The sequence below is a fragment of the Nicotiana tabacum genome, chromosome 3, assembly GCF_000715075.1.
Source record: "Nicotiana tabacum cultivar K326 chromosome 3, ASM71507v2, whole genome shotgun sequence".
In the NCBI taxonomy this organism is placed as follows: domain Eukaryota; kingdom Viridiplantae; phylum Streptophyta; class Magnoliopsida; order Solanales; family Solanaceae; genus Nicotiana; species Nicotiana tabacum.
Genome location: NC_134082.1, coordinates 53,187,304 through 53,259,392, shown reverse-complemented (window position 1 = coordinate 53,259,392; position 72,089 = coordinate 53,187,304). Strand labels below are relative to the sequence as shown.

The following is a 72,089-nucleotide window of genomic DNA, read 5'->3' as shown; positions in this document are numbered from 1 at the left end:
CGCGACGCTTCGGCATAGGCGTTGGATAGGTCGGCTTTGTCAGACTTAGCCGCGTGCCTTGGGAGCTTCCCCTTCTGTTCCGGCCTCGACCTCCATCTTCTCCGAGTCAGGCCTCGACGAGCCCCGAGGGAGGGGACTCAGCCGTGGCTCCACGTCTTCGGGGTCTCGAGGCATCCCTTCAAAATGACTTGATAGCAAGAAAATAAGTCTTCTGATTTTCGCCACATACAGGATGTTAAATTGCTAAAGGCTTTAACATGAAGAAGATAATGTGGTTGATTATTTTATTCAAATGGCTTAGTTTGGCTATGAGCTATGATTTGATAAAAATAGATCTTTTGAGGATACCATGCTATGAATTAATTTTGAGATATCAAATATTTTGGGAGTTATTAGTGGAAACCACCGAGATTGGTTCGAATGTTGAATTTGATACCATGGAACAACACATACTGGTTGTAATGACCCGACCAATCATTTTGAGATTCGGCATTCCATTTGGTGTTTTAAGGTCTCGAGTAGCTTCGTATTATGTATTATAATTTGCGTGTATGATCGATTTCGGTTTCTGGGCGATTCGAGATTGATTTGGAATAATGATTCTTTTTTGAAGCTTAAGTGGTGAGAGTAAATCGAAGTTTGACTTCTGTGTAGTTGACTTCGCAACAGTATTATGATGATTCCAATATCTCCGTATGATAATTTGGACTTAAGCGTATGTCCGAAAGTTGATTTGATATTTTTTGGCCAAAGCTGGAAAGTTGATGGTTTGGAAGGTTTAGAGGTTTGATCAGGAGTTAACTTTATTAATATTTGGTTCGAATTATGATTCCGGGAGTTGGTATAGGTCCGTTGTGCCATTCGAGACTTGCATGCAAAATTTGAGGTCATTCTGAGTTGATTCAATATGATTTGGAGCGAGTTGTAGTAGTTTAAAGTTTATTAGTTCAGTAAGCTTGAATTGAGGTGTGATTCGTAGTTTTGATGTTGTTTGATATGATTTGAGGCCTCGAGCAGGTCCGCGTTATATAATGAAACTTGTTGGTATGTTCAGACGGGGTCTTGGGCGCCCCGAGTGTGTTCCGGATGAGTTTCAAGCCATTTCACCCAAGTTTGGAGTTGATGGTTTTCTGGTGTTTCAGCTGTTCTTCGCGATCGCGTAGTAATTTTTTAGGCTGAGTGATTTTGCTCATCGCGAACGCGGCAACGGGTACGCGTTCGCAAATGTTTGATCTATTGTTGTTCGCGTTCGCGCCTTTATTTATGTGATCGCATATAAGAGAGGCTGGAAGGAGGGGCATTAGGTATTTGGTAACCGCATTTGCATGAGAGACATTGCTTCCGTGTAGCGTGCTGGAGACTGTGAGTTGCGTTCACGACTGGAGTTACGCGTCCGGGGAGAACATTTTGTGTAGCTCTTGGTTTTTTGTCTTTACGATCGCGAAGACCATTCCGCGACCGCGATGAGTAAATACCTAGGCAGAATATAAAAAGTACTCTATTTCGAGGATTATGTTATATTATCACTTTTTGAGTTAGTGAGCTTGGATTTGGGCAATTTTGGAGGGAATTTTCACGTTTTAGATTGGGGTAAGTATTCTTGACTCATATTTGGTTATAGTTAATGATTCTATATTTGTTTTTATCATTTAATTAGTGATTTGAATTTGAGAAATTGAGAATTTTTGTAAAAATTTTCTAAAACACAAAAATGATGATTTGAAAGCCTATTTGATGTCAGAATTAGATGATTTTGGTATGGTTGGACTCATATCGAAGTGGGTGTTCAAATTTATTGAGTTTGATCGTGTTCCGAGGTGCGAGCTTGGGGTTGACTTTTTGATTTTCAATAAAGATCGAAACTTTATTATCCGGAATGGTTTCTATGACTTTTATTTATGAGATTAAGTTATTTTGGCTAGATTTGAGCCGTTCAAAGGTAATTTCACACGGAAATAACTTTTTAGAGTATTAATTTAGCTTTTTAATGTAAGTATCTTGATAACCCTTGTGTGAAGGAACTACCTCTTAGGATTTGGGTTGATTGTATTGTTTGAATTATGTGAAAGATATGTACGTGAGGTGACAAGTGTGTACCCGACTTATATGTGGAAAAATTGACCGGTTTAGAATCTAAAGTTATTTTATGCATTTAATTAGAAGTTGTTATTACTTGTTACATCTTTCGTTAATAAATTCATTCTTATATGCTTAGATTGTAGTCGTCATTTCATGGTCTAGCTTTCATTGTCTAGTTTACTCTTATATGTCTTAATTAAAGTTACTATTACATGCTATATCTTTCATTATCAAGTTTATTATGCTTTAACCGAAGTTGTTAGTACATGTCATACGTTTCATTGTTAAGTTTATTCATAAGCAAGTAATGGAAGTTGGACTTATTGAGAGTTATTAACCAGATTTAGTTGAAGTTGTTGTTTTATGGAGTATCCCCTTCATTGTTGAGTTATTTTTGTTTTATTCTGTTGTTATTGAGATTCTTGTTCAGATCGTGGTTGGGCTGTGGGCTATGTGTTGTGGTGACATTGATATTGTTGTTTTAGAAATATTGTGGCATATGGGCACTTATGGTACGAATTGATATGTCGTGTTGTTGTGATGTTACAACATGTGGATTTGTGTGTGGATTGATTGTTGTAATGCGAAGTATAAGAGTGGCATCTCACTGTCGTTGATTATGCAGAGTGATAAGGGTGACTATTATGATTTATTGTCTAGGCAGAGTGATACATGTGGCTATCGTGTTCATTGTCTGGGCGGAGCAATAAGGGTGGCTATTATGTGGAGTGATACGGGTGGATATTATGATATATTATCTGGACAGAGCGGTAAGGGTGGATATTATGATATTGTCATTACGGAGAGATAAGAGTGGCTATGCCAGGGTTGATATGTGTTGGCCTGGGGGCACGATGTTGATGATATTAGAGTGATGATGTGATTTTCCTTATGTGTGTTATGTACCTTACGTGTATTGTTGTGTGGTTTCTAATGAACTACTCGATGTCTTTGATATTACCTGTTGACTTTGACTAGAATAGTATACTCGCACAAGCATACACCGTAGCATGCCATTTATACTAATTCGGGAGTATGAAACTTGACATTCATTGATTATGCATATGTATTCTTGTATTATCTGCTTCCATTGTGATATTGAGTATGTGACCACGCCGGGCGGATTGTGATGTTGAGCCTGTGAGCATAACATGCAATTCGTAATAGTGAGCCTGTGACCATGTCAGACGAATTAAGATATTGGCACATGAGTTATCCGTGCGATTGTGATTAACAATATGGGCACGAGGTGCCGTGAGCATATGATTTGTGATTGGGGACTCGTGACTAGTGTTTATGAGATGAGGTATCTCGGAGTAATCTTGTTATAAATCTCGTGTTAGAACGACTCGATTATTTGGTTGTCATTTATTTGGTTTCACTGTACTTTAGTAGTATTCTGATTACTTTAGTGCTTTTATCACATGCTTATTCCTTATTGCTATTTACTGATTCTTGCTTCCATTATTAGCTTTATACTTATATACTACACAGGTTATTATGACTAGTAGGTGTCTTGACTTGTACCTCGTCACTACTCCATCAAGATTAGTTTTGATACTTATTGGGTACCGACCGTGGTGTGCTTATACTACGCTTCTATATATTTTTGTGCAGATCTAGGTGATATTAGACTCATGCAAAGTTAGCTTCTTGATCGCGATGATTCAAGGTAGAGTTGTTTGGTCGTTGCAGGAATTTGGAGTCCTTTTCCTTTTGATTGTACTATTAATTCGTTATCCGAACAGTATTATAGTTTATTTTTTAGATATTCCTATGTATTCATCTTGAGTTCGTGACTCTTTTACTACTTAGTCTTGGAAGGATTGTTGTTATTATCGCCGCATATGCTTGTATCACCATCATATCGGTATTTTATATTAAACTCTATTTTATAATATCATGTTCAACTAGTTTAACTCTTGTAGGTAATCGACTTACCTAGTCTTAGAGACTAGGTGCCATTACGACGCCTAAGGCGGGATTTTGGTTCGTGACAACGGTGTAGGGACATATTCCAAGGATAATCCGAGGTTTGTGGGATAAAGTCCTCCATTGCGAAGGCAAATAATAATTACTTAAAGTAATGAGATTAAGTCGACTCTTACAGTACTACGGGAAACCACCCACACAAGTAGGGTCAAATACTTGTTGCTAAGTTGATCACCTAGTGGTTGTTTATTTGTCGGTGTTGGTATAGTACTCCTGGTGAAAAAGTAAAAGATAATTTTATTGTGTTTAGGCCTAAGGAGCCAAAAGTGATTTCAATGAATTAATGAAGTTGAAACGGTTTTGCATGATTTTTATTAGACTCATAGGTTGATACAAATATTTTAAAAACTTGTATCATGATTACATTTTTCTAGATTTTTCATTTAAAATGATAAAGAGCATAAATTGATATAATTGCTATTATTTTATATCAATTGTTAGTTGCATTTATTTTTGTAAAGCCTTATCCTAGGAACTTGAGTTAAAGAGAGTCTATGACACTTATTAGGTACCGCCGTGATGTACTCAGCCCTCAGGGTGCCCTCTCTAGGGTCCCACTAACTTTACATATTTCAAGAGGTGTAACGACCCGACCGGTCGTTTCATGAGTTACCGCTTTGTTTTCCCCATTTCTACTTCTTTGTTTCTTGTTCACTGTATTATGTGGTATCGGGTTGGTTAGTTCTAAGTTCGGAGAGGTTTTTAGAAAGAAATGAGACACTTAGTCTCTAAGTTGGCCTTTTAGTTGAAAAAGTCAACCGGAAGTTGACTTGTGAGTAAATGATCTCGGAACATAGTTTTTATAGTTTGGATAGTTTCGTGAGGTGATTTGGGACTTAGAAGCGTGAGCGGAATGTATTTTAGAGGTCCGAAGTAGATTTAAGCTTGAATTGGCGAAATTGGAATTTTTGCATTTTCCAGTTGGTAGTGGAGATTTTCATATAGGGGTCGGAATAGAATTCTGAAAATTGGAGTAGGTCCGTTGTGTCATTTGGGACGTATGAAAAATTTCAGGTCACTCAAGGTTTGATAGATTTTTTGATTGAAAGTGGAATTTGGAAGTTTTGAAATTCTTAGGCTTGAATCCGAGGGTGATTTGGTGTTCCGACATTGTTTTGAGTGTTCCGAGGGTTGGAACAAGTTTGAGTAGTGTTATAGGACTTGTTGGAATGTTTGGTTGACGTTCCGAGGGCCTCGGGATGGTTTTGGATGGTTGACGAAAGAGTTGGAGTTTGAGTGTAGCTGCAGATTTTTTACTTATGTTATTTCCAGACCTGCGGATTGGGGACCGCAGGTGCGACGCCGTAGATGCATAGAGGAGGCCACAGGAGAGGAGTTTGGTCAATTGGAGCTTGACCGCAGATGCGATGCATTGGGCGCATCTGCGGGACCGTAGGTGCGCTTCCTGGACGCAGATGCGGCCTGAGGGACTTAAGTGAAAACCGCAGAAGCAGTTAGTTGACCGCAAAAGTGGTACCGCAGAGGCAGGAAAAGGGTCGCAGGTGCGTAATCCTTAGGTCAGAAAGTATATAAGCCCTCCTTCGCGAAATTTGAGTTGTTTTTCACCATTTTCATCCGGGGTTGAAGCATTTTGAGGGATTTTGAAGAGAGAATTCAAGGGAACTTCGTGGAAGTAAGATTTTTGGAACTAAAACTCGTTTATAAGGTGTTATTTCACTGATTAGACATGGAATCTAGGGAAATTTGAGGTTAAAATTTGGGGAGTTAGGGCTTGAAATTGAAGACCTTGATTTAGGGATTTAAGGGGTCGTTTGTGGTCAGATTTTGATGTATTTGGTATGTATGAACTCGTGAGAGTGTAAGGATTCTAGTTTTGTGATTTTTATAGGAATCTGAGACGTGGTCCCGGGAGTCGGGTTTGGCCAAATTCGGAAATTTTGATATAAATTGGCTATTTTCGAGTGAGCTTTGTTCCCTTAGCATAATTTGATGGTATGAATCTGATTTTGGCTAGATTTGGAGCATTCGAAGCCCGAGTCGAGAGGCAAAGGTATCGCGGGCTAGATTTTGGACTGGACTGAGGTAAGTAATGATTGTAAATGTTGTCCTGAGGGTACAAAACCCCGGATTTCACATCGTGATGCTACTTTGGGGTGACGCACATGCTAGATGACGGGCGTGGAATCGTGCACCGTTGGGGATTGTGACTTGGTCCATCCCGTACGACTGTTAAGTCGCGTATTTGATTAAAACCTGTTTGATATCATTGTGTTTTGGAAATTATTATCATGTTTCGGGATGAATGCTATATTTTGGGCCTCGTGCCGACTGTTTTGGACCCTTAGGGGGATTTTCACTACTATTCCTCACTGTTTTGACTTTATATTTGTACTCAGTCATGTTGTATTCTATTGTTTTCATAACTCAGCCATATTTACTTCGTTTTGACATTTTAAATGATATTTTGGGATGAGCATCATGTTTTACTATTGCCCGAGGGGCTTGAGAGATTTCTGACTAAGTGAGGTCGAGGGCCTGTGTTGTGAGGATATTATGGGATCGGGCTGCGCGCCACAGCATATGGTACTGATTTGTGATATATAAGAGGCCGAGGGTCTGATTTGTTATGCCACGAGATGGCTTGTTATAGCGCTTGGGCTGTAGGAGCCCCTCCGGAGTCTGAACACCCCCAGTGAGCGCGGGTACTCAGTGTGAGATGTGATATTGCCAGAGGGGCTATTGTTGTTTCATGTTATTGCCCGAGGGGCTGATTATGAGTGATTGTGAGGTGGCCCAATGGGCTGGTTCTGCTGATATTTTTCCCGATGGGCGGTTGTGGTACATGTTTTGCCCGAGGGGCTGTTTACGTTTCTATCCTTTCACTCATTATTTTCATCACTCATTTGAAACTATTGAAAGATGTTCTAAATAGTTTTACTAAACTGAGTTGTTTATGAGTTTATTGCTTTATTGCATTGTTCTGGACTTATACTGTTTTGCTGTAGCGTTATGATGTGATTTAGTGTTTTCTTACTGCTCAGTTGTTTTTACTTTTATTACTTACTGAGTTGTCATACTCACATTACTCCATGGATCTTGTGTGCAGATCCAGGAGTCTAGGGGCGCGATAGCGAGTGCTGATCAGTCTTCCTGCAGGTCTCCGGAGTTGACAAGGTAGCTGCTTGGCGTTTGCCGCCCAGTGCTTCTCCCTCCTATCTTACTCAACTTTGTATTAGCATTTTGTTTTCAGACTATGTTGTCCTATCTTATTCCTAGACTAGTTTGTGATAACCCAAAAGGACATCACTTGTTTTAAAATAAAATTCTGCATTTCGAGGCTTTAAAAACCTCTTTTAGCATCACCTCGATTTGCATGCGCAGTCCGGGCACGTAGCCAGAAAGTTTATATGTAAAAATCTGTGAAAAATGATATTTTTTGACTATAAAATAAATAAATTTGACTTCGGTCAACGTTTTGAATAAGCGAACCTGGACCCGTGATTTGATGGTCCCAGAGGGTCCGTAGGAAAATATGGGACTTGGGCTTATGCCCGGAAATGAATTCCGAGGTCCCAAGCCCAAGAAATGAATTTTTAAAGAAAATTATTTTCTGAAATTGTTTAAAGGATTTCGAAATGAATTTTGATTAGAACATGTTGGTATCTGGCCCGTATTTTGGTTCCGGTGCCCGGTACAGGTCTTATATGTGGTTTAAGATAATTTTGTGAAGTTTGGTAAGAAACAGAATCCGTTTGACGTGATTCGGACCTTAATTGCAAAATTTGATGTTTTAAGAAGTTTGAAATAATTCATTGATTTTGAGGTTTAATTCGTTGATAATGATGTTATTTTGGCGATTTGATCGCACATAAGTTCATATGGTGTTTTTAAGTTAGTACGTATGTTTGGTTTCGAGCCCCGAGGACTCGGGTGTATTTCGGATGTGTTTCAGAAGGTTTTTGGAACTCAAAAAGTTGCAGATTTTTCAGTTTTGGTGTGCTGATATTTTCTTCTTCGCGTTCACGGGAGTACCCTCGCGAACGCGATGAGCTATTCATGCTGAAGGAAAATTCCTTCTACGCAAATGCGAGACCCCAGTCGCGAACGCGAAGTATTGGGGGGTATTCCCTTCGCAAACGTGGGCCTGGTATCGCGAACGTGAAGGCTTATAGCATGGGTAGGGGGAGGGGCACTATACCTTATGGGAACGTGACCTCTCGGACGCGGACGCGAAGGCTCTGGGAGCTGAAGCTATGCAAACGCAAGCCGTCTATCGTGAATGCGAAAGGTCACTTAAGCTGACTTCATCGTGAACGCGACAGGCCTATCGCGAACGCGATGAAGGCACGTCCAGTGATTTTAAAACAGAACCAAAAATAGGATTTAGCCAAAATTTCATAACTTCTTCTTTTCAACTCCAAATTGGGCGATTTTTGTAAGGGGATTTCACCACCAATTCATAGGTATGTAATCTTAGACTCATTTTCTTCAATTTTCATTAACACCCACTAGATTTCTAGGCCTAAAACATGAGATTAAGGGTAGAAAATTAGGGATTTGGGTAGAGTTAGGACTTTTTGATTATTTGGGAATTTGACCTCGTTTGGGGTCGGATTTTAAAACAAATTATATATTCGGGCTCGTAGGTGAATGGGTGATCGGGTTTTGGTCCAAACCTCGTGTTTTGACCAAGCGGGCCCGGGGTCAATTTTTAACTTTTTGGGAAGAATGAATAAAAAGCTATAATTAAGCATTAGAATTGGATTGTTTAGCATTTATTGATATTATTAAGTCGATTATGTCTAGATACAATTGATTTGGAGCCGAATTCAAAAGGAAAAGCGGTGTTTGAGGCTTGAGTTGGCCGTGGAAGTTCGAGGTAAGTGTTCGGTCTAACCTTTGCTTGAGGGATTAGGAGTTGTGTCTTATTTTCTATTTGCTTCTTGTTGAGTGCGATGTATAGGCATGGTGACGAGTATCTATACGTTGGTGTCGAGCATGACCGTGAGTCTTAAATTGCAATTTGTTGTGTTCTTAAATGATACTACGGATGCTTTAATTGATGATTCTCAATATTGAGAAAGGATTAAGTTTGTTTTCATGGAAATTACTTACGATTGAGTATTGTTGTTAGCTGAGATGAGTAGAAGTTGGGTTGAGATTGGTTATAGCTGTTTCTCCCTTGTTGGAACGTATTTATTTATGTTGTCGAATCCCTTCTCGGGATAGTGTAGTTTATTATTGATCCCTTGCCAGGACTATCGGTACGGTTGATGCTAAATGTATATAAATATATGGATCGGGTTGCACGCCGCAACAATACTATATATGGAATGGGTTGCACGCCGCAACAATGTTATATTGGATCGGGTTGCATGCCGCAATAGTGATATAAATGGATCGGGTTGCACGCCACAACAGTGTTAAATGATATGGATCGGGCTGCAACAGTTGTATAAATGGATTAGGTTGCACGCCGCAATAGTGTTAAATGATAGGGATCGAGTTACGCGCCGCAACAGTGTTATTATTGTGTTGTTGTAGATTTTGAATTATTCCATCATATTTTTGTTAAGTTTCTGTTGGATTTGGTATTTCCCCTCGCAGCATGTACCCCCTCCCATGTTAATTGTTTATTTTCTGCTGTATATTTTATAACTGTACAGGTTTATCTAGAGTCTGGTCCTAGCCTCATCGCTACCTCGCCGGGGTTAGGCTAGGTACTTACAAGCACATGGGGTCAGTTGTGCTGATGCTACACTGTGCAGATTCCGGAGCAACCTTTGAACAGTAGCACTTAGGGAGCCTGCCTTCAGTCCATCCAGAGTTACCGAGGTAGTCCTGCATGTATCCGCAGGCCCGGTGTTCTCTTCTACTTTATTATGTACTCTATTTTCATTAGATTTCGAGACAGATTGTATTTCTTTCAGACATTTGCTCTTAGACAGTCCGTGAATATTATGACACCAGATTCCGGGTAGAGAAGTATATTGGTATTGTAGTACTGACTTGGTTATTTTTAGCTATTTAAATCTTCCGTTTGTTCTGTTTATCGTTAATACTTAATTATTGATTAACTGTTAATTCAAATGGTTAAAAAGGATTAAAATGAAAGGGTTAGTAAATTCTATATTTCATGGCTTGCCTAGATTCTACGAAGGCGCCATCACGACTCTCGAGAGTGGGAAATCTGGATCGTGACAAGTTGGTATCAAAGCTCTAGGTTACATAGGTCTCACAATTCACGGACAACCTTAGTAGAGTCTGAGGGATCGGTACGGAGACGTCTGTATTTATCCCCCATAGACTATAGGGTTAGGAAAAATTTCGCATTTGTTTTTTCTTGTCGTGCGGTTTGGTTTCTCAATGCTAATTGAATTTCTACTATGTTCTTTCGCAGATGGCGAGAACACGCGCTTCCTCATCCACCGATCAGCAGCCCGAGCCCCCAACAGCAGCTCCCACAAGGGGCAGATGGCGAAGGCGAGACCGTGCTAGAGGCCGAGGCAGAGCTCAGCCCAGGCCAGCAGCACTAGTGACGGAGCCTCAGGTTGACTTTGATGATGAAGTTTCGGCCCTAGCAGTTCCAGTGGGCCCAACTCAGGTCCTAGAGGGGTTTATTTCTACCCCAGTTCTTCAGGATGCTCTGGTCCGTCTAATAGGCCTTATGGAGAGTGTCACCCAAGCAGTCTTGCTTCCTGTAACACCAGCCCTCCCGTAGGCTGGAGGAGGAGCCCAAACTCCTGCTACTCGCACTCCGGAGCAGGTAGCTCCCAAGATTCAGACTCTAGCAATTCAGCCAGTTGGAGCAGTTTCGCCGGGTGTGGTAGCTTAGACCGGTAATGGAGCAATTGTGTCTGTCGATACTTTATGGAGGTTGGATAGGTTCACCAAGCTTCACTACTACTTTCAGCGGTGCATCTACCGAGGATCCCCAGGATTATCTAGACAGCTGTTATGAGGTTCTTAGGAACATGGGGATAGTTAAGACCAATGGGGTCGATTTTGCTACTTTTCGCTTTTCAGGATCCGCCAAGATTTGGTGGAGGGATTTCTATTTGGCTAGACCATCCGGATCGCCAAATTTGACTTGGGAGCAGCTTACTCAACTATTTTTGGAGAAGTTTCTCCCCATCACTCAGAGAGAGGCCTATCGGAGGCAATTTGAGCGTCTCCAGCAGGGTTCTATGACTGTTACCCAATATGAGACCAGATTTATCGACTTGGCTCGTCATGCTCTTGTCATACTTCCCACCGATAGTGAGAGGGTGAGGAAGTTCATTGATGGACTTATTCAGTCGATTCATCTTCAGATAGCTAGGGAGACCCGGAGTGAGATTACTTTCCACGTCAATTATATGCAAAGTTCTTGAAGTGTGAGTTCTGATTGAGTTCAGTTGCATTCCTGGGTCATGTTGTATCGGTAGAGGGTATTCAGGTTGATCCGAAAAAGATTGAGGCAGTCAAGAACTGGCCTAGACCAGCATCAACTATAGAGGTTCGGAGTTTCTTGGGATTAGCAGGCTACTATCGTCGGTTCGTGGAGGGTTTTCATCTATCGCATCCCCGATGACCAGGTTGACCCAGAAGGGTGCCCAGTTTAGATGGTCAGACGAGTATGAGTCGAGCTTTTAGAAGCTCAAGACAGCTCTGACTATGGTACCGGTGTTCGTTTTGACCACAGGTTCAAGGCCTTATACAGTTTATTGTGATGCATCTCGTATTGAACTACATACAGTGTTGATGCAGGATGGCAAGGTCATTGCCTATGCTTCGCAGTAGTTGAAGATTATTGAGAAGAACTATCCGGTTCATGACTTAGAGTTGGCAGCCATTGTTCATGCATTGAAGATTTGGAGGCATTATCTGTATGGCATGACATGTGAGGTGTTCACGGATCACAAGAGTCTTTAGTATTTGTTCAAGCAAAAGGAGTTGAATTTGAGGCAGATGAGGTGGTTGGAGTTGTTGAAAGACTATGATATCATCATCTTATATCATCTGGGAAAGGCCAATGTGGTGGCCGATGCTTTGAGTAGAAAGTCAGCCAGTATGGGCAGTCTTGCTTATATTCCAATCGTTGAGAGACCGCTCGCTTTGGATGTTCAAGCTTTAGACAATCAGTTCGTGAGGTTGGATGTTTCTGAGCCCAGCCATGTGTTAGCCTGTACAGTTGCTCGTTCTTCATTATTGGAGCATATCCAAGATCGGTAGTATGCTGATCCCCATTTGTGTTTCCTCAGAGACACGGTGCAGCACGGAGGTGCCAAGCAGGTTACCTTGGGTGATGATGGAGTTTTGAGATTGCAGGGTCGAGTTTGTGTGCCTAATGTGGATGGACTCCGAGAGTTGGTTTTAGAGGAGGCCCATAGCTCCCAGTACTCTATTCATCCGGGCGCCGCGAAGATGTATTAGGATTTGTGGCAGGATTATTGGTGGCTGAGAATGAAGAAGGATATCGTTGCATATGTGGCTCGGTGTTTGAATTGTCAGCAGGTTAAGTACGAGCATCAGAGTCCCGGTGGTTCATTTCAGAGGATTGAGCTTCCCGAGTGGAAGTGGGAGCGGATCATTATGGATTTCGTTGTTGGACTCTCGCAAACTCAAAGGAAGTTCGACGCAGTATGGGTCATTGTTGATAGGCTGACCAAGTCAGCGCATTTCATTTCTGTGGCAGTCTCCTATTCTTCTGAGAGGTTAGCTGAGATCTATATCCGGGAGATTGTTTGCCTTCATGGTGTGACCATGTCTATCATTTCGGACCGAGGTACGTAGTTTACCTCACGCTTCTGGAGAGCAGTTCAGCGAGAGTTGGGCATACGTGTTGAGTTGAGCACAACATTTCATCCTTAGACAGATGGACAGTCTGAGCGGACCATTCAGATTTTGGAGGATATTCCCCGAGCTTGTGTCATTGACTTTGGAGGCTCGTGGGATCAATTTTGCATTTAGCAGAGTTTGCCTACAGTAATAGCTACCAGTCGAGTATCCAGATGGGTCCTTATAAGGCTTTATATGGTAGGCGGTGTCGGTCTCCGGTTGGATGGTTTGAGCCGGGAGAGGCTTAGTTGTTGGGTACGGATCTGGTTCAGGAGGCCTTGGACAAGGTCAGGATTATTCAGGATAGGCTTCGTACAGCTCAGTCCAGGCAAAAGAGTTATGCCGACCGCAAGGTTCGAGATTTGGGTTTCATGGTCGGTGAGCGGGTATTACTTCGAGTGTCGCCTATGAAGGGCGTGATGAGATTTGGGAAGAAGGACAAGTTTAGCCCTAGGTTCATTGGTCGGTTTGAGATTCTTGATCGAGTGGGAAAGGTGGCTTATAGACTTGTATTGCCGCCGAGCTTATCAGCCGAGCATCCAGTGTTTCATGTGTCCATGCTTCGGAAGTATCACAGCGATCCATCCCACGTGTTAGATTTCAGCACTGTCCAATTGGACAAGGACTTGTCCTATGAGGAGGAGCTGGTAGCTATCCTAGACCGGCAGGTTCGTCAGTTGAGATCGAAGAGTTTTCCTTTTGTTCGTGTTCAGTGTAGAGGTCAGCCTCCTGAGGCATCGACCTGGGAGTCCAAGTCTGATATGCAGAGCCGTTATCCTCATCTTTTCCCTGACTCGAGTACTTCCTTCTTCTATTCGTTCGAGGACGAACGGTTGTTTCAGAGGTAGAGAATGTGATGACCCAAAAGGTCATCACATGTTTTAAAATGAAATTCTGCATTCCGAGGCTTTAAAAACCTCTTTTAGCATTACCTCGATTTGCGTGTGCAGTCCGGGCGCGTAGCTAGAAAGCTTATATGTGAAAATCTGTGAAAAATGATAAGTTTTGACTATAAAAATGAATAAATTTGACTTCGGTCAATGTTTTGGGTAAACGGATTCGGAACCGTGATTTGACGGTCCCGGAGGGTCCGTAGGAAAATATGGGACTTTAGCGTATGCCCAGAATCGAATTCCGAGGTCCCAAGCCCGAGAAATGAATTTTTAAAGAAAATTATTTTCTGAAATTGTTTAAAGGATTTTAAAATGAATTTTGATTAGAACATGTTGGTATCGGGACTATATTTTGGTTCTGGCGCCCGGTACAGGTCTTATTTACGGTTTAAGATAATTCTGTGAAGTTTGGTAAGAAACGGAATCCGTTTAACGTGATTCGGACCTTAAATGCAAATTTGATGTTTTAAGAAGTTTTGAAATATCTCATTGATTTTGAGATTTAATTCATTGTTAATAATGTTATTTTGGCGATTTGACCGCACGAATAAGTTCATATGATGTTTTTGAGTTAGTACGTATGTTTGGTTTGGAGCCCTGAGGGCTCGGATGAGTTTCAGATGTGTTTCGGAAGGTTTTTGGAACTCAAAAAGTTGCAGGTTTTTCAGTTCTGGTGTGCTGATATTTTCTTCTTCACGTTCGCGGGAGGAACCTCGAGAACGCGATGAGCTATTCATGCTAAAGGAAAATTCCTTCTACACGAACGCGAGAACCAGGTCGCGAATGCAAAGCATTGGGGGGTCTTCTCTTCGCGAACGCGGACCTGGTATCGCGAACGCAAAGGCTTATAGTCTGGGCAGGGGGAGGGGCATTATACCCTACGCGAACGCGACCTCCTGGACGCGAACGCGAAGGCTCTGGGAGGTGAAGCTCCGCGAACTCGAGCCATTTATCGCGAACGCGAAGGTCACTTTAGCTGACTTCATTGCGAATGCGACAGGCCTATCGCGAACGCGATGAAGGCCTGTCCAGTGATTTTAAAACAGAACAAAAAACGGGATTTAGCCAAAATTTCATAACTTCTTGTCTTCAACTCCAAATTGGGCGATTTGTGAAAGGGGATTTCACCACCAATTCATAGGTATGTAATCTTAGAATCATTATCTTCAATTTTCATTAACACCCACTAGATTTCTAGGCCTAAAACATGAGATTAATGGTAGAAAATTAGGGATTTGGGTAGAGTTACGGCTTTTTGATTATTTGGGAATTTGACTTCGTTTGGGGTCGGATGTCAAAATAAATTATATATTCGGGCTCGTGGGTGAATGGGTGATCGGGTTTTCGTCCAAACCTCATGTTTTGACCAAGTGGGCCCGGGATCAATTTTTGACTTTTTGGGAAGAATGATTAGAAAGCTATAATTAAGCATTGGAATTGGATTGTTTAGCATTTATTGATGTTATTAAGTCGATTATGTCTAGATACAATTGATTTGGAGCCGAATTCAAAAGGAAAAGCGGTGTTTGAGGCTTGAGTTAGCCGTGAAAGTTCGAGGTAAGTGTTCAGTCTAACCTTAGCTTAAGGGATTAGGAGTTGTGTCCTATTTGCTATTTGCTTCTTGTTGAGTGCGACGTATAGGCATGGTGACGAGTATCTATACATTGGTGTCGAGCATGACCGTGAGTCTTAAATTGCAATTTGTTGAGTTCTTAAATGATACTACGGATGCTTTAATTGATTATTCTCGATATTGAGCAAGGATTAAGTTTGTTTTCATGGAAATTACTTACGATTGAGTATTGGTGTTAGTTGAGATGAGTAGAAGTTGGGTTGAGATTAGTTATAGTTGTTTCTCCCTTGCCGGAACGTACTTATTTATACGGTTGAATCCCTTGCCGGGATAGTGTAGCTTATTGTTGATCCCTTGCTGGGACTATTGGTATGGTTGATGCTAAAGGTATATAAATATATGAATCGGGTTGCATGCCGCAACAATACTATATATGGAACGGGTTGCACGCCGCAACAATGTTATAATGGATCGGGTTGCACGCCGCAATAGTGATATAATTGGATCGGGTTGCACGCCGCAATAGTGATATAATTGGATCGGGTTGCACACCACAACAGTGATATAATTGGATCGGGTTGCACGCCGCAATAGTGGTATAAATGGATCGGGCTGCACGTCGCAACAGTGTTAAATGATAGGGTTCGGGTTGCGCGCTGCAACAGTGTTATTATTGTGTTGTTGTAGATTTAGAATTGTTCCATCACATTTCTCTTAAGTTTCTACTGGATTGGATATTTCCCCCGCAGCATGTACCCCCTCCCATGTTAATTGTTTATTCATGTTTATTTTTCGTTGTATATTATATAACTGCACAGGTTTATCTAGAGTCTGGTCCTAGCCTCGTCACTACCTCGTCGGGGTTAGGCCAGGCACTTACCAGTACATGGGGTCGGTTGTGCTGATGCTACACTCTGCACTATGTGCAGATTCCGGAACAGCCTCTGGACAAAAGCACTTGGGGAGCCTGCCTTCAGTCCATCTAGAGATCCCGAGGTAGTCCTGCACGAATCCGCAGGCCCGGGGTTCTCTTCTACTTTATTATGTACTCTATTTTCATTAGATTTCGAGACATATTGTATTTCTTTCAGACATTTGCTCTTAGACAGTCCGTGAATATTGTGACACCAGATTCCGGTAAAGGAGTATATTGGTATTGTAGTAGTGGCTTGGTTATTTTTAGTTGTTTAAGTCTTCCGTTTGTTCTGTTTATCGTTAATACTTAATTGTTGATTAACTGTTAATTCAAATGGTTAAAAGGGATTAAATATGGGTTGTGAAAAGGAGTGATCTCACGAATAGCAAAAAGAAGACTTATTTGTGAGAGCTGAACGCTAAATTACTTGGAAAATTTTAAAGGTCCTTTAATAAGCAATTAAGTTGCTTTTTTTAATTTAAAAAACTCCTCTCACAAATAGATAGACATAGAAAACTAAATTAAAAAGGAGCTGAACATTCTTAAGATAAACTCAAACTTTTATTATACTTAGCTTATTTGTACATTAAGTTTAATTTAAAATGTCGAAACTCTGCTCTAAACTTCCAGGTAAATTTTATTCCCTTCGGTTCACAATAAGTGACCAGTTTGCTTTTTTATTTTGGTCCAAAATAAGTATCCATTTATATAATCAAGAAAAAATTCAATTTGTTTTTCTAAAATTACCCTTATGTATGTATCCCTAAAAAGTCTTTTTTACTTCTCACATTAAATTATGCTGCAACATTTAATTAAGGGTAGTTGAGTCACACTAACTATTTTTGTCTAGAATTTAGTACTCCCTCCGGTCCACAATAAGTGACCAATTTGTTTTTTTATTTTGGTCTAAAATAAGTGTCCATTTATATAATCAAGAAAAAATTCAATTTGTTTTTTCCAAAATTACCCTTGTGTACGTATCCCTAATAAGTCATTCTCTCCTCACATTTGAGAAGAGAAGTACGTACTACTATAACTATGGTGCAACATTTAATGAAGGATAGTTTAGTCATACTAACTATTTTCATCTAGAATTTGATATTTCCTTAATGGATGTGCCCAAAGCAAATTGATCATTTATTGTGGACCCAAGGTATTTTCTTAATGGGCATTCCCAAAGTAAATTTGTCATTAATTGTGGACCGGAGGGAGTAGACCTTTTCCCTGGGGAGAAATTTAAAAATAGTCAGATTTACAACTGGTCATTCAAAAATAGCCCAGTTTCAAAAGTAATCGAAATTTAGCCATTTTTCATGTAAAGATAAATTTGAGCGAAAACACTGTTCAAAACCCGGAAAATACGCCCGTATATTATATTGGAGTTCCAGCATAAGTATGCTTGAACTCCAGCATATTCTACGGTTATCCTGGAACTCCAGCATAATATGTTGGAGTTCCAGCATAAGTACACTAGAACTCCAGCATAATATACTGGAGTTCCAGCAAGTATAAATGTCCAGTATAATATACTGGAGTTTAGAGCACCGGTGCTCCAGTCTCCCGTATATTATACAGAAGTCAGCAAAGTATACCGGTCCAGCATAATATGTTGGAGTTCGTACACAGATGCACCGAACTCCCGTATATTATGCGGGACCGGTCTCTGTTACAGCAAAATAGTGACTATTTTTCATTGACTTAATAAACAATGGCTATTTTTGAATGACCAGTCCGAAAACTGGCTATACCGTGCTATTTTGACCTTTTCCCTAGCCTCTCAAACGGCAAGTTTCGCTTTTGATATGGCACTGAAAAAATTAATTTTATCCACTAACTTTTACGAAGCTGTAATGAAAGGCTCCCAAAAATTTATAATTTACATAAGTTTTATGAAAAATTGAAACTTCTAAGCTAAAACTTTGCAAAATGCTTTATTTTTCGGAAGCCGCTTAAATGAGGTTGTTATGGCTGTTTGAGTAATATTTGGGTGAAGTTAAAAAAATGAATATTTGAAATTGAAGTTAAAAAAATTATTTGAAAGTGAAAATTGTGTTTAGATTATGAGCTTTATATTTCTTAAATTAACTTTTCAACTTCAATTTTTTTATTTCAAGTTGAAGTTGAAATGAAAAAAATTGTAAAACAAACACTGATGTGCGGAATTAATAAATCATTGACAAGATGTTAAAATTTGAGAATATATTTCTTAAGAGAAAAACATGTGCTTAGCATTTATACGTTGACAGTTTAATTTTTTTTACAAGATTAGGTCACTTATTGTTAATTACAAATAATAGGGTATATTGGTCGCGATTAATAACATGAAAAGTAATGTAAGTACGCACTTCAATGTAGGTTGGTTAATCTTTTAAATAAAAATTTAACATATAACATTATTTTTCACCATTAATTATTGAAATGTTTAAGTGTTGATATGAATATATTTGTTTACCCTTAAAACTGTATAACAATTAAATTTATAATGTGATTTTAAGGACATATGATTTTACCTAATACCAATGGATAAATGTAAAGAGTAATAATAGAAATCAACAATAAAATTAAGCAAACCAGTGTTTGAACGGAATTCAGCCCTCGAGTTTGAATACCCTCGAACTGATCGATGCAAGAATAGCTAAAAATATAACAATATGATGAACATGAATAAAAGCTAGAAAGTATTGTATTGCTTTGGTATGTGTCAATGTAAGGAATTTAAAAAATGATTAGAACCCTCTTTATATAGTAGAGGAATCCTATCTATGGTACAATTCTAATTACAGAAGTAAATCCCATAATTAGCCTAAACAATCGCCCTTGATTTGATATGTTCTGGGATTTCCACCATGATCTTCGACCGGCCACGGATATCTCGTTTTTCCGTTATAGCGCTTTCCTCGAAGTCTGCCATATTTGGTCTCGATCATTGCTAGTCTTGATCCCGACAGACACCTCGATTCTAAAACTTGATGCCTCGTCTTCGTGCCCTGGTCTGATCCGCTATGAGGCTGGCCTTTGATGCAATTCTCTGGCCTCGATCAAATAGTAAATAAGCCCAATTTTAACCATATATAGATAGTCCCCTCGTTTCTTGAAGTGTAATGAGAAGAAACGAGCCTTCGATTTTATACCTCAACCTGTCATGACGTCATTCTCGTGATGCAAGCGACAAAAGTAATTGAAACGTTCCGTCGGTTCATATATCGAGGCATTAAATGCCTGTCAGTTGTTGTCGGCTATTACTGGTTCTAAACCGTCATCTTCATCCTATAAATGTGCTTTCCTTTCTCTTTGCCCAAACTTTACTCTTGATCTCTGCTCTAATATTCAAAGCTTTTTGCATCTTTTAAGCTTTTCCGTTCTGCACAATCTTTAGGCTTCGTTATCAATCTTCCCTCAAAACACCAAACCTTATCCTCTTCTTCTTTCGTTGAACTTACACAAAAATGGCAAAAATGTTAAAAACTATTTCTCAAAAGAAAAATGCCTCTTCATCGTGAAGCCGATGATAAAACACCGGTGTGAACCGCGCCCTGAGGAGTGCGTTCCCGAGAGGGGGGTGTCCTTGATTCTGATTTTAGAGTCGAGAAGACTTCGTCGATCCCTGGTCGGTGTGAGCCTATGTCGAGATATATGTACTCGATAACTGAGAGTGACCTTAAGTAGGTAAAGAAAGACTGTCATTGGGAAGATAAAAAGGTAGTGATTCCGGCACCCGAAGAAGACATCACTACTAATGTGGAAGGGTTTCTAGGTATTTACACTTACCCTTTCACCCTGGGCCATGTTGATCCCGTCATTATCGATTTTTTACTACCAATATCAAATAACCCTCGGTCAGATCCATCCTTTCTTTTGGCGGATTGTCATTCTGCTCCGATTCTTAACGAATAAAGCCGAAGGGATGCCTTTTACCCTCGACCACCTCATCAGGTTGTACAACTCCCGTCTCTTTTGAGGCGGGTTAATAAAACTCCAACGTCGGTCCACGAAGGTATTGTTCTCGAGTATAGATGAGGACAAGGATTGGGGATGGATGGGAAGGCTCGTTCGAGTGAAGACTCCCGACCTAATCCCCGCTAAGAAAATTCCTTTTCTCGAGGAGTGGAATATGAAGCGTAAGTACAATCCTGCCTTTAGAGTCCATTTATTATTTTGAATCTTTGCTTCTCTTTATCGACATCCTTCTATATGATGTAGCGGTCTCTTGGATGCCCGGTGTAATTCCTAACCTCAAAAGTTGGGTCTGAAAATTAACTTCGATCTCTTCGTATGTCGAGCGCTCATGGCGTGATTTGGAAAGAGGCCGATGGGAGGCCAAAAATCACGGTAAACCCTTTTTCACATACCTGATGATTTTCGCTAAAATATTCCTCTTTATACTTACTTGGCTTCCTTTCATATAGGCCTCGGAAAAGATGTTGTCATGAGGCCCCTATCTAGGGAGGAGAAGGTCTTGCCCCTAGTCCCGAAGCCGGCGAAGGATAAAAAGAGAAAGAGTGTCTCAACCTCCGAGACTCCAAAGCCCAAGAAGAGTAAGGCTAGCAAGTCGAAGAAAGACACTGCCATCCTGCCTGCAGATGTAGTTCAGCGACTAAGAGAGGAAGAAAATGAAAATGAAAATGCTGGCTTCGAGCTGGTGGCCCGAACAAAGAGGAGCACCGAGGCCCCAAAGGCCGCTGAGCCGGTGAGGGTCGAAGAGGTTCAGCCTAGAACCGAAGAGATCTTGGAAGAGGTCCCGAGAAAAGTCCCCAAGTCGTTAGAGGCTGAAGACATCTCTGCCGAAATGAGCAATCGGTGGATATGCCTGAAGGGACTGGCTCGGAGGCCCTTCAAAATGAAGAGAACGCCCCAAGTGACTTGCTTGGGGCAATAGAAATCGACGATTCGCCGCCCTTCCCTAGGGGAGGACCTTTTCCGTGGTTGTTTTATAAGAGTTGAAGATGCTACCAACCTGAGTGAGGCATAGAGTATCTTTGATGAGGCCCAACAACTCCTGAGTCGGGTAAATATCAACTCCCCTCATCAATATCTCACTTGTATTTATTTTTTCTTGTCTAATTTCCTTTCTTTCTACATAGGCATTGACACCTCATCGGAATGTGTTTTCTAAATCCCGAGCAGAGCTAAGCCAATACGAGGCCGATCTTCAAAGGCTCACAGAGGAGAGAAATGCCCTCAAACTTCTCAGCGGGAAAACAGAAGAGGAGATCAAGGACCTCTGAGCCGAATTGGCCACAGCTCATAAAGAGCAGACCGACCTAATCGAGCAGGTAATGAATTTTTTTTTAGAAACTCGATGTATCGATTCGGGAACGACGACTAATACTTCGATTCTGTAGGTTCAACAGAAGGCCGAAAAGATCAAATAGCCCCGTGAGGAGGCCAACATGATGAGGGCGGCGACTTTGGGGTGGAAATAAAACATGGACCGCCTTGCCTTGGAGAAAGATACTGCTCGAGCCCAAATATCATCGGCCAAACATCAACTCCAAAGCATGAAGGAGGAAAGCTCGACCCAAGCCAGGAAAATTGAGGAGCTCGAGGCTCGGTTGGCCGCCGAACTTGCAAAGGTCACATCTGAGGTAGAAAAAGTAAAGGCTGACGCGGAGGCGATCGTGGCCGTCTACCGAGCTGATGTTGAAGCTGCTCAAGCTCGAGCAAAGGAAGTTTTTGACAATGCTCAGACTCGGCCATACTGGGCTGCCGAGCATGCCAAGTACCAGTCTTAAAGAGAGACTCTTGAGGAGATTCATGCTCATTGCTTTAACCTTGTCGTCGAGATCGAGAACGCGAAAGAGATCAAGGCGGAAGCCAAAGCGTTGCTCTCTTCTGATGATGACAATTCCGGGAGCATGAGTGGATCCGAGAGCGGAGGGGATTCCAATGGTGAAGGTGTAGCTCTCGAGGAAAATTAGGCACTTAGAATTTTTTCTTTTTTGAATTTTTTGTGTAGGATCCTGACTGATCCAAGTAAATTTCTTTTCTCTTTGATTACGCCTTGTACAAATTCTGTTTTGACCATGTCTTGAAAATTTTCATAAGTATGAGGCTTGGGCAATTTGACAGAAGTCGGACTAGTGTAGTCTTCATAATCGAGTGAGTATTTGCTCGAACTCGAAGTAGGATGACCCTTAGGTTTTAGTTGAGTGAGGATGGCTTCTCGGACTCAAAAATAAAACGGCCCTAGGCTCTTGAATTAGGCCAATATGGCTTTAAAAGAATGACTTTTTCCCTTTTCGGCTTAAAAAGTTAATCATGTAAAAATTTGTTATGCCTTAGCACGAGATAAATCTGTATCCATTAGGGTTTTCGAGGGTTAATATTTCTGAAACCCTTTGCTTCGTTACGCTTAGTGTGAAATAAGCTCGTTCGGGAGTTCGAACAATTCAGTACCCCTTAGGGTTTTCGAGGGTTGATGTGATCGAAACCCTTTGTAAATTTGCCGAGGTTAGTTTTTAAACTGGTTTTATGGAAATATTTGAAGGCCTATTTTATTACAAAATTCGGACGTCTCTGAACCGTGGTGGTTTGGCCGTAGCCTCTAACTTTGGATTTTGCCTCTTGGGCTTATTTGCCGATTACACTTCGAACTTGATCGAAGTTTCAGTCCCCGAGTGGGGTGGCCGTGGCCTATAAAAAAATGAGGGTTGCCTTTTTAAGGTCTTGTAATCTCGAGATTTTAGTAGTTCGATTTTATCAATTTTTCGGACGGTAATCCCCGAGTATGGGATAAGTTGATTGAACTTCAGTTATGATCGGCCTATAAGCCTATTTCCACAATAGATCAGAAGTATGAAATTGTAAGGTGAAAATTTCTCTAAGGCATGAAATATTTGGCAAGGGAAAATACTTCTTTCAATAGATTATACAAGCGTGCATGTTTGCTTTTAGGGCTCGAGTAATCTACATGGGCAGAATTCGTTTAACCGTTTGGCCTTTACAAAATTTTACCTATCGAGACCCTGTCGACACGAAGTACCTTCCTTGTAACAAAGTTAACATCCGAGGGTGATGCCCCCCAATATTCGAGGTTGATTGTAATGAAGCCTCGGATACTGTTGAATTACCTCAAAGTAGTACACATAATGGTTGCCTCGTTAAAAACCTCGCCGGAAAAACCCACTTAGGACAAAAACCGGTCTAAGGGAAAAAGAGTGCAATGCGTGCTTTAAAACCTAAGGACTTTGTGTTTAAGAGTTACTCGATATCTTCGATCGGACACCTACAATCGGTTAGTATAAAATACAAATGAAAATGGAGAAGTTTGTAGCTTAATAGTAATATCCTTTGAGGAGTGATATGTTCCAATTGTTTGGTTATTGCTCGTTGTCCATCGTGCCAAGTTTGTATGATCCTTTTTCGACGATATCGAGGACCTGATACGGTTCTTTATAGTTCAGGCTTCCTTCATTTGGGTCCCGAGTATTAATGGTGGCCTTTCTCAGAACTAATTCCGCAATTTTAAAGTGTCGAAGATTGGATCCTTAGTTGTAATACCTCTCGATTCACTATTTATGCATTGACATTCGAACGAGGGTGGCATCTCGCCTTTCATCTAGCAATTCTAGGCTCGTATTCATAGCCTCGTGGTTTGACTCTTCCATTGCATACCGAAACCTGAAGCTAGGTTCCCCAAATTCGACCGGGATCAGAACTTCGGCACTGTAGACTAAAGAGAACGGTGTTGCCCTCATACTGGATTTCGACATTGTTCTATATGCTCAAAGGACCTCGAGCAATACCTCTCTCCATTTTCCTTTGGCTTCGTTCAATCTTTTCTTTAGATTTTGGATGACGGTCTTATTTGTCGATTCGCCCTGTCCATTCCCACTAGAATGATACAACGTTGACATGATCCTCTTTATTTTGTGATGTTCGAAAAACCTCGTCACTTTGTTGCTGACAAATTGCTTTTCAATGTAGCATACGATCTCTACAGGCATTCCAAATCGGCATATAATATGATCCCAGATGAAGTCTATAACTTCTTTTTCTCTAACTTTCTCGAAGGCATGTGCTTTAACCCACTTAGAAAATAGTAAGTCATAAACAAAATGAATTTAGCTTTACCTGGGGCCAATGGTAGAGGGCCGACAATATCCATCCCTCATTTCATGAGCGACCATGGGGATAGGACTGAGTGGAGATTCTTTCCGGGTTGGTGGATCATCGGCGCATACCTTTGACATTTGTCGCATTTTTGAACAAATTCTTTAGTGTCTTTTTCTATATCGACCTAATAGTATCCTGCTCTGATGACTTTGTGAACCAATGACTCGACACTAGAATGGTTTCCACAAGTTCCCTCGTGAATTTCTCGTAGAACGTATTTGGTGTCTCCTGGTCCCAAACATTTTGCTAGCGGTCCATCGAACGTTCTCCGATACAGTGTTCCATCTTTGGCCAAAGTGAACCATGCGGCCTTAGTGCGTAGAGTCCTCGATTCTTTAGGATCCGAGGAAGCTTCCCGTTTTTAGGTATTTGATGTACTTATTCCTCCAATCCCAGGTTAGACTTGTAGAGTTTATCTCGATGTGTCCTTCTTTGTTTACTAACCTCGAAAGTTGTACGACAGTCCCCGAGCTAAGTTCATCATCTTCGATCGATGACCCCAAATTTGCGAGGGCATCACCCTCGCTATTTTGTTCTCGAGGTACGTGTTGTAGGGTCCATTCTTTAAATCGATGTAGAGACACCTACAATTTGTCCAAGTATCTGTGCATTTGATCTTCTCGAACCTCAAAAGTTTTGTTGACCTGATTTACCACTAGTTGGGAGTCGCACTTGGCCTCAATGACCTCCGCTCCCAAGATTTAGCTAACCCGATACCTGCAATCATGGCCTCATACTCGGCCTTATTGTTAGTTAATTTAGAAGTTTTAATAGACTGTCTAATCATATTACATGTGGGTGGCTTTAAAACAATGCCTAGCACGGACCCTTTCACATTCGAAGCGCCGTCCGTGAAGAGGGCCCACACCCCCCGATGATGTATCTGATTTTAATAATAGTTCCTTTTCAACCTCGGGTATGAGGGCTGACGTGAAGTCAGTCACAAAATCTGCTAAGATTTGAGACTTGATGGACGTTCGGGGTTGATACTCGATATCGTACCCGCTGATCTCGATGGCCTATTTGGCCAATCGGCCCGAGAGTTCAGGTTTGTACAAAATGTTGTGAAGGGGGTAGGTGGTTACAACAACAATTGGAAAATGGTTTTAATTTGCTAAATGCGCTTATTAAAACAAGCGCTAATTTTTCTAAGTGTGGGTATCGGGTCTTGACTACACCTAAGGTCCTACTAACATAATAGACAGAAAATTGCGTACCTTGCTCTTCTTGAACTAAGACTCCACTTACCGCTACCTCTGAGACTGCAAAGTACAAGTAAAGTTGCTTGTCCACCTTTGAGGAAAGCAATGGCGAACTTGACAGGTGTCGTTTGAGTTCCTCCAAAGCCTGTTGACATTATGGGGTCCATGCGAAATTGCTCTTTTTCTTAAGCAGTGAGAAAAAACGATGGCTCCTATCTGAGGACCTCAAAATAAATCGACCTAGGGCGGCTATGTGTCCTGTTAACCTTTGTACGACCTTGACGTTGTCAACAACTGTGATGTCTTTGATTGCCTTGATTTTATCGGGGTTGATTTCGATCCATGATTTGATACTATAAAGCCGAGGAGCTTGACCGAGCCAACCCCGAATGTGCATTTCTCTGAGTTAAGCTTCATGTTATACTTTCTAAGTATGTTGAAGGTTTCCTGCAAATGTTTCAAATGGTCCTCTGCTCGTAGGAACTTAACTAGCATATCGCAATATAAACCTCCATTGATTTACCTATTTGTTCTTCGAACATTTGATTTACTAGGCGTTGATAAGTAGCACCAACATGTTTCAGTCCAAACGACATTACATTATAGCAATAGATGTTTTACTTAGTGATGAATGAAGTCTTTTCCTGATCCTCCAGGTTCATCTGTAGTTAATTGTACCCGGAGTAGGCATTGAGAAAGCTAAGGATCTTGTGGTCGGCCATGGCATCGATCATGCGATCGATATTCGGCAAAGGAAAGGAATCTTTAGGGCATGCCTTGTTTAAATCCTTATAGTCTACGCACATTTTAAGTTTGTTTCCCTTTCTAGGGAATACAACTACGTTTGCTAACCATTCAGGATATTTTGCCTCCTGAATGGATCCTATATTAAGAAGTTTTGTTACCCCGTCCTTAATAAATGCATGTTTTACCTCGGACTGAGGTCTCCTCTTTTGTTTCATCGAGTGGAACTTCGGGTCCAAGCTCAGTCGATGTGTAGTGATCTTCGGTGGGATCCCTGTCATATCTAAGTGGGACCAAGCAAAACAATCCATGTTATTTAAAAGTAATTGAATGAGCTTTTTCCTGAGCTCGGGAGTTAACCCCGTGCCCAGGTATACCTTTTGATCGAGCAGATGCTCGATTAATATGACTTTTTTCATCTTTTCGACCATTGACTTTGTTGCATCGGAATCATTGGGGATTACGAAGGTTTGAGGTATCATATAATCATCATCCTCGAAGGTTTCCTATTCCTCTGATTGGTCTGAGGCCGGCGACTGTGGTTACTATTTAACTTTTTGTTTTCCCTTCGACTCCGATCCCTTTGTTGATGACAATGCCGATATTGGTATTACCTCATCGATTGCGAACATTTCCTTGGCGGCAGGTTGTTCACCGTACGCCATTTTGATTCCTTCTGATGTTTGGAATTTCAAGACTTGGTGAAGCGTCGAGGGCACTACTCTCATATTATGAATCTCAGGCCTTCCGAGCAGCACATTATATCTCATGTCGCCTTCGATCACATGGAAATTTGTTTCCTGGATAGTCCCGACCACGTTTGCTGGTAGAATGATTTTCTCATTGGTGGTTTTACTTGCCATCTTGAAGCAGTTAAGTACCCGAGCTTCAGGCATGATCTGATCTTGGAGGCCGAGTTGCTCTACGATCTTTGATAGAATAATATTTGCAGAGCTATCTGGATCAATTAACATACGTTTAACTTGATTTTTATTCATAAGGATAGACATTATCAGTGCGTCGTTGCGAGGTTGTTCGATCCCTTCTGCGTCCTCGTCGTTGAAAGACAAGGTTACTTCTGGTAAGTAGTCCCGAGTTTGCTTTTCCCTCGTGATCGTCACTTTGGTGCGTTTGAATACCGGTCCTTGAGGGATATCGACCCCACCAATGATCATATAAATTACATGTTGTGGCTCTTCTTGTTCGTTTTGCCTGTTCGAATCTCTATTTTTGAAGTGGTTCTGGCCCGATCACTTAAGAATTCTCGAAGGTGACCCTCGTTGAATAGACAGGCCACCTCCTCTCTCAGCTGTCTGCAGTCTTCAATTCTATGACTATGGGTACCATGGTATTTGCACACTTGATTTGTGTTCCTTTAAGCTTGATCGGTCTGTAAGTACTAGGCTATCTAGTATCCTTAATCCGACCGATGGCTGATACAATACCTGATGCATCGACGCTGAAGTTATATTCTGACAATCGAGGTGCTTCATTGGATCCAGTATCCTTATCGAAATCGCTTTTGCTCATACGTCCTCGGTAACTCTGTCCCTAATCATTCCTTCTATCATTTCCATAAGGGTTGCGTCCGGGCTCGTTATTTCTCCGATCTCCACTGTATGGCTGGTATCTATCTCTATTTGATCGTGATTCCCAATCGACGTCCCTTTTAACTCTGTCCATGAGCCTGCTAGGATAAATCGAAGCAATTGGAGTTCCTAGTTGATCATCTTTGACCCTAATCTTCGACTGATACCTATTGTGTACATCGGCCCAAGTGACAGCAGGATATTCGATCAAATTTTGCTTCAACTGTTGTGAATCTATGGAGCTCTGAGCGTTGAGACCTTGTGTAAAAGCTTGAACAGCCTAGTCATCGGTGATTGGAGGCAAATCCATTCTCTCCATTTGGAACCGAGATACGAATTTCCTGAGTATCTCGTTATCCTTCTGTCTTACCTTAAAGAGGTCTGATTTCCTTGTTGCAACTTTAATGGCTCCGGCGTGGGCTTTCAAAAAAGAATCTGCTAGCATAACAAACGAATCAATAGAGTTGGGAGGTAAGTTATGATACCATATCATGACACCCTTAGATAAAGTTTCTCCAAATTTCTTCAATAGAACGGATTCAATCTCATCGTCTTCTAAGTCATTCCCATTTATTGCGCATATGTAAGAAGTAACGTGCTCATTAGGGTCGGTGGTCCCATTGTATTTGGGAATTTCTAGCATACGGAATTTCTTAGGAATGGGCTTCGGAGCCGCACTTGGAGGGAAAGGCTTCTGCACGAACTTCTTCGAGTCCAAACCCTTTAGTATCGGGGGTGCCCCCGGTATTTGGTCAACCCGTTAATTGTACGTTTCTACCTTTTTGTCATTAGCCTCGATTTTAGTTTCACATGATTCGATCTGCTTAGTGAGCTCCTCGAGCATCTTCATAATAGCGGGATCAATCCCGATTCATTGGCGTTCAATTTCTCTGGTACAGGTTCGATTCTGTGAACAACCTCCTGTGATGTTTCGAGCTCTATTCTGCTTGTGCTCGATTCTGATTTTGAAGTTGTGCTATCGCAGTTTGTTGAGTCTGCAATATTTCGAATATCATTCGAAGGCTAATTCCGCCTTCTCCACCACTCTGTGTGTTTTGATCGGCTACTCGAGAATCTCTGCGGATACCATTTCTAGGGTCGACGCCCAGATTTGCATTTAGGGCGACGTGCGAACTGACTTCGACGGGGTCTACGATTGGTACTCCCTCGTGGCCAGCTTAAGGCACTTCGATCCCTGGGGTGGCTACATTATCATTTTCTCCGTGTAAACTGAGGCCGTCATCGACGTGAGTGGGTACTGCTTGCGAGTTAGACATATTGATCCTGAAATAAAAAATACTCACAAGAACAAGCGTAAAGTAGTGTATGTTACGAGAATTAATACCAAGCAATCACTATTATCCTTAACCCCACGGTGGGCGCCAAACTGTTTACCCTTAAAATTGGATAACAATTCAACTTATAATATGCTTTTAAGGACCCGTGATTTCACCTAATACCAATTGATAAATGTAAAGAGTAATAATAGAAATCAACAATAAAATTAAGCAAACCAGTATTTGAACGGAATTCATCCCTCGAGTTTGAATACCCTCGAACTAATCGATGTAAGAATAGTTAAAATATAACAATCTGATTAACAGGAATATAAGCTAGAAAGTATTGTATTGCTTTGATACGTGTCAATGTAAGGTGTTTACAAAATGATCAGAACCCTCTTTAAATAGTATAAGAATCCTATCTATGGTACAATTCTAATTACGGAAGTAAATCTCATGTTTAGCCTAAACAATCGCCTTGATTTGATCTGTTCCGGGATTTCCACCATGATCTTCGACCGGCTACGGATATCTCGCTTTTCCATTATTGCCCTTTGCTCGAAGTCTGCCATGTTTGATCTCGATCATTGCTGGCCTCGATCCCGACAGGCACCTCGATTCTCAAACTTGATGCCTCGTCTTCGTGCCCTGGTCTGATCCACTACGAGACTGGCCTTTGGTGCAATTCTCTGGCCTCGATCAAATAGTAAAATTGGATAGACCCGGTTTTAACCGTATACGATATTGAAGTCCAAAGTTATGGTATGTTCAACTGTCATTTTCATTCACCATACGACTTAAATATTTTATTTTAGGAAAATACATTTCAACATTTATCCATTTTCGTCTATCGATATGTACATTTATAACTTTGTTTCCACATTATACACTTCTGCATTGTAAACTTTTATTTTAGACCTGTGTATTTATGGCCTATTCGCATACGATGAAAAGGATACACACAAGACAAGAAAAGAAAGTGGAGAAAATGGACCTCGTATTCACTGGTCCAATGTTTCTTTATCTTTCATTTTTCAAATGCAATAACGTTAAATTCTGTTATTTTTCTAGAAACAACCCAATATTGACTTTTTCCCATTTAGGATAATTTGATTTTCATAAAAGTTAAGCTCTTTTATCTTTTAGCCTTTTGAGTCAACGGCTAGGTTTCAAGATATTATTATCACCCCTCAATCTTTAGAAAATACCACAAAATATTGTAATGAAATATATAAGATCTTTGCCCCTTTCAGTCGTTGGCTGTGTGCGTAGTATTTTGATCATGACATAGAGATATATATTAGAGAAAATGCATAAAGTACACATTAAACTTGTTCGGAAAAATTATTTACCCATCTAAATTTTATGGGCGACCTTTTACCCCCTCATTCTTGATCGAAGTGTATTAATTATCCTCCTTAGAGGTGAGTTGGCAGAGATCGTATTTACACTTTCTTAAAAGAGCATGGCAGGCAAAAAAAGAAGTTAAAATGAATTAGCTTTCACAAATATCATTTTTAATTAAATTTAAGTTTTTCTTAATCTTTTCGTTTTATTTTTTGTTCTTTTTTCTTCTCTGCTCTTTAACTTTCTTCCTTTTCTTCTTCCCTGCAATTAAAATGACCTGACTTTATGAACCAACAAGGCAACAACAAAAATCATCTCTATCATTTTTTTCCAAACACACCTTTTGTTGTTCTGGATCTATTTGGAACTCCCTTTTCACTAGTATTTGAGTAGATGAAAAGAAGCTAGAGTAGCAATAAAAAACTGGTACAACATTTAAATGGTGAAAACTATAAAATTCTATTGTTAATGCAACCACTATATCCAGCAGCATCTTTGATGCTAAGTTAATTAGAAGGATTTGACAGAAAAAAGAGGAAGAGAGAAAACGAGAAGGAAAAGGGAAAAAAAGTAAAGCAATTGGGTTTGTCGGACAAAAAAATTCGCTAAAAGACTATCAGCAAATAAAATTCCGATGAAACAGTCTCACATAAAATCATTTACGAAGATTAAAATTTAAGATATAGAAAGAAAAAATCAAGTGGATCTTGATTTGAGATTTGACCATGGATGAATTTCAAAGGATATGTGGAATGACGGGGCAGTTGGGTAACTAATTTGACATTCAAGTTTAATAATTTTAATATTTTTATGTAATAAATTATAAATTATATTAGAGAAAAAGAAAGTCAAGAAATAAAGTTTTCTTGGGCAGTTTGAGCTTTGATGTTTCATGGTGGAATATGGGTGTTGGTGGATCTTACAGAAAACGGAGGAGGGTGATGGATAAATTGGAAAAATTTCAAAAGAAAAAAAGAAAAGGAAAAACGAGAATTTTTTTTAGATGACATTTATGTGGTTCTGACGTGGCAGGGGCGTGTGTAACACTTTATAGTATAAAAGTGGTTTTTTAATTTCAGGGAGATCATTAATACACTTCAATCAAGAATGAGGGGGTAAAAGGTCGCCCATAAAGTTTGGGTGTATAAATGATTTTTTCGGACACGTTTAATGAGTACTTTATGTATTTTCCCTATTTATTAAGATTGTGGTGAGAATAAAATCATGTACTTGCTCCCTTTCCCAACTATTAAGGTTGAAAATCTATTTGTGTCTTTTTATTGCCTTTTGTGTGCTATTGCTTACGTTGGGAGAAAGAATCTCTATTTCATTTCAAGCCTTAAGCTTTTTTTTTTTTATATTTAGTTCGAACGAGAACTATCATCCTTAATTAGAATTTTTTTTTCGAGCTTGTGTGTGAAAAATATCTTAATAAGAGTACTAACCCTTTAATGAGTTTTCGTGAATTTGAATTGGTCCGAAGTTTCAATAAGAATACCAAATGAGAAATAAAAAACGTTTTTGAAAGTAATATATAAAAGTATCAAAACTTTTTTCCATTAAAAATATAAGGAAAGAGGTCCTAATCCTAATAGGAGGGAATAAGACAATCCTTTGCTGTTACTAGGTTATAAAATATTCTTATACTTTTGCTGCAAAATAATTGGCATTATTGTTTTCGCTCAATGTGTTTCATCAATCGAATTTGAGAAAATTCAATATTTATGGCAAAAAGGATTAAAACGAAAAGAATCCAGCATAATAATTTAATTGATGAAGAACACCATCCATTGAAATGAAAGCAAAGCTTTGATCAAAAGACAAACAAACTACCACGGTGGATGCACTGTTTTTTCTCACTTTACCACATCATCCTCTCTATCTCCCGCCCCACCGGCCGCTACTCCACCGGCAAGTCGCCGTCGGCGAACTCGTCGGATCTTCTAGAACCCTTCGAATTTTATATCATTCATAAAATGAGTCGATAACGCTTGCTTTACTCGCAGATCTAATTCAGTGTCGCAATAAGTTGGAAGGATTTGTAAAAGCGACATATCAATTTACTAATGGCTTCGCCGAATATGGATCAATTTGAGGCCTATTTTCGGCGAGCTGATTTGGATCAGGATGGTCGGATCAGTGGCCCTGAGGCTGTTGCCTTTTTCAAAGGCTCCAATTTGCCTCAACCAGTCCTCGCTCAGGTTTTTTCATTTCTGCATTTTGGTTTTTTTCCACCAGCCGTGTAATAAGAAGAAATAGAATTAATATAATTTTTGTTATGCTACCAAGTTTTCATAATTAGGCAAGCTGGTCCTGTTTCAACGCGCTTAAGTTTGAACTGTTTCACATAGCCATGAAGTTCACGTGATTGCTACGTACTTCAATTTTTTTTTCTTGTTCTATTTTTTGAAGTATGTTAGGTATAATTTTTTAGATCATTTTAGCTGCTAATTTGTCGCATGATAGGTATAAGGGGGTGCACTGAGATGGAATATATGGTTATTCAGTTGTTTGGCAAAAAGTAAGTTTTTGCAGTTATTATACCGAACTAATTTTCAGGAACTTGAGCAATTATGATAATGGATAATAGATACTGAAAAGTTTCTTCCAGTGGTGAGATGATTTTTTTTTTACAAGAACTGTCACAACCATAGCTATGTTTTGATAATTTGAAACCTTCAGTTTCAATTCTAATAATACATAATAGTGGTCCACAAACTGAGAGAAAGAAGAATGCTTACTGGTGAACCCAGGACCTAGTTAGTAAAATATGTTTTAGTAAACTTGAGCAGAGGAAAAAAGAGTGGCAAATAGCTTTGTGGTTCAGCCTGTGCTTGGTGAACCGTGTCTTGATATTCTAGCTGGTGTTGGATTAAGTAGCTCTACAATTAATATGCTGCTTGCTAGAGTCAGGTCTAGGTATCAAGTTCAACGTAGTCAAGTTGGGGAAGAAGTAGTTTGTGTAGTCGCTGTGACTCTTGTTAGATATCTGGAGTATCGATGTACTAATTTATTTTTAATACTAAATTTCACATTTTCTTTTGCTTTATGTAGATATGGACCTATGCTGATCAAAGTCGTACTGGGTTCCTTGGTCGCCAAGAATTTTATAATGCTCTTAAGCTCGTCACAGTGGCACAAAAGCGAGAGTTGACTCCAGAAATAGTGAAGGCTGCGCTATTCACTCCAGCTTCAGCTAAAATTCCTGCCCCCCAAATAAACCTTGCAGCTGTACCCGTTCCCCAACCAACTAATAAGGTTGGGGCTGCAGTTCCTCCAGTTAGTGGTGCTACTCCAACAGCAGCTCAAACTTTTGGCATTAGGGGTCAACACGGCTTACCAGCTCAGCAAAGTCATTACATGAGGCCTCCTCGGCCCTCGAATCCAAGCCCTGGTTTCCAATCTCAACCAAATATTTCTGGTCAAGGAATGCTAGTTGGAAGTACTGTTGTAGCTTCTCGCCCTCCCAGTTCCACTGATTTGCCTGCTGGTCGGAATGGTGGCTCACAAGCAGGTCCTGGTTCCCAAGCCCCAAATACAAGTGTCAGTTCTAGAAGTCAGGATGCATTTGGTCTTGTTGCATTGACGCCTTCTGCACAACAAACCCATCAAGCAACCACGTCATCACTGCAACCAGATCTATCAAAATCAAATGATGCAACTTTGTCGCATGGTAACCTGCCTGATGCCAAAGTTCCTAAAGCCGTTCCAGTTGCAGGAAATGGATTTCCATCGGAGTCGCTCTTTGGAGATGTTTTTTCAGTTGCATCAGTTCAACCCAAGCAAAGCTCCACACCAACTATATCTTCCGCAGTTTCATCAGCCACAGTCCCAGCACCTACAGGGCCCCAACCTCCTATAAAGGCTAGCTCAATTGATTCGCAGACTACACTTCCTCAGCAACTGGTTCACCAGCATCAGCAAGCTCATTTGATTGTGAGACCAAATCAACAGGTTCAAGTGCAAAGTTCTGCTGCAATTCCTAGTGCAGCTAGAAATTCTCTTCCTGGCCAGTCTCAGCTTCCGTGGCCAAGGATCACGCAGTCTGACTATCAGAAGTATTGCAAAGTATTTATGGCAGTGGACACAGACAGGGATGGAAAAATTACTGGCACAGAGGCACGGAGCCTGTTTCTAAGTTGGAAGCTGCCTTGAGGTGAGATTTGCTTTCTCTGATTTTGCTCTGAGATTCCGTGTCCTTCTGTTAGATCCTTCTTGTTACTAAGAGTAAGCGCTTAGGTTTGCTATATGCCTCTTGAACTGTTTATTGGATTCAAACTGCTCAAAACTTCAGCAAATGGCTCTATCCTTTTCTGACTTATGTTTACTTCTCTTGTTAGTTTTTCCCTTTCTCTTGATATTTACTTCACTTTACTTGTCTTAGGGAAACCAACTTGATTTGCTTATATAGAAAGAGTCATTGAAAAGGAAATGGTTGTCGAAAAGTTGTCCGAAAATTTTGGATCGCCGGAAGCCCACAGGGCTTTGGTATAGTGGTAAGAGCGCAGCTTGTGATGTGTGGGGTAGGCGCACGTCACAGGTTTGAACCCTGCCACAGACAAAAGCTTGGTGTTTAAGTGGAGAAGGGTAGAATGACGGGCCCATTATCCACCGAGTTTCAAACCGTGCGCCATTGGCCCTCGGAGACTTCTCAGTCACCAAAAAGAAAAAACAGTTTGGATCTCCGGAATCTCACTGGAAGAGGTGTAGTCACTGTCTTGTGGAAGAAATTTTAATTTCCAGAATTAAATTTTTGCTGCTGGATCATTGGTCGGAGTATTAGTAGGATGGACTCGGTGCCATTAGAACTATCACTTTGAAAGAGTCATGGGACTGTGTACTTCTTGCATATAGAGATTCCCCATTACGTCTAAATAGTTTAGTAAAAACACATTCTACCTATGCCAAAATGTCCTGTTATAGGACAAGTCCTCACTGATGGAATTGAGCCAGTTGTCATCTATAGATTAGTTACTGGTAGAAGTTGCCTTCCCATAAAGAATCTTAACATCATAATAGTAGTAGTCTGTCCATTAATTTTACATGCTAGGCACGGAGATTAACGAGTTAATTTTAGTCCCAATCGTATTTCTAGAGATAGAAGAAAATAATTGTTTTACTTTGTATATAAAGTAGGTCCTGTGGACACTGCATTATTGCTTGTTAAAAGGTGTAATTCACTCTGTTGAGCACCTTACAAGTGGGTGAATTTGGATTAAGCTGCAAATGGATTGCGAGAAAAAGTGGGACTTGAGGATAACAACATTGAGCATAACAATTTTTTTGATAAAGACCATTGATTACTAAAGACACATTTGGACCATGTATGCTGTTGAAGTGACTAATAATCTGAAACTTACTGCGACTACCATAATTACTTCTAATATCCTAAAAAACAAATATGAAATATAATTTTTATGATAATAAGAAAGCCGTCGTATAGAGTATAAACTGGACAGAAAATGGAATTCACCAAGTACATTTCTTCCCTGAACAAAGAAGTTCCATTCTTGGGGCTTTTACTTTAGGTTTCCTAGCTTTACAGTTTCCGTTCAACAGCTAGTAGCTTTTGCAACAAAAACTTACAATGTTAGTAAACAGCAGTGGTAGAGCATACCGTGTTAAAAAAAGGAACAACAAATTAGTGGTAAAAGCATATCATTCTCACTTCTTTGAGACTTGTCGCTACAATTGCTTTGAGGCATTGTACTTGCTGTGTCACAATGCTAAGCTATTGGTCACTTGGCTCTTTGGGACATTGTTTATACGACCTACTTAGAGTGTGATAGCATATCTCTTACTCTTTTGAGAATCTTGCCTACAATTATCTTAGAATATCTTGGTCTCTATCTTAAAGCCAAGCTGGTGTTTACTTGGTCCGTTGGGACATTAAAGCAGCTTGCTTTTGGTTTATCAGAGGTCTTAAAACAGGTGTGGGATTTATCGGATCAAGACAATGACAGCATGCTTTCTTTGAGGGAATTCTGCATTGCACTTTACCTGATGGAGCGGCACAGGGAAGGTCGCCCTCTTCCTTCAGTCCTTCCAGCTAATCTTATCTTTGACGAGTCATTATTGCCTGCTTCTGGTCAGCCTACAGGATCACATGGTGCGACAGCTTGGAGACACACATCAGGTATATTTCATCCTTTTTACACTATGCACATATATGTTTTGGACATGGTTTGTGAGCAGTGGCGGACCCAGAATTTTATACAAGCGGGTTCAATCTGAAACGACGATAAATAAAAATATGGACGTCGTTGAGCCCGGCAAATGTGATTTATGTATGTGCATTCCTTTTTCGTTGTTCATAACTCATACTCAAGGTGAAACCATTTTGAACTTGGAGTTTGCGCTCGCTAGTTATTAAATAACGTTGAATTTTTTAATTTGTTTTAACAAAAACTGTAAAACGTTAATTTAATATTTGTATTTATCTCTCTAATTTAATTTAAATTGGCGGAATACATATGCGGCTACTTAAACTTGTCCAATACTTTAATCTAGCTACCTCAATTGAGGTTTGTTCCTATTAGATACACTAGCTTTATTGCATACGTGCCTATTATACACACAAAATTGATCAGTAAAAAAAGTATGGTACGTGTACTTCACAAGCATTGACGTGGCAAAAATTATCAAAGGGAAAAAAGTCACATGGCTTTTGGCGTTAATAAATTATAAAATACTTTTTAGCAAAAAAGGAAAAGGAAAATCTATTAAAAAAGGATAAGAAAACCCTGCCCAACCCCTCTACTGTCACAGGCGCCGCAAGCCCTTCTACGGTTGCACCAAGTCCCCCTTCCCATCCTCCCTTTTTTCTTCCATTTTTCAGAAAATATTTTCTTCTCCCTCCCACCTTCCCTTTCTTCTTCCCCCACCCAGTACCCTACCTTTCTTCTTTTATTTTCACAAAATCCCTTTCTTCTTCCTCCCTCTCTCCCCACTGTCACTCGCTTTAAAGGAGTTTTATGGTGATTTAAGGAGGATATCTAGTGGTGTGCTCATGGTGGTGATTTAAAGAGAAGAGAAAATGGACGTTGACTAGAGGTAGTTGTGGCAGTCGAATTTCGTTGACGGCTGAATTTCTTGTGGTGGCCGCGGTAATAGAGCAATGGTGTTGATGGTGCTTCTGAAAAAAGAACACCGGCTAGAAGTGTTTGTGGTGGTTTGATTTTTGTGATGGTCGAACTTTTATGGTGGCTGAATTTTTGTGGCGGCGGCTGTGGTGGAACAGTGGTTTCTGAAAAATTATTATTTTAAAAAATAAAAGAAAAGAAAAAATGAGAATTTTGAATTACTCACGCGCCCTAAAATTAGTGAGATTTTTTTCTTTTTGCCATGTCAGCTTGTTATGTTTAATAGACACATATTCAATAAAACTTGAGTATCTAATAGGAATAAGCCTCAGTTGAGATAGCTAGATAAAAATATTGGACAAGTTTAAGTAGTCGCATATGTATTCCTCCATTTAAATTTGAGAAATATCAACTGCCTTTTAAACTTAAAAAAATCTATTTAATAAATGTAAAATTTTATTGATTCTAAGAAAAATCTATTTCTTGTTTATAAATAGCAAAGTTGTTATTTACTGAGAAGAAGACAACAAGTATAAAGAGTTATAAGCATACCAACACAAATTATTAAAGAAAAGGAACTTATAAGCTAACAATTCCGATGGAATCCAAAACATTTAATTTGAACATAAGTTAAATTAATATTGAATCAATAAAGTATAAATAATATAAAATCATTATACTTGCATATTTTAACAAATTTATTAAATAGACACAAAATCACCAAGTTTTAATTTCTTAAAACATAAAATGAGCTTTTAAATGACTCTTATTAGATGAGAATAAAGAAAACAAGTAAAATACATACATTTGCAAAGTAAAATAGAAAGAAAAGGAAAAGAAAAAGAAAAAGAAAAAGAAAAAGAAAAAGAAAAAGAAAAAGAAAAAGAAAAAGAAAAAGGAACGAAATAGAAAGGAAAGAAAAACTAGTGCGGATGGAGTAAATACGTAAAACTCACGCACGAATCATATATAACCACAGAACAATAGCAACAGGGATTCGAAATCACGACCTTCTTGAAATATATGAACCCGCTTTGCCATCTTTTCGCTTCTGTATCTTCGGTCAAGCGGATTCAATACATTACAAAAACAAATGACGCCCGGCTTCGCTTTTTAAACTTAACTTTTAAAGTATATATGTTAAGATTTTCCGACGAAGGGGATTCAATTGAACCCGCTTGACCCTAGGTGGGTCCGCCCTTGCTTTTGAGTCGATCATGTACACATGCATTTGGAAACTTTATTTATTAATGAATATAATTTTGGCCCTCACACTTTAAAAACAGTTACTGATAGAATATTCATATTTGGTTTTGATTAAGTCTATTATTAATTTTAGAACTTGAACAACTAATATGGGTAAATAGATGTGATCCTTATTAGTATTACTAGGAGGAACATAACTTAACTTGCGGCCAGGGGCAGATTTATAGACTTAATTATGAGGCGCGTGAACCCATGGTCTCTCCGTAAAATTAGATATTTTATGTACAATTTTTTTTAAATTGATATAATAGTAACTGCTGGCACCCATGCTCCAAGAAGGTTGAATGGTGTTGAAGGTTTTATCTTTTTTTTTTTTTGTAGTGCAACCATGTACTAGAAATCCTAGATCCGCCTCTGCTTGCGGCTAAAATTCCTTAATACAATGGATGAGAGTGTCTTCTCAGTTTGTGGTAGCTAAGTTAGTATTTGTCTTTTGTTACATAATTGCTTTCATCGATGTTGGATTATATGGCCAATAACAGACGATACTTCTATATATCTACTAATTTAACTACGAGTGGGACCTTACTAGTAGATTGCCAAAACATAAGTGGAAGGTCAAAAGTTCTTGATCTAGGTTGCCTTGCTATTTTGTACAACTATCAGAGTAAATTGTTAATTGTTTTCAAGTGTATATACTTATATTTTCTTATAGTATGTATATTCGTACTTAGAGGAGCGGGGCCTTGTCACAATGGCAAGAGTTGCCGCCGTGTGGCTTGGAGGTCATGGGTTCAAAATGTAGAAACCTTTTGCTGAGATGTATGGAAGGCTGTGTACAATAAGCTAATGTTGTTTGGCCCTTTGTCAAACTGTGCATGTGCCACGAGCCGAATCAACTGGCGTGATGGCGCTAATCGTGAAACTAGACCAGCCTCTACTTAACAACTCATCACAATAATAATAACTTGAAAATAAAGCCGGAAGTAGTTAACATTAAAGAAAACTTTTGAAAACAGAATAAATCCCAAAATACGATACAATCTAACCCAAAACCGGGGTGTCACTGAGTACATAAACGTCTAAATTAGAATACAGTCCACTACAGAGTCTAGAGAAATAAACTGAAATACAACCAGTTATAAAGAAGTAGAGTCAAGGCCAGCGAACGCCGTGCAGCTACCTTGGTAGTCTCCGAGCTCTGAAGCCTCAATCAACAACCACCGCCGTGACCAGAAGCGCCTGGATCTGCACACGAGGTGCATGGAGTAACGTGAGTACATCCAACTTAGTAAGTAATAAGTCCAAACTTTGGACTGAAAGGCAGTGACGAGCTCAACCAATACATATAAAATAGAAATAACTGTGCAGAAATGTAAGCATGCTTTCAAATTAAATAAGCAACTCAAAAAAGTAAAGTACATCAGATCCGAACAATATAAAGAATATAATTCTGCTATCTCTACATGCCAATGCACATACTGTACGTGATGCACCATGCTGTCAGCTGCATGTGTTCAAACTCTCAAATGCTTAACCACTCGGTACTGTATATGGCCTGTATGACCCAGGGAATATCCATCTCGGAATATATACATCACTGACTATAAGTCACCTAGTACCGAGTAAGGCCAATCCAGCCCTATGGAGAAGATCCATCTCCAGGTGTCAAGTACTTTGGACAAGATCCATGTCCAGGGAAGATCCATCCCTCAATAATATCATCCGCGCTCACTGGGAGTGTGTTACATACTCCGGAGGGGCACCTATAGCCCAAGCGCTAACATAACATCAATATAACCGCTGCGGCGTGCAACCCGATCCCATAACTGTCACTCATAATTAGGCTCTCGGCCTCTCTCAGTCATCAATCTCTTCAGTCTCACTCAGGGGCTCACAATGTCATGAAAACTAGCCCGAAACGATGATATGATGTATCAATAAATAACAACCGAGACTGAGATATGATATGAAATGCATGAACGTGACTGAGTACATGATGTCAATGAAATCAGTGAGATGACAACAAGAAACGACCACTAGGGGTCCCACAGTACTAGCATAAAGCCTAAACATGATATCAAGCATGATTTACAACTCAATTACTTTATCACATAATGAAATCACAGATATCAACAAGATAGAGTCACTATACAATGCCATGGAATGAGCCGGGTCACAATTCTCACGGCGCACGCCCGTCACCTCAATACCAGTCACATAACACATAATTCGGGGTTTCGAACCCTCAGAACCAAGTTTGAAAGCGTTACTTATCTCAACCCGGGCAAAATCCTACTCCGCAATGCCTTTGCCCCTCAAATTGATCACCAAACGTCCCGAATCTAGCCACAAGTAGTACAATACAATCAATAAAGGCTAAAGGGATCAATTCCACAAGAAATCTACTAAATTATAGCCAAAATCCGAAATCGGCTCTCGAAATCCTACAAAAGTCACAAAACCCGAAAGCCCATTCACTCACGAGTCTAACCATACCAAATCTACTAAAATCCGACACCAAATGGTCATCCAAATCCCCAAAATTCATTTCCAACACCAAATGGTCATCCAAATCCCAAAATTAATTTTCCAAATCCCTAGCCTCAAACCCCCAAATTTTACCTCAACACTACACAATCTAGATGGGAAAAACAATGGGAAATCAAGATTTATGATAAAAAACGAGTACAAGAAGCTTACCTCAAAAATCCCCTCGAAAATTCTCTCCAAAATCGCCTATGTCCGAGTCCAAAATGTTGAAATAAGACTAAAATCGCGAACCCTTGTTTTTAAACATCCTGCCCAGGCTTTTCGCACCTGCGGGTCTCTATCCGCATCTGCGGTCAAAACTCCGCTTTTGCGGAAAGTCACTTAAGCCACTGCCTCGCTTCCGCGATCACAAGACCGCATTTGCGCACATCGCAGGTGCGGAAGCCACATCGCACCTGCGGATAAACCTCGCATCTGCGCCCTTCTGCCCGCTTCTGCGACCATCGCAGGTGCGAGAAAGTCTTCGCACCTGCGACCTTTGCCCATCTCATTCTTGGCCGCATCTGCGATCCTTGCCACGCTTCTGCGGGCTCGCACCTGCGGTGCCCACTCCGCAGGTGCGGTTACACCAGTAGCAGCAGCACATCAGCTGCATTCCTCAACTAAAAATCAAGCCGTTAACCACCCGAAATCACCCCGAGGCCCTTAGAACCTTAACCAAACATACCAACAAGTCCCAAACGTTATATGGACTTAGTCGAATCCTAAAATCACCTCAAACAACATCAAAACATGAATTACACTCGGATTCAAGCCTAATGAACTTCTAAACTTCCAAATTCTACAAATAGCGCCGAAACCTATCAGACCACATCCGATTGACCTCAAAATTTACACACAAGTCATAAATGACACCACAAACCTACTCCAATTTCCGGAAATCAAATCCGACCCCGACAACAAAATTTTCACTGCCGGTCAAATTTGCCAAAATTTCAACTTTCGCCAATTCAAGCCTAATTCTACTACGGACCTCCAAATTACATTCCGGATGTGCTTGTAAGTCCAAAATTACCTAATGGAGCTAACGGAACCATCAAAATTCAAATCCGAGGTCGTTTACACGTAAGTCGACATCCGGTCTACTTTTCCTACTTAAATTTCCAATTAAGAGACTAACTGTCTCAATTCATTCCGAATTAACCCAAACCCGAACCAAGCAACCCGATAAGTCACAATACAGCTGTAGAACACAAAAGAAGCAGGAAATGGGGGAAACGGGGCTACAACTCTCGAAACGACCAGCCGAGTCATTACAACATGGCAAAAGCTTAGTGCACCGAGTTTCTCTTTTCTATATACTCGTATTTAAGACCATAGCTGCATCTTCGACCATGTCAGGTTCAGTCCCTCTTACTGAAGTCATAAATGGTCAATATCATTACCAATGATGCAATGCAGTTTTACCCATAATGAATTGATGAAGAAGGGAATGCCATATAAAAAGTTTTATTTTATTGATAATGGAAAAGCGAGGTATACCAAAAAGTAGATAATCTACAGAAAGATGCGATTATAGATCGAAGCTCTGAAAGATGAGACAAGATCGAAGTAAAACATATTTCACAGATTGTACTGGTTTTTGATGTTGGCATCTTTTTTTGCTGTAGGTTTAATTCTGTTTGTTTTCCTAGTGACACAGAATGTATTTTTACTTTGGGGCTTTATTCAAACTATGTTATCCCTGGTTGTAGATTTATGTACTATTTAAATAAAAAAGAACAAAAACAGTATTTCTGGAATAGAGGAGTGTTATGTGATAGGAAAAACCTACAAAAGTGAAAGACAAGTTGAACATAATGGTTATGAGACCAGACTTCATCAAAGAAATAATGGTCATGTGACCAGCCATATTATATGAAATTGAGCATTAGGCATCTAAGGCCCAACATATTCACAAAATGTAAAAGGTGAATAATAAGATATATGTGCAGTCACACATTATTAAACAATATTAGAATTGAGCACATCTGATATAAAGTACAAGTAGCACTCAGATGATAAAACGAAATATGGTCACTTGAGATGGTATGACCATGTCATACGTAGCAGTATTCTTAGAGGCTTGCTTAAGGCGCATTTTAGTTTTGAAGCTAGCTAATCAGGTTCTGCACATTCGCTTGCTTGGGTGGAGCTATATTGCAGGCATCGTTGTGTTAAGGCATTACGATACCAACACTTAGTAATAAATATTGTTGGCAGAGTGATACATCAATTGTTAACAATACATTATGAATGAACTGTTTAGTAATTAGGAATAACAAATTATAAATCTAGCATAAGAAAACTAATCGCTGTAAACTTCGTCTTTACATCTAAATAAAAGATGTTAAATGTTTCTTGAACTTGATTGACGTGTTGTTTTACTTCCTGTATTTCTCTTAATTGTAGTTTTTCAATTCTTCTGTCCTAATACCTTTTTTTCCCATTTATTTTTAGTTTTTCTTGTATTACATATATGTTTTTTCTTTTTTTTTTCTTCCTTAGTTCCTTTCTTCGGCAAAACCTGTGTTGTGCATTTTGATTGCTTTTTGTGCTTAAAGCTCAGTAGACCTTAGGGCTTTTCTATGCCTTTTCTTGGCTATTCTATGTACAACCCCAAATATGCTAGTCTCTAGTTGTGACATTACGATGATTGAAGGTGTTAAAATGGGGATAAGATGGAATACAATTACATTGAGAGAAGTTGTCTTAAAAGATGTACAATCTTTTAAAATACATAAATAAGAACTAAATACAATAGAAGCAAAAGAAATATAGGCGATACATTGTATCAATTAGCTGAGGTTAAGGTTTAGTCATGTTAAATCTAGCGATTAGTTTCTCTTCCCTTACATTTATGTTTTTTTTCTCGTTAGTTCCTCTCTTCGCTAAACCCTAAGCCTTAATTGCACTTTGTGCTTAAAGCTCTGCACACCTCTCGTGCTTTTCTACGTTGTTCGCTTGACAACTCATCGACGTAGACCTCCAAATACACCGTTCTTTTGGTGCCACATATGCAACATTACGATGTCGGAAGGTATTAAAAAGGATAAGATTGATTAAAATTACATTGAGAAAAGTTGTTTTAAAAGATCTTTCAATCTCTAAATATAGACGCACATAATTGAAAACAAAACACAATAAAAACAAAAGGCATATTAGGCAATACCATTATAACCAATAAGTTGAGGTTAAGAGTTAGTCATGTTAGAAGTACACTTATGTTCGGTGATTGTCAAGAGTCTCTCTGGTTTGTTTAACGTTTTGTATGTAGATAGAAAATATGGAGAACTTCTAGAGCAACCATATATGTCTCTAGAGACAAATTATTATTGAAATTAAGCGGGTCCTAATGGAGTGGAGTGAATATTGATGAGTCCCAGGCGAACCGACTAGTTTGAAATGAGGTGAGATTCGAGCTGAGCTGAGCTGACTAGTTTTAAATGGGGCATAATTATTTTGTTGTTGTGAATTCATTCATGGAACATTTCTCTAAGATCCTTTTCAAATGCCTACCTGAGAACCTGCTATATATTTAAGATAAAAGAAAGAAGTTTAAAACAGAGAGGTGGATTTGAAGGGGTGGTGCTGTGCATGGAAGAGCTTCAATAATCTTAGAGTTTGTTGAAGCAAGACAAAAATGTTCTCTGCTTTCATTTCTTTGGATTTACTCAACGTTTTGTTTTTGCTTTTTATTAAAAATATTAATTATAAAAGGTACAACTTAGTGAGATGGGTTGCTAAATATTTTTTCTGAAGTTTCAAAAAAGCTTTTTCTTCTTTGATCTAATAACGGTTAATATCTCCAAGTGTGGTTTAGGCTTATAAAAAATATCATAGTTGTGGTTTAGAATTTTAGATTTGTTAATATAAGACCTTCCATTGAACAATGCGAAAATATAAGATTTTATTTTCCACTTATTCAAGTACATGATCGGCACAGATGTATTTGTATTTTTTGTTAGTATACCATAGCATGTGGATAGAATCAAGCAGAAATTAACAATGAAATTTTTTATTTGTGCTAGAGCAATGCTCTACATTTTTTAAAGAGAATATAGTTGATAAATGTGGTAGATGGATTATTTCTTTTTATAGAAACTGGTGATATTCTATAAGAGGGGTAAGAATTTCAGATCGCTTTCTATGTTATTGAGTTCGAGAAGGAAGCTAAATCTTAGTTACTATTTTCACGGACTCATTTATATGGTGAAAAATTAATATTACAATTTAAAGGAATTACAAGAGTGGGATAACTAGTATGTCAATCAATAAGGCATTTGGTATTTCTTGTGAAGATAAGAATGTGCCGCCAAGACTTAAAAGGTAATGTTAGTTTCATTGTATTAATAGTAGTAAATAACCCTAATCCCCTATGTATTAGGAGTAAGACATGTATTGTATGTATAGGGCTCACTGTATCATTGTCAACTAATTAGTCAATAAGTTTTTCTCCCGTGCATTCTCACATGGTATCAGAGCATTGGTGAGATAATAATCGTTGTGCGTCATTCCAACGACATCCGGGAAGAAATCAGTCGTCACCGTGTAATTTTCCGGTGACCTAAGTGACTGTTTGCGTCAAAGTCATTATTTATCGGTGTTGTGAACAAACCAACACCACCACAAGGTCCGCCGTAGCCCAGCGACCAAATCCCAAAAAACCCACCGGAAAACTCATTGCCATGCGCCCTCACGCGCCGGGCAAACTCAAGATTTTCCAGCGAGATCTGTGCACGCGCCGGGCGCGTGGGACCCCTTCCCGCCATTTTCGGACGAACTTCCTTCAGGAAAGGTCACTCGCACAGCAATTCCGAGTCGACCATTGCTATCCCTGACAAATTCCTACAACTTTGGAATTTTCCGGCGAGCTACAGTGTTTCCGGCCAGATTTTGGAGAAAGTTTCTTTTGGACAGAGTAATCGTCTTGCTTTTCCGAGCCTACCCATCAAGTTTACATCAGATTCCAACGACTTTTTTATTTTCCGGCGAGCTACAGTGTTTCCGGTGAACAATAACAGTGAAACAGTGATTTCCAAACAATTTTCTGACCTTTTCCGGCGTGAACATTATAATGTCATTCTTATTAGAAGCCTTAGACTCACAATTCGTTGGATCGAATGCATTAAATCCAATCCAGATGGTTTCTTTACCGGATTATATTGAGTTCCTTCAGCACAAAGCACGTAAACAGACAACTTCAGGATTAGCCTCCGTTGTTCCAACAAATAGTAGCATGACTTGTGTCTCCCAATCTTCACCTTTCGAGTCTTGGGTCATTAATTCAGGTGCATCTGATCATATTTTTGGTAACAAATCTCTTTTCACTAGTATTTCATATTCTCAATCTCTTCCAACAGTCACAATGGCCAATGGGTCTCAAGCCATGACAACTGCAATAGGTCAAGCAAGTCCGCTTCCTTCCTTACCTTTAGACTCAGTCCTTTATGTTCCTGGTAGTCCTTTTAATCTCATAGCCCTTAGTCGCTTAGCCAAATCACTTAAATCTGCTGTTTTATTTCTTGATGACCTTGTTTTTATACAGGAACGCAGTACAGGGCGGATCATTGGTACCGGACGTGAAACAGATGGACTATATTACCTTATCCTTGCAAAATCACATGGACTCGCACCTTGTGTTCCTCCAATAACTTGTCCCGTTACTGATTCACCAGATTTATTACATAAACGGTTAAGACATCCCAGTTTGTCAAAACTTTAGAAAATGGTACTTGGCTTATCTCACTTGTCCACTCTAGAGTGTGAGTCGTGTCAGCTCGGTAAGCATACCCGCTCCCATTACCCGCGGCGTCTTGATAATCGAGCAGAGTCACCCTTTACTTTAGTCCATCCAGATGTCTTGGGTCCTAGTCGGGTTAGTTCTACCTTAGGATTCCGCTACTTTGTTAGCTTCATTGATGATTATTCCAGGTGCACTTGGACATTTTTGATGAAAAATCGATCTGAGTTGTTTTCTATTTTCCAGACCTTTCACGCTGAAATTCAAAATCAATTTGGGGTTTCTATCCGCACATTTCGTAGTGATAATGCCCTAGAGTATTTGTCTTCCCCATTTCAGCAGTTTATGAACTCCTATGGGATTATTCATCAAACATCTTGTCCGTACACATCCCAACAAAATGGGGTAGCTGAAAGAAAGAATAGACATCTTATTGAAACTGCTCGTACCCTACTCATACAATCTTATGTTCCGCTGCGTTTTTGGGCAGTTCTTACATCTTGTTACCTTATTAATCGTATGCCATCTTCAGGTATCCAAAATCAAGTTCCATTCTCTGTCCTATTTTCCCACTTATCTTTGTTCTTTCTTCCACCCCGTGTCTTTGGGAGTACGTGCTTTGTGCATGACTTTACTCCAGGAAAAGATAAGTTAGCTCCTCGTGCTCTTAAGTGCATATTTCTGGGTTACTCGAGAACGCAAAAGGGATATCGATGTTATTCTTCTGACCTTCAGCGATTTCTTATGTCTTCTGATGTTACCTTCTTTGAAACCCAATCATACTTCACAGGTCCAGTTAATCGCTTATATATTTCTGAGGTGCTACCCGTTCTTTCTTTTGGAGATTCAGTCCCTATCTCCCATTCATGTTCCTCCATAGCTCCACCGCCTACAGTTCCAGTTACAGCTCCACCACCTACAGTTCCAGTTACAGCTCCACCACCTATAGCTCCGGTGTCACCACCGAGTCCAGTGCCACCACCTAGTCCAGTTCCACTAACTATAGCTCCAGTGCCACCACCTAGTCCAGTGCCACCAACTATAGCTCCAGTGCCACCGCCTAGTCTAGTTCAACCTTCTACAACTCCACCACTCCTGACTTATCATCGTCGTCCACCCCCAGCATCAGGCCCAGCTGATTCACGTCCTGCACCTGACCCTGCTAATACTTCAGACTTGTCTCCTCTTAATCAACCGATTGCACTACGAAAAGGTGTACGGTCCACACTTAATCCTAATCCTCATTATATCGGTTTAAGTTACCATCGTCTCTCATCATCCCATTGTGCATTTGTGTCATCTTTGTCCTCTGTTTCCATCCCTAAGTCTACAGGTGAAGCACTGTCTCATCTCGGATGGCGACAGGCTATGATTGACGAGATGTCTGCTTTACATACAAGTGGTACTTGGGAGCTTGTTCCTCTTCCTTCGGGTAAATCGACTGTTGGTTGTCGTTGGGTGTATGCAGTCAAAGTTGGTCCAGATGGCCAGGTTGATCGACTTAAGGCTCGTCTTGTTGCCAAATGATATACTCAGATATTTGGACTCGATTACAGTGATACTTTCTCTCCCGTGGCTAAAATTGCATCAGTCCGCCTTTTTCTATCCATGGCTGCTGTTCGCCATTGGCCTCTCTATCAGTTGGACATTAAGAATGCTTTTCTCCACGGTGACCTTGAGGATGAGGTTTATATGGAGCAATCACCTGGTTTTGTTGCTCAGGGGGAGTCTAGTGGCCTTGTATGTCGGTTGCATCGGTCCCTCTATGGTCTAAAGCCGTCTCCTCGAGCCTGGTTTGGTAAGTTCAGCACAGTTATTCAGGAGTTTGGCATGACTCGTAGTGAAGCTGATCACTCTGTATTTTGTCGACATTCTGCTTCAAATCTCTGTATTTATCTGGTCGTTTATGTTGACGATATTGTTATTACCGGCAATGATTAGGATGCTATTAGTAAGTTGAAGCACCATCTCTTTCAGCACTTTCAGACTAAGGATCTGGGCAGATTAAAGTATTTTCTGGGTATTGAGGTCGCTCAGTCTAACTCAGGTATTGTGATCTCACAACGGAAGTATGCCTTAGATATTCTTGAGGAGACAGGAATGACAGGTTGTAGACCTGTTGACACTCCGATGGATCCGAATTCTAAACTTCTGCTAGGACAGGGGGAGCCTCTTAGCGATCCTGCAAGATATAGGCGGTTGGTTGGTAAATTAAATTACCTCACAGTGACTAGACCTGACATTTCCTTTCCTGTGAGTGTTGTGAGTCAGTTTATGGATTCTCCCTGTGATAGTCATTGGGATGCAGTTGTCCGCATTCTTCGGTATATAAAATCAGCTCCAGGCAAATGCTTATTGTTTGAGGATCGAGGCCATGAGCAGATCGTTGGATACTCAGATGCTGATTGGGCAGGATCACCTTCTGATAGACGTTCTACGTCTGGATATTGTGTCTTAGTAGGAGGAAATTTGGTGTCTTGGAAGAGCAAGAAACAAAATGTGGTTGCTCGGTCTAGTGCAGAAGCAGAATATCGAGCAATGGCTATGGCCACATGTGAGCTAATTTGGATCAAACAGTTGCTCAAGGAGTTGAAATTTGGTGAGATTAGTCAGATGGGACTTGTGTGTGATAATCAAGCTGCTCTTCATATTGCGTCAAATCCAGTGTTCCATGAGAGAACTAAATACATCGAGATTGACTATCACTTTGTTAGAGAAAAGATACTCTCGGGAGATATTGCTACAAAATTTGTGAAGTCGAATGATCAGCTTGCTGATATTTTCACCAAGTCCCTCACTGGTCCTCGTATTAGTTATATATGTAACAAGCTCGGTACATATGATTTATATGCAACAGCTTGAGGGGGGAGTGTTAGTTTCATTGTATAAATAGTAGTAAATAACCCTAATCCCATATGTATTAGGAGTAGGACGTGTATTGTATATATAGGGCTCATTGTATCATTGTCAATTAATTAGTGAATAAGATTTTTCTCCTGTGCATTCTCACAGGTAAGTTCGACAGAGTGGTGGTTAGGCCGACAATGTTGTATGGAGCTGAGCGATGGCCAGTCAAGAAATCCCATATCCAGAAAATAAAAGAAGCAGAAATGAGAATGTTAAGATGGATGTGTGGGCATACCAGGAGAGATAAGATTAGGAATGAAAATATTCGAGACAAGGTGAGAGTGACTCCCCTAGAGGAAAAGATGCAAAAAAGTGAGGCTAAGAGGTTCGGGCATGTGAAAAGGAGAGACACATATGCCCCAGTGAGGAGGTGTGAGAGGTTGACATTGGTGGGTCTGAGCAGAGATAGAGGTAGGTTAAAGAAGTATTGGGTAGACCGTAGACGGTAGACAGGACATGGTGTAGTTCCAGCTTACCGAGGACATGACTCTTGATAGGAGGGCGTGAAGGTCGAGAATTAGGGTAGATGTTTTGTAGGGAGTCAAGTGTATTTCTTTTTCATACTAGTAGTATTATTCTTGTATTCTCAGATTTCGCTCCTGCTGGCCTATATTCTCGTATTTTCTGATTCTTAGATTTATATTACTTCGTGTTGTCTCTTTCGCTCAGGTATCTTTGTATCTTGTTGTTGTTACTGCTTATTGCTACGGCTTCTTTTTCGTTTGAGCGGAGGGTCTATTGGAAACAGCCTCTCTACCTTTATAAGGTAGGGGTAAGGTCTGTGTACACACTACTTTCCTCAGCGCCCTTCTGTGGGATTACACTGGGTTTTTTGTTGTATCTATATTGAGTATCTCACTTGTGAATTCCAACTATTCAGTTAATCTCGTCATTCTTCCTCTCTAGGTTTCCAGCAAACACAGGGGCCAAGGGGTGCACACCAAGTGGCTTCTGGTGCTCCGGGGAAGCCTCCACGTCCAGTTCCCATTCCCCAGCCTGATGAAACTGTGCAGCCTAGTAAACAGAAGGCGAAAGTTCCAGTATTGGAGAAGCATCTGGTTGACCAACTTAGCACAGAGGAACAGGATTCATTGAACTCGAAGTTCCAGGAAGCAACTGATGCAGAGAAGAAGGTCGGCTATATGTCGGCTATAAATGTTCTTTCAAATGTTTTTTCCAGTCTCCTTTACTTGGCTCAATTCCCCCTTTCTGCTTTTTTTTTTCTTTTTCTTTTCTATAATTGCTTCCTGAATTATGAACAACCAGTGAGAGAAACACTGGTATTTGGGATTGGATCTTTTTCACTAGGTACTAGAGTGGTGGTCATTTTGTCAAATCTCATATCTTATGTCTACTTGTTGACGTGTGTAATATACCACAGGGTAAATCTTCCAAGAGACTGTCTGTCTCTTCCGTGTTTTGTTACGGCATTTGTTGTATTTACTTTATTTTGGATCTGATGTATGAAAAGGCAAGCGAGTAATTCTGTTTAGGAACTGAAGAATAGAAACAATGCTGTGACCTTGCGGAGCAAAGCATTATGTTTGCTTCAGATTGTGAAATATATATGCTACTGACATGGTGTCTGGTCCGTCATAATTTCATAAGCAGTAAATTTTTGGATATTTCTCACGTGCTCATAATATCTGGACTTTGTGGAATTGCAAATGCTACTTCGATGCTTTGAAGCCATTGGTAATAAAATTTTGTTCTTTACGAGTTAAAGTTGGTGCTGTTAACGAACAATGCTGAATCTTCGTATTTGATTTAAAAAACGTTGATCTAACTTGATGCTTAAGTTCTTTTGTCAGTTCAAGCTTGATTTATTGGTGATTACTCCTAATAACCAATAGTAATTGACGGTTATTCCTTTATCTCTTATGCCATAATGCCAATCACAGGTCATGGAACTGGAGAAGGAAATTTTAGACGCCAAAGAAAAAATTCAGTTCTACCATGCAAAGATGCAAGAATTGGTGAGTATCTTGATCATTATGTATCTAAAGTTCTCTCGGTTTTATTCAGATATCTCTCAATGTTTACTTTATTAAAAAAAGAAAAGAATAGAAAAATAGATCTCTCAGTGTTTCTAAGCTGGGAAATAAATCCTGAAATTGGTCCCGCCATGCCCTTGGGGGACATATTAGGTGTTATTCCCAGGGTAGAATTTCCTTCTTATGTGTACTACTGATTGTGTTTAGTTTGTTTGACTTGTTATCTCATTAGTGACCAAATAGTGCCAGACAAGCAGCTACATGGAAACCGATTTCGTCCATCCTAGTAATAAGTCAGTTTCAATCTTTTTGATGACTTTGCATGTCCGCTTGGATTCTTGGTAAAGTTTGCACTAAGATTAGCACAAACAAGAGGTTAATGCTTGCGCACACCTTGACTAGCTATTTCTTTTTCCTGAGGTTTTCACTGCTGCACTATTTTGGTTCACCATGCTAACAGCAGGAACCTTCAAATACTAAGTAGTTATGGGTGTCTAGATCTGGACGAGTATAGAATTATGACCCATAGCCACAAAATGCAGCGGGATCTTGGATGATAAGATTCAGCTGAGATTAAGAGTGCAGGTCACAGTTCCACTATTTCTACTTGGCTCCTTGACTAATCTATTGACTTTTGAGTCTGAAATTCACTTACTATTTAGTGTCTTTTATTATTCATATTTCATACAACAGCTTAAAGGTGTTCCATTTCATTCAGGCCACGTGAATTAATTTTTTTTTCTTATGGCTATGGCTTACCAAGTTCTGAATAATTAGTGATTATATCTTTATATGCTCTAGGGTATCATGTCATACATTTATTTATACCCTTGGTTTTGTGATGTTCTTCCTGAAGCCATGAATTTCTATTAACTGATCGATGGGTTTCCTTGCTGCCGTGTTCAGCTATGGATAGCTGAAGTTGAAAGCACATCACTAAAACTGTCTGCTTTTCTTTGGCCTTTTACATCAGATTCTATACAAAAGCCGATGCGATAATAGACTGAATGAGATCACCGAAAGAACTTCTGCTGACAAAAAAGAGGTAAAACTTATTTTGAACACAACAAATTTGAGCGCACGACCAATTTTTTGTTAACTAATAAAAGTTGACCATTTTACAGGTCGAATTACTGGCTAAAAAATATGAAGAGAAATACAAGCAGACTGGAGATGTTGCTTCTAAGTTGACAATTGAGGAGGCCACATTTCGGGATATTCAGGTATTTCTGTGGCTCTTCCTAACCCAATTCACTGATACTAACTCTTCTGCTCTACTAGCGTCTAGTGAATTGTACAATCTGGCAGAGCTTTTCTTGTGATATTGTGTTCTGCTGAACCTTTTGTAGGAGAAAAAAATGGAGCTTTATAGAACGATTGTCAAAATGGATCAAGATGGCAAAACTGATGGTATCCAGGTAGCTATATTTTACCACTAATAGATTTGCTGGAGATAGCTAGAACATTTCAGATTTAAACTCTGGCTTTTGTAGGACCGTGCTAATCAGATTCAGGCAGACCTCGAGGGGCTAGTAAAAGCATTGAACGAACGGTGCAAAACTTATGGGCTACGGGCCAAACCAACTACTCTGCTTGAGCTTCCATTTGGTACTTGCGCTAGTATTTTTGTAGTTCTTGCAATTATATGTGCTTTTATTGAGCTATTTTATATGTTCTTATTCTTGATACCATAAAATCCAGATTAAAAACATTGTCGAAAATTTGTTTCCTGCATTCCCTGTTATTTTTGGTTCTGAATTGATCCCATTTGAGTTATTGGTATTCGCGAGAAATTTGGGTTCTACCCGGCTGTTTAGTTGTTCTTTAAAGTGCCATTTATGTTTTACTTTTGTTGGCTTCAGCCTCAAGCCGAAGCCTTCCTTTTGGCACCCAAGTTCAGTGTAGTACTTAATTGGGGGTATCATTATTAACTTCTTGCTGGCTGCATTAGGATTTCTTCCAGTTTTATAGTTTTCTACCCTGTTGATTATAAAAATAAAAACCTGTTGATAGTATGAGAATGTAATATGTGGCATGTATACAAGTTAAAAGGAGTATTTATATATTTCAATATCTCTAAAGAGACCTATACCTTTATATTTAAATCATGTGCATCTAGATCATGAGTTGGGACTAATTCTGATGTCGAAGAGCTGTGTGTGTTCATCTAAAGGTCTGTACCTTGGTGGGAAAATGGGATAACATCAGTGACGGATCCAGGATTTTATGTTCGTGGGTGCTTAATTTTTCTTGATGTGTCGTAACTACTTAATTTTTTGGTTGGTAGGTGCTTTCTTTTCCTTTTATATCAGATGCCTCAAATTTCTTATATAACTATACCTATGTTGTGTAAAGTTTAATGGGTGCTGAAGCACCTAAATTTAGTACGTAGCTCCGCCCCTTGGATAACATGCCATTTTGATGATTCTTGTATTTTTTTTTGCCTAAGCTTCTCTGATTTTCATTGCTTATTTTTTAATACTTTCTGATATATTAGTAATAATTGTAAAGGTTGGCAACCGGGCATCCAAGAGGGGGCAGCTGACTGGGATGGAGCGTGGGATAAATTTGATGATGAAGGTACGCTGTAAAACGTCATTTTAAAATCAAACATTCAAAGTGCCTCCAAAGTGGTCCAGAGACCATCTTATCAGCTTATCATATTTAGATTAAAAGACTTGACTTTCATAGTGCCTATAGAGACCACCGGATCATCTTCTTTTCCTCCCTTTGCTTTGTGCATTTTTAAAAAAAATTATTATCATCATTATTATTATAATTATTATTAATTATTAATTCTTTTTTTGGGTAAGTAAGATCTCATTACCAGGGAGAAAATATTTACCTACAAAGCAAAAACCCCTAAAGCTTGTGTGAGAGTTTAAGACATGAGAAGAAAGAATTTCTTGTAAACATTTGTGTCTTACATTAGCCCTATTTACATAGGGTGTTTACACAGTACTAAACCCTTCTCTACCAATGTGGGACATTATACATACTACTATATACTAGCTCTCTAACACTCCCCCTCAAGCCGGTGCATATAAATCATATGTACCGAGCTTGTTATATATGTAACTAATATGAGGATCAGTGAGGGACTGAGTGAAAATATTTGGGGGTATTATCAGTTTTAGCCCGCGTCAGAAACTATTTATATTTGGTAGCCGAAAAAGTGTTTAAAATTTGTATAGTTTTTGTATATAACCTACAGAATGTATATATATAAAAAATTTACATTTTTTTGGCTATTATTTTAAGAGTGACTATACACTGTCATTTTTCCAAATATATTTGTAAGCTGATCATTAGACTTCACAAACTTTGTAACAATAACTCCTGAGAGTATGTTCTCTCTGATGAAGTGACAATCAATCTCAATGTGTTTGGTCTTCTCATGGAACATTGGATTTGATGCAATATGAATGTCAACTTGATTATCACACATAAGTTCTATCTGACAGATTTCTCCAACTTTTAATTCTCTGAGCAACTGCTTGATCCAAACTACACATTTTGCGATAGCCACTGCTCGATATTTTGCTTCTGCACTAGATCGAGCAACCACATTCTGCTTTTTGCTTTTTCAAGAGACCAAATTACTTCATACTAAAACACAATATCCAGACGTAGAACATCTATCAAAAGGTAATCTTGCCCGATTAGCATCTGTGTATCAAATAATTTGCTCATGGCCCCTATCCTCTAATAGTAGTCCTTTGCCTGGAGCTGATTTTGTATACCGAAGAATGCGGACAACTGCATCCCAATGACTATCACAAGGAGAGTCCTTTAAGTGACTTACCACACTCACAGGAAAGGAAATGTCAGGTCTAGTCACTGTGAGGTAATTCAATTTGCCAACCAGCCGCCTATATCTTGAGGTAATTCAATTTGCCAACCAGCCGTCTATATTTTGCAGGATTGCTAAGAGGCTTCCATTGTCCTGGCAGAAGCTTAGCATTCGGATCCATTGGAGTGTTAACGAGTCTGCAATCCATCATTCTCAAGAATGACAAAAACATATTTCCTTTGTGAAATAACAATATCTGAACTAGACTGAGCAACCTTAATACCTAAAGAATATTTTTTATCTACCCAGATTCTTAGTCTGGAAGTGTTGAAAGAGATGTTGCACGAGATTAGTAATACCATCTTGATTATTGCCCAGTTATAACTGTGAGAAGGCACGGGAGAAAATATGATATATATTGATATGTTGTGTGTGATGCAATACAAGAGGTGCTATTTATAGCTACTCTATACAAAGGGGATACTACTCCTATTCCAATGTGGGACAATTACATAGCTATTTCTAACACTCCCCCTCAAGTCGGAGCATATAAATCATATGTACCGAGCTTGTTACATATATAATCAATGCGAGGACTAGTGAGGGACTTGGTGAAAATATCTGCAAGTTGATCATTCGATCTCACAAACTTCGTAGTAATGTCTCCTGAGAGTATCTTTTCTCTGACGAAGTGACAATCAATCTCAATGTGTTTAGTTCTCTCATGAAACACCGGATTTGATGCAATATGAAGTGCAGCTTGATTATCGCACACAAGTTCCATCCGACTGATTTCACCAAATTTCAACTCCTTGAGCAATTGTTTGGTCCAGACTAGTTCACATGTTGCCATAGCTATTGCTCGGTATTCTGCTTCTGCACTAGACCGAGCAACTACATTCTGTTTCTTACTTTTCCAGGACACCAAATTTCCTCCTACTAAAACACAATATCCAGACGTAGAACGTCTATCAGAAGGTGATTCTGCCCAATCAGCATCCGAGTACCCAACGATCTGCTCATGACCTAGATCCTCAAACAGTAATCCTTTACCTGGAGCCGATTTTATATACCGGATAATGCGGACAACTGCATCCCAATGACTATCACAGGGAGAATTCATAAACTGACTTACAACACTCACAGGATAAGAAATGTCGGGCCTAGTCACTGTGAGATAATTTAATTTACCAACCAGCCGCCTATAGCTTGCAGGATCGCTAAGCGGCTCCCCCTGTCCAGGCAGAAGTTTAGAATTCGGATCCATCGGCGTGTCAACAGGTCTGCAACCTGTCATCCCTGTTTCCTCAAGAATGTCTAACACATATTTCCTTTGAGAAATAACAATACCTGAGCTAGATTGAGCAACCTCAATACCTAGAAAGTACTTCAATCTGCCTAGATCCTTAGTTTGAAAGTGCTGGAAGAGATGCTGCTTCAGATTAGTAATACCATCCTGATCATTGCCCGTAATAACAATATCATCAACATAGACTACCAGATAAATACATAGACTTGAAGCAGAGTGGCAATAAAACACAGAGTGATCAGCTTCACTACGAGTCATGCCAAACTCCTGGATAACCGTGCTGAACTTACCAAACCAGGCTCGAGGAGACTGCTTTAGACCATAAAGTGACCGACGCAAGCGACATACAAGGCTACGAGACTTCCCCTGAGCAATAAAACCAGGTGGTTGCTCCATATAAACCTCATCCTCAAGATCACCATGAAGAAAGACATTCTTAATGTCCAACTGATAGAGGGGCCAATGACGAACTGCAGCCATGGATAGAAAAAGGCGAACTGATGCCACTTTAGCCACTGGAGAGAAGGTATCATTGTAATCTAGCCCAAATATTTGAGTGTATCCTTTGGCAACAAGACGTGCCTTAAGTCGATCAATCTGGCCATCGGGACCAACTTTGACTGCATAAACCCAACGACAACCAACGGTAGATTTACCTGAAGGAAGAGGAACAAGCTCCCATGTACCACTTGTATGTAAAGCAGACATCTCGTCACTCATAGCCTGTCGCCATCCTGGATGAGACAATGCTTCACCTGTAGACTTAGGGATGGAAACCGAGGACAATGAAGATATAAAAGCATAATGGGGAGATGACAGACGATGATAACTCAAACCAACATAATGAGGATTAGGGTTTAGTGTGGTCCGTATACCTTTTCGAAGTGCAATCGGTGTACTAGGAGCAGGATCCGCAGTAGGAGCCGTGTCAGGTGCAGGACGAGAACCAGATGGGCCTGATGTAGGGCGCGAACGACGTTGATAAGTCAAGAGTGGTGTTCCTGTGGCTGGGGAACTAGGAGGGATAACACTGGACTACTCAAAAGTTGGTATGGGTGAAACCTCTGTGGTTGAAGGTGGAGAAGGATTACTAAACTCCTCAAAAGTCGGTATAGGTAAGACCTCAGATATGTCATGGTGGTCAGCAGAAGTGACATCAGTTGTGAAGAAAGGTTTAGACTCAAAAAATGTGACGTCAGCTGACATAAGGTACCTATGAAGATCAGGTGAATAACAACGATATCCCTTCTGAACACGAGAATAACCAAGGAAGACACACTTGAGAGCACGAGGAGCTAACTTATCTTTCCCCGGGGCTAAGTTATGAACAAAACATGTGCTCCCAAAAACCCGAGGTGGAAGAGGGTATAAGGCTGACTGGGGAAACAATATTGAATGTGGAATCTGACCCTTGATGGGAGATGAAGGCATCCTATTAATCAAATAACAAGCTGTGAGAACTGCATCGCCCCAAAAACGCAGCGGAACACGAGACTCAATTAGAAGTGTGCGAGCAGTCTCAATAAGGTGCCTATTCTTTCTTTCTGCAACCCCATTTTGCTGAGGGGTATAAGGACAAGATGTCTGATGAATAATTCCATGAGAAGACATAAACTGCTGAAACTGAGAAGATACATATTCTAAGGCATTATCACTGCGAAAAATGCGGATAGAGACACCAAATTGGTTTTTGATTTCAGCACAAAAACTCTGGAATATAGAGAATAACTCAGAACGATCTTTCATTAAGAAAAGCCAAGTACATCTTGAGTAATCATCAATAAAGCTAACAAAATAACGAAATCCCAAGGTTGAACTGACTCTACTAGGACCCCATATATCAGAATGAACCAAGGAGAAAACAGACTCTGCATGACTCTCAACACTACGCGTAAAGGAAGCTCGGGTATGTTTCCCAAGCTGACACGACTCACAATCTAATCTAGACAAACTGGATAAACTAGGCACCATCTTTTGAAGTTTGGATAAACTCGGATGTCCTAAACGTCTGTGGATTAGATCTGGAGGATCTGTAACTAGACATGTTGTGGAAGGACTGAGCGAGTTAAGGTAGTAAAGACCTTCTGATTCACGACCTGTACCAATTGTCCGTCCCGTACTGCGGTCCTGCATAATAAAAGAATCATCAATAAAATATATACCACAATTGAGGGCACGAGTCAAACGACTAACAGATGCAAGACTAAAAGGACAACTAGGAACATAAAGAACGGAATCTAGGGTGATAGAAGACAATGGGTTGGCTTGTCCAACTCCTTGTGCCTTAGTTTGACATCCATTGGCTAAAGTAACAGTAGGAAGAGACTGTGAATATACAATATTCGACAAAAGTGATTTATTACCAGAGATATGATCAGAAGCGCCTGAGTCCATGACCCATGGTCCAAGAGTACTAGACTGGGAAACACAAGCAAAAGAATTACCAGCAATAGGAGTGTCAGTCTGGGCAACTGAGGCTACTTGTGGAGATGTTTGCTTACTTGCTCGATACTGAAGGAGCTCATTATATTCTTCTTTAGATACAGAAAAGCCCTGGTTACCTGTAGTCTCGCTCTGAGCAACGTAGGCATTTTTGGGTGGACGGCCATTTAAGGAATAACACATTTCGCGAGTGTGTCCAAGTTTGTGACAATAAGAACACTTGGGTCTAGATCTCCCAAAACGACCGCCTCCTCGTCTATTCTCCATAGCTTGAGATGCCCGAACATCCACTGTCTGGGATGCAAGAACAGAGGAATCAAGTTTCTGTGATGAAATCACTGGGTGACTTGGTGCTGCAGCAAGGCGAAGTAATCGAGAGAATAATTTATCAACTGTAGGGACAGTTGGACTCGCCAAAATCTGGTCTCGTACTGAATCAAGATCATGAGGAAGTCCAGCGAGTGTAAGAACTAGAAACATTTTCTGTCGCTGCTCTTGTTGTTTTGACACACTAGCAGAAACTGGCATCAATGTCTCAAATTCCTCCATGACTGCCTGTACCTGACCCAAGTAAGTAGACATATCTAATTCTTGTTTCTTTAAGTTTGTCATCCGTGATATCACATCATAGAAGCGAGATATATCATTAGTGTATAACGTACGAGCCTTTGCCCAAACCAAATAACATGTCTGGAATGGCCGAAACAAAGGCATCAACTTAGAATCAATAGAACGCCACAAGATGCTACATAATTGAGCATCAATTTTTTGCCCAAAGCGCTATCGCCTTTTCATCTCCTTCGCTAGACTGTTTAATCAGATGATCTTGCACACCTTGACCTTTACACCACAACTCGACAGATGAAGCCCAAGCTAAGTAGTTTGAACCTCCCATTAAAGGTTCCGAGGTAATCATAACATTAGAGTTTCCAGAACTCATGCTTTTAGACCCAAAAACATCAATTCCCAAAGACATCTTGTAAATTATTACCAAATAAGAGAAATAATCAACTGTAATCCACTGAAAATAGAGTAAGGAACACTGAACCAGAATAGTAAACTACTGTAGCAGTTGGAAAGTTACTGTTGCAGCCGGAAAATATTCAAAGTGGTCGGAATGAAATAAAAACAGTAGGGGTAGGATCGGAATTACCAGAAGACCCAACTTTTCTGAAGGAACTTTTTCAAAAAATGGCCGAAAGTCAACTTTTTGAAATCACTATTCACGCCGGAAAAATAAAAAAGTGGTCGGAATTTGGTGTAACCTGGATGGATAGGCTCGGAATTGCAAGGGAAACAATCTGTCCTGAAGAGTCGTCGCCAAAAAATGGCCGGAAGGTGGCCCACGCAACGTTGGAACTTCGCCGGAAAATTTTCTTTGGACAGCTACAGTACCGCCGGAGATTTTCACTGGGATTTGGTCGCCGGACAGTGACTACTCTTGTGGTAGTGTTGGATTTTGTGCACAACACTGACCGAGACAAAGCAGATGCAAAACAACTTTGAAAGTCGCCGGAAAAAAAGGGTTCCGGTGACTGATTTTACTTCCCGGAATCGCTGGAATTTATGCACAGCGATAAATCTCTCACGATAGCTCTGATACCATGTGAGAAGGTACGGGAGAAAATATGATATATTGATATACTGTATGTGATGCAATACAAGAGGTGCTATTTATAGCTACTCTATACAAAGGGGATACTACTCCTATTCCAATGTGGGACAATTACATAGCTATCTCTAACAATAACGATTTCGTCAACATATGCCACCAGATAAATACATAGATTAGGAGTAGAATGCCGATAAAACAAAGTGATCAGCGATAGGTCTCTTACGCTTGCTCTGAGACCATGTGAGAGTCTAAGACATGGGAAGAAAGAATTTCTTGTATACATTTGTGTCTTTTATTAGCCTTATTTATATAGGGTGTTCAAATAGTACTAAATCCTTCCCTACCAATGTGGGACACTATGACATACTAACTCTCTAACAACTTGATAACCGACTCAAGCTTCAGTAAAAGAAAAAACCTGCACTACAAGCTCATCTAAACAGCAATCTATTCTAACCAGCACCAGTGGACAACACCATTACAACTAAGGATACCAATTCAATGTCTTCAGCTGTGCCAGCAACTTTCACATTGCAACCCCCCGAGCATGTATATCTTGCACAATCATCCTGATGAGGATGTCGGCATTTCTCCTTTTGTCTTGGAAGATTATGAGATTTCTTTCTTGCCATATAGCAGGCACAGGCAGCTAGAGCAATTCTGTATATTTCGGCACTCCCATTCTTCCCTTTTGCATATGTCTCTGCCCAACTTTGCTCTATTGACCATTCATTCGGCTGCCTAGATATTCCCTTGCCATATCCGTAGCCTGCTCCATACTTCTTCGGAATATTCACACAAAGAATAAGTGTTCTCTTGTTTCATCCTCAGCTTCACAGAGGGCATAGCACATTAGTAGCAATAATATTATTATTGTTATTAATAATAATAATAATAATATTTTTCAAGTTGTCCGAAATTCTGAACTCATTGTATTGTTGAATAATTGTCCTTCTCAGAATTCACATTTGTGAAGGAGCTCACTCTTGATGTACAAAATGTCATTGCCCCTCCTAAACCAAAAACCCCATTGGTCCGGGAGAAAGCATCTTCTTTGAATGACCATGATACTGGAAAATCATCTGCCGATGCTGGCACTGATGCAAAGGCAGAGAAGTTACCAAGCCCAGTAAAAGCTAGAGAGAGTGATGCGGAGACTGCCCATTCAGCAAGAAGTCCAGCTGATAGTCCAACCAGGAGTAGTGCAGTTGAGAGCCCGTCAAAAGAATTTGAAGAATCACTGAATAGGAGGGACAGTACTTTTGATGGTTCACCCCATGCTGCCCAAAGGTAATGTGTTGTTTTTGTTCTTCTCTTTTGGTGATTTGATCTCTCATGGTGTTATATTCTCCAAATAATGTGCCACCTATTCTATTATTCAATCATATTCTTTGATGGATTCAGCTTCTCTAAACTGTTAGCTTTTCTTAGAAATCTGAACTTCTGAATAATTTACTAGTGCAGTGAACGCTGGGGGACTGAGTCTGTGTTCTCTGGGGACAAAAAATTTGATGAATCTGGTTGGGGTGCATTTGATACAGGCCGTGATGCAGATGCTGCGTGGGACTTCAATTCTGCTTCTAAGGTAAGTGGATACATCTATTTCATTTTTGTTATAAGAAAAAAAAAAAGAAAAAGGTAAATGGATACATCAGATGTTCGTTCTTTCACTTTTTCAATTACTAGGTTATAGGAAAAGCATCTTCCGGGGCACCAACATTTCTTCGGCCTTAGCATCCTTTGCATGCCTTTTTGTTTTGTCACTGCATGTCTACTGCATTTTGGTCTAGACAATTTTCGGCTTATCTGTGGTGCTTGAAATATTTCATCTGTCATTGGCTTAGTTGAAGGGCCTATTATATTGCTAATTTTCTACGGTATTGCAGGATTCTCTTTTTGATGATGATGACTGGGGCCTAAAGCCTATAAAAACGGGCTCCACAAATTCCAGTATCACACTCCCGAAGCAAACCCCATTTTTTGATTCTGTTCCTAGCACCCCTAGTTACAATAGTGGGATCAGTTACTCAGAGAACCAGTTCCCAAAGCGAAGCCTATTCTTTGATTCTGTTCCAAGCACCCCAACTTACAACCCTGGAGTCCCACAGGCAGACAACTTGTTCTCTAGGCAAAGTCCTTTCTTTGATTCTGTTCCTAGCACACCAGCCTATAATGCAGGTGGCTCCCCACTTGCGGATAACACGTTCCAGAAAAAGAGTCCATTTGCCTTCGCTGACTCGGTTCCAAGCACACCTATGTTTAGTTCTACGCCTCGAAGATCTAGTGATATGTCTGAGGAGCCCTTGAGCAGCTTTTCCAGATATGATTCCTTCAACACGCACGATGGTGGCCCCTTTGCTAGTCGTGAGTTTTCAAGATTTGATTCGATGCGCAGCACTACAGACTCTGAGTATGATAATGGTTCGTCCCAGCAGCGTGGCTCCTTCGCTAGGTTTGATTCATTTCGCAGCACGGCAGATTCTGATTATAATTTTGGGCTCTTTCCCCCTCAAAAGTCACTATCAAGGTTTGATTCTATCGGCAGCACCCGTGACACAGATTATGGTCATGGTTTCTCATCCTTTGATGATGCAGATCCATTTGGGTCCCATCATGAACCATTTAAGACATCAGTGGGGAGTCAGACACCAAAGAGAGATTCTGATAGTTGGAAAGCATTTTAATGTGGTAATGGATTTCCTTGCTCGCATATGGTCTCGTTTCCCCCCTCTATTTAAAGCTGTCTTTGGTCTGTTCTTTTGGTTGTAGGGATAGTGAATTGGTTGTGATTAGCTAGTCTTTCGTTGTGGCATGAGAGAGTGTTACGAAGAGTTGTATTATCTAATATTTTCTCATTAGCTGGGTTTTTCTTTCATTTTTCTTTGGGGTGGGGGAGGGGGTGTGTATTTTGACCTTTTCCTTCTCTCCTATTGTTGTTTAAAGGTGAGCTGAGCTTTTGTTGCATTCACCCATATTCAATGTATAAAACATGTAATAATGTTCTTTTCTTTTCAGTCAGTTCCTAGTTTAGAGTTATTTAGGTTCGAGAGTGATTTGTATCCACTTGATTGTCAGTTATTATGATAAAGTTGAGGATTTGCGGTAGGATCAAATAAATCATAGGTAGTTTCGCTCTAATTTAGTATTCAAAACATTCATCATGGTTTCATCATGCCTGTGGTGATGATCTATCACCACCTTTCTCTTTAATTCGAGCTTGGAACTGGCTACACTTAATTAAACTAAGACAGGAAACTGCAACCCTCTTATAGTCTCTTTAATCAGTCAAATTTGGTTCGACAGGCAAGTAAAACCGAAGAGATTGGTTGAAAAAAGAAAAAGGCAGAAACATTTTCGATGAATGCGTTAAATTCAAAGGGAAAATAGAAAATTATTAGTCTTTGAAATTAACTTCTGCCTATCATTGCAAGTCATATAAAACTAAATGAATCACATTGTATCATCTTCCGCTATTATTTGAGAGAACAAAAGAGGCACAATACTGTGACTCACTCCATGGCATAAACAGTAAGACATATTAATGACCGTTTGTTGAAGAAAATTTACTACAAAAAGGTAGGAACAAAAAGTAAAACTTATCCTCAAAGAGAATCCATAATCTAGATGTGATCTTATTATATGTACACATCAACAGAACCCGCCCTAGATCCACCTCTTCTAGGGAGTAATTTGAACTCAACCTAAACCAGAGAGTACATGATTATATATATATAAATATATAAAATGATTCAATTAAATTGTAATAGGAAGCAAGTAGCCAACTTTATGCTTTGACTCCAAAGATCTCCAGCATGGAAGAATAAGTTCCATAGATAGCCAAAACTGCACCCATTAAAACAAGTGCAGAATCCAAAGCCAAACCAAGCCATCCTAGTTCTTTCTTGAATACAATTAAGTGAAACAAAGCAGGTAGCACAAACCCCAAAACAATGCACACACTGCTCCCAACTAGTGACAAGAAATCAGCAAAATTTGGCACCATTAATGCCACTAAAGTGACTACCAAAACCACAATCCATCTCAACCAAAAGCAGTATCTCCCTTCACAAAATCTCCTTTCCATCACTTCATAAACAGGATTCATCATTAATGGGAAAGTAAAGAAAAGGTTTATGCAAAGTCCAATTTGCACTAATGTGCTAAGCAATCCTCTCCCAAGATTGGTTGTGATTATATCTTTGGTCTCTTCCCCAAAGGCAAAGTACCCCAATACTCCAAAAGAACCATACATCAAAGAAATGAAAGCCATTGACAAACCCAAGATTTTCCCAAATTTTTCCTTGTCTTTCATCTCTGCTTCTAAAGGTAAGACCATCCCAACACCTTCAAAAGCATAAACAGATACACCAAGACCATAGAAGAAAACACTGAACCCACCAAATGTTTCAAGAACAGGTCTATTCTTTAGAAAAATCAACACATCCTCAGCCATAACTACCCCCATAGCACCTAAATCAACAACATCAGCAAATATACTCAAAGGGGCTAAGTGAGTGAGTGTAGGGATTGAATTCAACCCCAACTGAAATGGGAAACAACTCCAAATATACACTTTTTTAGGTGACAACCCCAAGATTTTAGGACTTGGATTTGTAACAGAATAATTGAATAAGTGTGCTAATGTATTGGCTATGAAAATCAAGTAACTTATACAAAAACCAGCTTGAGACATAACAATCATAGCATCTACTGTACATCTACCTACAGATCCACACACAGCATATCCCAAATCACCAAAAGATGAAATCTTGGCAACTTTGAAATGGGATTCTAGCTTTCTCCTTGAATAAACAAGAAGCATCATACAATAGCAAGTAAGAGTTGCTACTGATAAAAGCATGAGAGTACCCATTACCCATCCTGTTTTCTTGAAACTATAAGGAAGACCAAGAACTCCAGCTCCTACTACTGCTATGAAAACATTAGCAAAAGTTTTGGAAGGTGAAGAAAGATGTTGGGTGTTTGCTAAAAGTGGTGTATCTTCTCTTGGGATTTGCAGAATATGGGATGATGAACTTGCCTTGTCTTTCTCAAACCCCATAGTTCACAGTTCAAATCAAGAATCCAAATTAGTGACCAAAATACCAGTAAAGGTTAAAACTTTATTGATTTAGATTACTCAAACTGTGAAGAAATTGTAGTTATTACAGATCAAAGAGAGAAACTTTAAGTTTATTTCAGTTATTACAGATGAAAGAAAGATAATTGAAGTTTGTTTCAATGTTTCAAAGTGCCAAGTTCTGGGGTTCAGAGGGAGTTTTGAGGAGGAGAAAATGGCGGTGGAAGCTGCATAGATGTACACTTTTTCGTCAAGCGAGAGAAAAAATCAAGAGACCATTTAAAGAAAACCTTTGAAAGTGACAATGATATTTTATGGAGCTAAGAAATCTGTGCACGGCTTTTATTTTTTTATTTTTTTTGTGTGGTCAAAATAAGTTTTGGTTTCTGGTGAAAAAGGACAGATGGTCGGTCATATGAAGTTGTTTCAACTTTCAATCATTATTCATTAACAAATATTTTACATAATTTTAAAATATTGAAAAAGACCATTGTTTAACAAGTTTCCTTTGATGAATATACAAACCTAAAAGGCTATAAAGTGACGGGCAAGATCCACGTAGTATGAGCATCAATACACAAATACTATTGCAGATTGCAGAAACAAACAAGTGTGACCTAATTCCTATCACAATTTTCTTCCACCTAGTACATAACAAAAATCTCAACTCTGTTAAAAGTTAGTTCACACATTAGATACGCGAAAATTATGATGCAAGCATTGTTTATAGGGGATATAATAATGAAATGATTGTTATGAGTTGGTTAATACTGAGGAGATTATCATTTTCATGGGATGATTAAAATATATTTTATAAATTGTCATTTTATAATATATATATATATATATATATATATATATATATATATATATATATATATATATATATATCACTTTCTTTTTTTTGGATTAGTCTCTTAACTCAAATTCTCTCTAAAACAGTACAACAGATGACTTTATATGATCGGCGAAGTCATTCACCCATCGGATGGTTTGAGCCCGGTGAGGCTAGGTTATATGACACTGATTTAGTGAAGGATGCCTTGGAGAAGGTAAAGTTGATTCAGGAGCGAATTCGCACAAGACAGTCCACACAGAAGAGTTACACGGATCAGAAGGCGTATGATCAATCATTTATGGTGGGCGAGGAGGCTCTCTTAAAAGTCTCAACGTGAGAGAGCCCTCGCGTTCGCGATGAAGGATCTCAGGGCCTAGGCCAACTTTGCCTTCGCAATCGCGTGGCTTCTTCCCCGATCGCGAAGAAGGGTCAACTAGGTAGAGACTTGTTTTAAATCGGGGATTGGATTCATTTTCTCTCATTTCACTTTGGGTTAGCCGATTTTGGAGCTCTTGGAGTGGGATTTTTCACCCATCATTGTAAGTTAAGTAATTACTACTTAATGTGAGTTTAATACATGGATTTTGAGTAGATTTTTACATATAAATTGTGAAAATTATAGGATTTAGTTGGAGAAAACCTAGGTTTTGATAAAAATGGGATTAGACCATGAAAATAATTATGGAATTGGGTAGAAATTATATATTTGTGTTCGTGAGGTTATGAGTAATATTTATTTACAAAATATTTCTGAAATCCGGGAACGTAGGCCCGGGGGCTTGGGGCATGGAGTGAGGAATCTTCCAATTTGGGTTGGGTAGTTACTCTAATAGTTAAATTATAAACTTTTGAGCATATATTGATTAATTTGTACAATATTTGGCTAGTTTCGAATTGCATGGTACCGATTTGAAGCTTTTAGTGTGAATTGTGGACCGAAAAGCGGATTTTAAAATGAGGTAAGTCTCTTGCCTAACCTTATAAGAGGAAATTATCCCCGTAGGTGCTATAAATAGTTGGTTGCTAATAATTGTGGGTGCTACGTGTACACGATGTGACGAGAGTCCGCACGTAGCTAATATAACGACCTGACCGGTCATTTTGAGAGTATTATCCCCGATCCTATATTTATTGCTCCCTCTGTTTCATTTTGTTATTCCTTAACTTGTAAGATGTGTGTTTCCCTTACGTGTTGTAATTGTCTTCTTGTTTTTCGTGCTGCTGCTTTTTCATACATTCTTATTATTTCATTAACCGGCCATTTATTTTTATCATTTCACCTTCTGCCTTATTTCTTATATTCCAGTAGGGCCCTGGCCTGACCTCGTCACTACTCTACCGAGGTTAGGCTTGGCACTTACTAGGTACCATTGTGATGTACTCATACTACGCTTCTGCACATATTTTTATGCAGACTTAGGTATATCTTATAAGCCTCGATAGTAGAGTATTGTGCTACTATTTAGAGACTTCAAACTATATCTGCCAGCGTCCGCAGACCTCGAAATCCCCCTCTATCCTTATTATGTTGTTTTCCTTATCCTCTTTAGACTCTGATATATAGAGATATTTAGTATTTCCTTTAAAACTTGTGACATATAACTACTGGATTTTGGGAGTTGTTCTTACTCTGAGTTGCAGATTTACTTGTACATGCCGAGGACAACTCTCTCTCTCTCTCTCTCTCTCTCTCTCTCTCTCTCTCTCTCTCATATATATATATATATATATATATATATATATATATATATATATATATATAAACCAAAGGAAAGGGCGGAGATTCACTACTAACTTCTTATCAGACAGACAAAAGAAAGAGGGCATGCGAGAATAAATAATAGAATAGGAAACAACCGAAAACTCGAGAGGGTCGCCTTTGGAGAAGCATTTGCTGGTAACCAAAGCCTCACTCTGATTATGTCATGAGGCTGACTGAATCCAGTCCATAAACTTTTCGACGACAGCCTTCCGCATTGGAGGCGAGTGGAGTGCAACAATCCCATTCATCATATTTGATCTACATAAGCCATACACACACACACACACACACACACACATATATATGCTGATGTTGAGATTTTAGTCGTTGTTTCAGTTCTTTCCGTAAATTGTTAGGCTTATAACCTAGTCTTAGAGACTAGATGCCGTCACGACATCCTACAGAGGGAAACTTGGGTCGTGACAACTAAAAATAATGCTTATGTCCGGATAGTTTTAGGACTCTACAATGCATTACTTGTATTATTTGTACCCAAATTTTTAATTTAATTACTTAAATTATATTTGAAATTGGATAAATGATTTATAAAGACTGAGCTTCACTATTTGAGTTTTGGTGGGTTACTTGAATGTTGGTGGGGATTATACCTTCTTTGAGTATTATTCTTATGTAGTAGCTATTAATCGAAATTCGTAGGGTATTCTTTCTTCCTGTGGATCGGTCCGAATGCCTTGGCAATATAATAGATACATCTATAGTTCACGCGGTCGACCCTCGGCAGTGTACACACTATTCTGGATCGGACCATATGACCCCGGCATAAATTATGCATGATATTTCTCGGAGTCCAGTTATACTTGATATTTCCTCCATGACTTAAGAATTTATAATTTCTTGATGGCTCTTATTTGTTAAAATTAGTATGTGATAGTTGGAGATTTTTGATTGATATTTAATTAAAGAACCACTAACTTATTATTCATTATTTCGTTATTATTAATGTATTCCATGCCTATTTATAATTTTTGTACTTTATTCATTGACCTTTAGTAAATGTCGATGTCGACCCCTCATCACTACTTTTTCGAGGTTAGACTAGATACTTACTGGGTACATGTTGTTTATGTACTCACGCTACACTTCTACACTAATCGTGCAAGATCTGAGGCAGGTGCATCTAGCAGCCATTCAGGCGCGTACCCCCGTTATACGGAGAGTTAGTGGTGAGCTGCTCTCTATGCTCCGTTCTGCAGTGCCAGGAGTCTCTTCTTGTTGTGAGCATGTAATTTTTGCTTCACATAAATTACTCCTACAGGATTCCGAAAATTAGATTTTTCCTTTTAATTGTTTGTTATTTTAGGAATTATTGTAGCATTTTTTGCGTGCATGTTTAATTTTAGTTAATTCATAAATAAAAAAATACAAAAATATATTGCGTTTGCATTTAGGATTTAATATTACATTTTTAGATTAATTAGTAAATTAGTTTGTTTTACAAAAATAGAAAAATCACAAAAAATAACTTACTTTTGCATTTTTAATTTTTAGCCGTGAATTTTGGTAGTTTTCTTTTAATTTGGTATTTAATTAGTTGTGATAATTATTACTTAGAGTTAATTAATTTAATTTGGTAGGATAATTTGGTTTAAGAATTAATTTAGGTTTTATTTTTTTAATTTGGAAAAAAAGGAAAATAATTTTGAAATTGAAAAAGAAAAGAAAAGGAACAAAAGAGTGAGGGAATCAGATTTTTGGGCCATTTATTTAATTTTTCTCAAGAACAATCATTTTACTCTCAAATACCCGACCAAAACCAGCCCAAAACCCGTCCCCCTACCCGGTCCAAATCCCACTCAGCAACCAAATGACCCCGTTTCATTCGCTTTTGATCAGGACCGTTGATCTCATCTGATCAAATGGTCCGGGATTGAGGGCCCTCTTATTATATTACTGTCCTAAAGCCCCTACCCCCCTCTCACTCATCTCTCTCATTTCCCCTCCGCTTCAGAGACCGAACCAAACCCTAAGAGCCGCCCCAATTTTCCACCGCCTCAAGCCGGCGGCGCCACCCCCAGATCATCTCAAATCTACACCACATGACCCCCATGACTCCCTCATACCAAATCCATAACTCTTTGCCCTCGAATCTGTCCGGAACTCTTCAAATCTTAAATTGAAGATCTGAACCCTAAAATCCCAAAAACCAAATTGGCCAGTTTATTGAAGATTTGAGGTTGAAATCGACTTTATTCGTGTGTTTTCATTTGAGAACACACGATTAAGGTCCATTTCGGTCAAAAATTGAAGTTTCCTTTGAAGATAGATCAAGACTGTTTGTTCGCCTATTTTGATAGGTATTTTCAGTATCTCCTCTTTTTCATTTTTTCCTAGCTTCTTCTATTTTCTTCTTTTTCTTCTTCCTTGTTTTCTGTTTTCTCAAATCATGTCTGCATGTGTTTCTTTTAATTTAAGTTTTATGTTAATTATTATCTTCATTAGTTTTGTTTTGATTCGTTAGTTTAATTTTATTTGAATTTCCCTTTAGTTTTGGGCCATTGAGAACCTTTGGTTCAGGGAGTCCAAATGACTCCGAATTGCCCTTTCCTTTTTCTGCTTTCTCGAATCTTCTGTTGAAGTTCTGATTTGGACTTGGGCCCAAAGAAAAGGGATTAGCCCAGGTCTTGTTAGACTCATGCCAGTATGAACCATTGGGTCAATTTGACCCGTCTGGTTTTAGGGTAAAAACAGGGTTCCTAGGGGTTAATTTAGGAATTTAGGCTAGGGAATATATGTATAACTGATTTAGGAAGCTTCTGGGAAGGTGTCTTTGGGACTAAACTGAAATACTGATTTTTAAGCTAATACAACAGTAAAAATGATAATTCCAAAGGGTTTAAAGTGCAAAACACTGAATTCATTCTTGCTGCTCTAAAGCTTGCCTATAAAGGCACTCTTTCTTCACTCACAAGTCAGAATTTAGAGATTAAAAATACTGAAAACCCAAAAAATGGCTGGAGTCTGAAAAGCTTAGAACACTGAAATTCTTGCACTTCAGGTTCTTGAAAGATTTGGGCTCATCTTGGGCCCAAGTCTGAAGACACTTGCAAATGGGATTATATACTTTGTATTATTTTGGTCTATCTTGTTTTGTTGAACCCAGTTCCCTCGTTCAGTCGCTATTGTGGAGGCAATTTCTTTTTAGACAATTGGTTACTTAATACAATGCCTATTATTTGCTACATAGGTTCGAACATCTAGCATAAAGTAATTAGAATCCCTTTATGTTTTTTTTCCGTAATTAACTAGATTCTTAA

General features: G+C 39.5%; 1 protein-coding gene and 1 pseudogene across 1 annotated transcript; one reads left to right on the top strand and one right to left on the bottom strand.

Annotated features, from left to right (window-relative positions):
- The first annotated feature begins 32,281 nt into the window (after positions 1-32,281).
- On the top strand, positions 32,282-64,142 carry LOC107770364 (uncharacterized; annotated as a pseudogene).
- A 540-nt stretch (positions 64,143-64,682) lies between these two features.
- Positions 64,683-66,593, bottom strand: LOC107830055 (amino acid transporter AVT3C-like). Its single transcript, XM_016657539.2, has one exon. The coding sequence runs from the start codon at positions 66,194-66,196 to the stop codon at positions 64,919-64,921; it is 1,278 nt and encodes a 425-aa protein (XP_016513025.1). The 5' UTR covers positions 66,197-66,593; the 3' UTR covers positions 64,683-64,918.
- Between the last annotated feature and the right edge of the window lie 5,496 nt (positions 66,594-72,089).

Bases quoted from the DNA above. Each gene is read 5' to 3' on its own strand.
- LOC107830055 (XM_016657539.2), bottom strand. From the start codon at position 66,196: ATGGGGTTTGAGAAAGACAAGGCAAGTTCATCATCCCATATTCTGCAA.